Below are 72,089 nucleotides of genomic sequence, written 5' to 3'. Positions count from 1 at the left end.
GCTTTCAATATTAAAATAGTTAATCATATGCAAAAATAACTTTAAAGTCAAAGCATTCCTCCTGCTTAACAAATGTGAATTTTATTCACATACAGCTTTTCAAGATCAGTTTTTTCTCACCTAAAATAGCTGTTATACATTACAGAGGGTAAATCACCAAGTAGCTATTTAACAGGAGAAAACAGAAAGAAAATATAGTTCAGAAGTGGCGTGCTACAGAAGATAACCCAGAAAGCCTTCGTAACTAGTAGACTATAAGCAGAAGTGAAAACTTTGTCTTTACAGAGCATTAATTGAGTAAATAACATGGCACTTACCTCTGTGAAACCAGTGAACAGCAGTAAACTTTGGCGGAACAAATTGCAACAGCTGATGTGTTTGTCTGGGGAATTTGCTCTTCCTAATGAGTGGGTTTTTAACTAATGAGAAACTGAGAGGATCTGAAGATATGCGTAGATTTGTACTTAAACACTCATCATGTCATTGTAAAATGAGTAAATAAATGCACAAAAAAAAGTTGGTCATAATACTTGTAAACAGCCTGGTTCTTGTTACAAATAATTTTGTGTGACCAACTTTTATGGCCTGATAAGGGAATGACCCGATTAATCTTTGCAAAGAATGAATTATTTTGAGAGCTGCGCAGTCACCAGTCACAAGCACGGACAGTAGTGACTGTGGGGCAGGGAAAAGCAGGACTGCTTGCAAAACAGAGCCAACAAAACAGTTCACGAAGAGCTTTTTTATAGGGATCGTTTGGGTATAAACCTCCATAGAGTGTTCAGTCTTCATCATTCCACGGCCATGACATCTACAACCAAGGAGCACTGATGTGAGCACCAGCCAGCACAAGGTGGGAAATAGCAGCACCCCACAGCACCCATGTGTGCTCCTCAGAGACGTTTTGCAGTGGATCGGCCCCACAATGGCTCACTGATGGACTAGCTGAAAAGCTACCAGATGTACAGAGTTGTACAGAGGGAGTCCCTACATACAGTGTGATGCTCAAAGTTATTAGAGTATTCTAACAGAGTGGAGAGGGAGCTCAGAAAGGTCCACATCCCCATGTGGGAACTGTGAAGTGTAAAAGAAGGAAGCTCCACATTTCCTGATCTTATCAAGCATGACTGCATAGCCATTTAAGTATTAAATGTGAAATAAATACAGGAAACAAGTACAAAGAACTACTGGAACAACTACAGATGTTGTTGCCATACTTGATCCTGACTTTGCGCAACTAGTTGTATTAAATAGGAAAAAAGTAGCTACCTGAGCCCTGGAAATAATAAAGGCAAGCTTCCCATGTTTCATCACTGACTGAGAACCAGTTTAAATTTTTCCAAGGTCAAGACATTTATAGAGCCTCGCTGCAGTGGCTCATAAGGTGACCACAGTGCACCTCAGGCTTTGTGTTGCTCCCTTGTGTTTACGCAGCAGGCTGTTTTTATCAATGGGTAAAGATGAGAGCCCCACTTGTGTGTATGGCTGATACTTTCTTTGAGGAGGGACAGTCAGTTATACTGACAGAAAGACAGGCCGAAAGATGATGCAAACGATTCACTCCGTTTGATCAGTTCAAATATATCACGTGAAGAATAACTTTCCAATTGAATATTACTACATACACTATTATGTCAAATAAATACATGCTGTGCATTTGTTCTTGGACTATGTAGATGAAATTGTAGAATTATAGAATCATTTGATTTGGAAGGGACTCTTAAAGGTCATACAATCATAGAGTGGCCTGGGTTGAAAGGGACCTCAAAGATCATCTAGTTTCAACCCCCCCTTCCATGTGCAGGGTCAGTAACCACTAGAGCAGGCTGCCTGGAGCCATATCCAGCCTGGCCTTGAATGCCTCCAGGGATGGGGCATCTAGAGCTTCTCTGGAGAGCATGTTCCAGTGCGTCAGCACCCTCTGGGTGAAAAACTTCCTCCTAACATCTAACCTAAACCTCTCCTATCTTAGTTTAAAAGTATTTCCCCTTGTCCTATCACTATTCACCTGTGTAAACAGTCGTTTCCCCTCCTGCTTATATGTTCCCTTCAAGTATTGGAAGGCCACAATGAGGTATCCCTGGAGCCTTCTCTTCTCCAAGCTAAACAAGCCCAGTTCCTTCAACCTTTCCTCATAGGTGTCATAGTTTTATGATTTTTGTTATCAGATCAGTATTCTACATAACAACATCATGTGAGGCACTAGGAGTTAAAGAGTTAATGCTCCCTCCAGGCTGCAGGTGCACAGTGCTGACTCATGTCCAGCTTCTCATCCACCTGGACCCCCAAGTTTTTCTCCACAGGACTGCTCTCCAGCAGCTCTTCCACAAGTCTGTATAAATACCTGGGATTGCCGTGGCCCAAGAGCAATGCCTTGCACTTGGCCTTATTGAATCTCATTAAGTTGACATGGGCCCACTTCTCCAGCCTGTCCAGGTCCCTGTGGATGGCTTCCCTTCCCTCCAATGTGCTCCAATTGACTGCATGGCTCAGCTTGGGGTCATCTGTAAACTAGCTGAGGGTGCACTCAGCTCCATCATCTATGTCACTGATGAAGATATTGAAGATCACCAGTCCCAAGACCAACCCCTGGGGGACAGAATTCGTGACTGGTCTCCACCCAGACATAGAGCCGTTGATCACAACCCTTTGGCTGTGACCAGCCAACCAGTTGTAAATCCATCTAACAGTCCATCCTTCAAATCCATACCTCTATATTTCAAGAGAAGGATGTGGTGTCAAAGGCTTTGTAGAAGTCAAGGTAGATGATCACCTAGACCAAATCCCCTACAATGGACAGGGGACACCAACAGCTAGGTCAGGTTGCCCAGAGCTTGGTCCAGCCTTGCCTTGAATGTCTCTAGGGATGGGACTTTAACCACCACCTCTCCGGACAACCAGTTCCAGTGCCTCACAGCTCTTACTGTAAAAAATTTCTTCCTTATATCCAATCTAAATCTTCACTCTTTTAGTTCAAATCCATTTTCTCTCGTCATATCAAATGATAAATGCATAAAATCTTTGGTATAGATGAAGAATAGACCTGAACATGTTTAAAACAGAGTGGCAGTGTGGAAAAAATAGATCAATCACTAAATACTCTCTCATTTCTTTGATTATTATAGTGGGAAAGAAAACAAATTTCACACAAATGGTTGTCAGCATACCAAAGTACCACCCACTCTAGGGGTTTCCTCGGAAGTGCACATTAAAGCGAAACCTGAAGGATAAACAGGAGACATAGAGAACTCAAAAACTTATTTGAGTCATCACAATTCACACAGGCAGTACTCTGAACTGCCAGAATAAGAGATGTCCCTCTAACCCTTGAGGAAAAAGGCTAGCAAAGAGCTAGAAGCGTGTATGCAGATTGATGAAGCAACCACAAATATCCTAGAATAAAATAAGTACATTTGATAATAAGTAGTTTCTGTTTTACAGTACTACTTGGTAGCAATACTGATACTTAATAATAATCAATAATACATCCCACAAAGGTTTTGGGTCTTTTTCTTCTCTACCTCCACTTGTGTGGGCACTAACAACACTAACATATTTTCTTTGCTGTTTTTATTTTTACTTGATATTACAGCTACCTTTGATATTTGAGGAATGGAGATCATGAGAGCTTCAAAAATCTCTATGAGTCAGTAGTAGTATACTGATTCCTGTAGTTTGACAATGGGAGATTTGAATGTATAGACGTATATAGATATAATTCTGGCAGAGAATGATACTAGGATTGGCAGCCTAGCTCCTGCCAGCCTCCTGTTGCACTAAACAAAGCCTTTACTAAGCCTGAGGGCCTGGAGTAGCTTAAGATAATTCTTAGGCAATGCCTTACTCTTGCAGGGTCTTCCCAAATACAAGTGCTGGGCACCTCAGTGGGATCCACCACAAGCTTTGCTTCTCACTGGTGACAGATGGACCTCAGCTCCTGCTGTGATGTAGGAGAGACAGAATGTGTTCTCTGGGACAGAAGGAAGGATGGTCTGCATCAGGAGGCAGGAAACTGTAGGGACAGACTGCTGGGGGAGTAATTCAGAGAGACTGGTTCTTTTCTTTTATTTGAATTACAAATGAAACCAAGACCTTTAACAGATGAAATATGAGGAAGGATTCTGTGCTTTATGGGGAGGTATTTGTTTAGAGCTCAGCTATTCCCAGGCTATTATTATATGCCTAAAAAGAATGACATTCTTATTTTAAGCATCTTATGTATATCCTATGTATCCTATAAATACAATCCAGCTTCATATGAATCAAGAAAGAAATGCCTTGGGAAATCACAATATGAACATGCATTGTCACTTGAATAAAATGTTGTCTACTTTTAAATACAGGACTTGGATTGTCAGCTTTCATTTTTTTCAGATAACTGGCAGAATAATTAGAATGTATGCTTCCTAATTCATTATGTAGTACTTGAATTTAGTGTTTAAAGACTTCAAGAAAAATATGAAGTCATGCTGTACATTGAAAAAACAGGTTCTACTCCATGTCATAAATGCACTTTAAACAATAAATGCTTCTAAAATACTCACAGCTTATTAAACAACTTGAATAACATAGTGATTCTATGAATAACATGCATTTAATATCAAAATTTGTTTGAAGAGTTTCTGACAAAATAAATTCAACATGGTATGCAGAACTTATTTCTATATGTAGGGGGGAATAAAATGTTGAGAAAAGAGGTTGGAATAATCAGTTTTAGTCTGAGTTTAAATAATAATTTTTCAAATAAATTCTGCCATGATCGTTAGATCTGTATGTATAAACTTCATCCTGAGCTGAGTTTCACCCCTAAGTCCGTTTTATTTAAGTTAATATTGCATAAGGGTGTGGTTGTATTTCCACATCACATCATTGCCCAAAGATGCAAACAGGCATCTATTGGCTTTACTAAAAGCTGTTACACTGATTGGCCACACAGGACTAAGGGCTCAAATCTGCAAACTTATTTAATTGCTTAATTTCTGTTCATTACTGATTTCAGCGCAATTGGGCATCTAAGTATCTTTGGGCATTTCGGCACTGAACCAGCTTTGTTCCTTTTGAAATTACGATTATTAGATGTTTATCTGCCCTTTAATTCATTATATAAATTTATAATCCATACCTTCAAGAGTTAGAGGTTAAAGGATTATGTCTCTCTTGGACTTCTGTACACATTTTTTCATTTGATTTTATTACTAGATGAACTAAAGATAAAGCATTAGATAACCATATACACTCTAAAAAAACAACCTGGTTCAGGTGGGATTGCCTGTGATAGCGTATGTACAACCTGTGTGTGAGCAGCAATTCAAGCAAGGATAGCAAATGCACACAGCCTTAGGGCAGAATGAAGCCCAGGCCTGTGAATATCAAGGCAACTACACATCAATCAACACCAACACAAAAGTTAGGCTAGTTAGCTGGTTTCATCTGAAGAAAGATCATCTATCCAAGGATCACCAAATGTTCCCTCTTAGCCCAACACAATATAAGAAAATAAAGTCAAAAAGATTTTACATTTCATTGTTTTCTGAAGAACCTTAAAATCCATTTAAGACAGAGCAATTTGTAACAAAGCCTCTGTATTTCTGTAAATATTTAATTCTGTGGATAAATGCAAAAATTATGCACTTCACTAACATTCTCTGAGTGTATCCAGTGCCTTGGTTGATCATAAGTGTTAGGTAGTCTTGCAAGAGGCTCCTGAGAATTCACTACATGTACCAAGCCAATACCATACCAATGAGATAGCAGAGATCTTGCTCTGCTGATAATTATGTTTCCAATACAGAGATGGAAAATATGTTTAAAGCTAAAAACCTGCAAGTTTGTGAGCTCGTCATACTCAGAACATAATTTTAGAGTGAGAAGTTCTTTAGTAGCCACTTGTACAAAGTCAGGTCTGCAGCTCCCCAGCTCTCAGTACATCTGTCAAATGGAGACAAGTTGGGCTGGCTCGCTGAGTACATATCTCTGAAGAATCTCCAGGTCTGAGAAGCTTTACTCGAAGACCTTTCTGTACTTTTCCTGTCATAATGTCATTATTGCAGCACTCCTTTGGAAAAAAAAAATGTCATGCCTTCACTTTTTTTCTGAATTTAGCTGAGTTTTTGCTGGCATACCAGAAGAGGTTGGTAATCTCATCACATGAGAAGAGAATAACTAGCAGACCTCGTTCCTGGCTGAACAGGGTAATGAATTTATATCTAAAGTGTAAGGAAGAAGAAATGGAATTTATTGTTCAGCTTCATGCAGGGAGGGTGCTGACTCACAGGACTGGATGGCTGACGGTACTTTCAAACAACAGCAGGAGATAAATGAATAAAGCGAGAATAATGTCAGTGTATGCTCACTGAAGAGGAAGCTTAAGAACTGCCATGACTTCCCACATAGATCTGTAGTGCAGCTCTCCTCTGTTTCTAGTGTACAGCCAGAAAGATGCTGCGTCCTGTAGATAAATTATATCTCCATGATTTTTGTAGGTACTCTGTCAACATATGACAACAAGGAGGACTGCAGAAAACTCATGAGGTGAAATTGTTACTGCCTAATGAAAAAGCAGACTTTTCACTTCCATAAAGATATTCATTTTCTGGATGCTAAGTGAAAATTAGACAACACTTGAGAAAATACTTTTTGTGAGAAATAAATCTTTGCTCATCTAAAAGCTATCTTGCCATACGTAGAAATCACAGTCAGAAACCTACTGCTCACAAAACCTCTGTCATATGTTACACTCATTATCTAAAGCTAGTGCTGTAAAACAGACCTTGGGTAAGGGAGAAGGGTATCAGTAAGCTACTGATAAAACCAAGAGATTTCTTTTTGCTTTGTTCCATTTTGTTTTGTTTTCCTGAAATTTTTCATCCCTCTTCCTCATCAGCACTCAGGTTCACAAAGTTTTGTCCAGAAGTAGCTGATATAACCGGCAGAACAGAGCCACTTTCAAAACCAGAAGTCATCACCACTGCACAACTTCATGACGTCGCACTGAAGCACACAGCAAACTCTAGAACACGGAGTAAACAATGAAACAGAGCAAGCCAGCATCATTTGGAGCTCACAATCACCTAATGTGCTGTGCTGCAGGGCATGAGATAGTCTGCAGCCCTGGGAGCTGCCATCAGTGGTGGTGGGGCAGCCACCTCCCACCTCTGACACAAGCCCTTCCTGATCACCATCCTTCTAATGCACAAACTTCCCCTAGACCTTCTTGCACTACTTTTTCTCAGTCATTTCTGTTTTCTGTACAAGTAAGAACCTATCTTAGCAAGGCAGATTTCTTAACCCTGCTACAGTTAGTTCAACTCAGTAAGTTAAAAACCGGTCCCAAACAGTCAGATCTAGTTCTAAAAAAAACGTTTTCCATGAATTGTAGAGAGGAAAATAAGAGCAAAAAGGCAAATGTTTTTCCTGGCCTGAAGAGAGCAGACAGGATCATGTGCTCCAAAAGCTACCCAGATACAGAAGCTATATTTTCCTGCTTTTGCTATTCCTTCCTCCTTCCCCTTCCTACCAGAGTGCTTTGTTTTTCTTTACAAGGAAATATGATTCAGTTTTAACTTTGAAACATGAAAACCACTGAAAGCAGCACCTTTTTTTCATGGAATAGTTATTATGACTTTCAATACCACCAAATTAGAGCATTTTTATTTCTAAAATGTATATGATCTAATGAAGGGGGGACAGTTTAGAAATTTGATGCATTGAGGTGATAAGAAATATAACCCAAATTATATATCTTCTTTGAAAATATTACCCTTCATTTCAAAGATTTTTTATCCCTTTCTCCCTTCTCTCTATTCTTCTTCCTTTCTTTTGGCATTTAATAAGAATGAAATACAACTTTCCTTCTTATACAGCCAGTAAAAACCAAGGGCCTTGCTAGACATCTTCAAATCCAGATTTTTGTGCAAATCAAGGAATCATTTTCCACGAGAGTTTGTGTCTGATGTCTAAACTAATTTTTCTTTTTCAAGCACAGGCAGCACATGAGCAAGGGGTGCTCTCCTAAGAAACTATATTACTCAGGCATCTGAGAAACAGTATGTGACTTGGGCTAGGGGTGACATGTTTAGCCTGCAGCTAACCTGAAAAAACAGGTATAGAGCTGTCATAGCTCCATGAGTCACACAAATTCTCATACATTTGCAATGTGAAGTAAGCTATGACACCGAGGATGGTAATGTGTTTCAGTTGTTTTCTCTGGAATTAGAGGTTGCCGTGTGGATGACAGTGTCACTGGGGCCAGAAGACGCCAGGAGGTTGAGAGGGGGAATTACCTTGAGACAATGACTGGCTTCGTGGCTTGAAGGTGTGTTCGTGTCTTGTCATCAGCTGCTTGTATTGAGGTTTCTACAGTTAAGAAGAATTAATTGGGCAATAAAAAGACAGAAACCGGGTTAGTCATTCATGCTGCTGTCCTAGCCATGTGAATGGAAGCAGCTTTGGACTGTACTCTCAAATAAAACTCTTGAGACTGTATGAAAGATGTAGGAGCTCCTATAGATGTGTTTTCCCTTTCAGCGAGTCATCTGAATAAATGGTGCTGATTTTTCTTCCTCTTGGTATAAATACAGATGAGGATTGCTGTCATAAAACATAAAAACTGTTCTCTATGCTTACTGGAAAACATTCCCATCGTGCGTTGTCATAGGAGTGATGCAATGTAGTCCAGTCTGCCCAATGTTTTCCCATCGTTAGACACAATTTTAGGGGTATTTAAAACTTAAATAAATGCAGGGAGCTCCTCCACACTGTTTTGCTCCCCTGCACTTTCTGAGTACCCCATAGAAAAAGCAGTTCCTAAATGAGCAGAGCTGGACAAGACCTACTGCAGTCTTGGTAGAAGGGAAGCCAGAGCAACTAGGGGGAAACCCAAAATGAAGCTGAGCAAGGAGAAACAGCACTGCCGTGATACTTCCTCCTTTGCCATCCCCTATTGTTTTGGTATTTGATTTGAACATATTTTTACTGATCAATTTTTGTATAAAACCATACATTGGTTTCTTTTAGGTTTTCAACTTTCATCAGGTGACAATAATATTAAGCAGCAGTTGTCATCCCAACAGGTCTTCTAACTGATGGAGAGTGTTCTACTTCTTACCTCTTTTTATGCATTTAGCTTAAAATAAAAAGTGTGTTGTTGTTGTTGTTGTTTTTCTCCTAATTGCCAACTAGACAAATGAGACAGCAATCTAGAGGAAAGCTGGTAGCTTTCCACCCAATTAATCATCCCCCGCAATGAACACTCTCGGATGTGTGCTCAGTCACACACTGGCATCGCCATTCTCTTCACATTGCACTCTCAGTTAGATATGTGCAGATTGCCCATCTTTAGTATACTTCCTTAGACACAACGCTTTAAAATTTGGTAAACTTTTATTTTAACAGTGCACAGAAAGAAACAAAAATCCACTCAAGAGTGAGCTGCATGGCTCTGAAGAACTAGCAGGGCCAATATGCTCTAAAAGGTTATTTCTATCACTCAGATTGGCAAACATGTCCCTGAACAGGATATAACTTGTGCAGAAGGCCGGTATAAAGACCACATGTCACTGAAATCCCAATGAAATTCCATGTTTAAAGCACTGGTAGGACTATCACACTTTCAAGGGGGATTAATTTCATAAATGTAATTTATTAGCGTCGTTTTAAAGGGAAAATTGTGCTTTACATTGAGTAGGTGGCACCATCTTGTGGGTGGAAATGAAAATGTTTTTCTCTGGTAAACAGCAGATTTTTTTCACTTTTCTCTCATTTGTTTTTCATTTCGGTTCTCATAACTCTGCAGAGAAGCCTCTTGAGTCTAGAAAATAATCATTTTGGATACTCGACTGTCGAGCAGAGCCTTGCTCAACTGCGCAACATGTGCACAATGTTTTGATCACTTACCATGCTGAACAGATTTCTGAGACATCAGGTAGTACCTATGAATGACTTTTGAAAATCCATGTTAAGGTTGGCTCCAAACATTCCAGAGATAAAATTTAAGAAATCTTTTATAAAAAAATAATAATAATAATAATGAAGGACATCTGTCAAGGAAGTAATGGCTACATTTGCTTTGGCAATGTCATAGTCCCGAAAGCAACTCATAATTGTTCAAGTTCATATACATAGAGCATTTCAGTCAGCTTAACAATGGAGTGGAGTGTCTTATGAGATATCAAGGAATGCTATGTGACCTTCTGTGGATTGGAATGGTGGCAAGGACCAAAACACAGAGAGAAGAAAATGATCCTTGTGTTGTGTCCACATGGAAAGCTGCAAGTAGAGCTCACAGGTAGAGATTCTGAGTCAGTCACGAGTCCCTTCCCTGGTCCCAGGCAGGACAAGCCCAGTGTGGAAGCAGCTCCAGTCATTTGGGGTTCTCAATTCCCTTCCCTTCCCTTCTTTTTTCTTCTCCCCTCTCCTTTTCTTTTCCTTTAATACCTTGATTGCTCCCACTTTTAAAGGACTGATCAGACTTTCAGAAATTTAATGAGGAGGCAAAAAAAGAGAAGACTAAGAAGGTTATTGATGATAGAGCATTATAGGCTGCCTGTGTGGACTTAGTATGTAGATAGCTGTAGAGCTAAGAGTAACCGCGTATTGCTTGGGCTCACTTACTTAAAGGCATGCCCATTACTACAGTCAGTTATCTCACTGGAGTTATCTCTCTACAGCACCACCAGTAGAGACGTCTAAACCATTCACCAAGGCTCTTTCTGCAGTGACTGAGGAGACATAGTTGCTTTTAGGGTACGGGCCATAAAATATCAGATATCTGACATAGATCAGCTGACTCATTCCCTCAAAGAGCTTATTTCTCTTCTCCAGTTATAAAGAGAACACGATGTGATTAGAGCAGACGCAGAGAGCTCCTGGAGTGATTTGCACACAGTCAAATGAGTCCTACCCCTTGTGTCTAATTATCAGGATTTTTTGAGACCTGTGGATAACATTTAATTTAGTACTCCAAATGGCTTAATAAAGATATCTTAAATATGGATTTCAAGAACAAGTTCTAAAGATTAAAACTGAATTAAGACTGATTGAAATAGCTTAATATAGGGCTGTGTATGCTGCGTCAAGAGGCTGGCACGATCCTTTGTGGTGAACCTGTGAGAAGAACTGTGTATTACAGCACTTTCCATTCAGAGGCATTTTCATTTCTTGCCTTTGGTTAAGGGTATGTACAAAATGACGTTAACTGTGCACAAAGTAACAATAACAGCTCTATTTAATCACTGAAATACTAGTTAGCCCTCAGATATTTGTTGTTAATTGCAACTATTTTCCAAAATTAAAGTGCCAGAATAGAAGCTAGGTTGTAAAGCAAAACAGCTCAAGAGCTTTCTCCTTCCAAAATCAGATAGTCATATGAAAAATTGACTTTTTCCCTTGTGAAGAAAGTTCAGAGTTTCCTCACCACTGAGCAGAAGGGTGAATTTCTCAGTGCCTGTGGGACTCGGCTCTTCTCTCTGACTCTGACAGAGGACTCGGGGCTAAGAGTGCTCTCTGCCCCTCATCCTGTTGTCACAAGTCCTGCCTCTCTTCCCTGATGGAGACAGGAGCCTGGCTGGACACAGCTGGCACCCACATGTTTCTGGACACAGCTCTTGGATCACCCCATTCTCGAAGGTTAAACTGCTAGGGATATTATTCATACAGGTTAAACTGTGAGGGGTGTTGTACACCTGAGCTTTATGCTGTGCTTCACCCTCTGGAGAGAAGGTCTTTATTTTAGAACTGCTGACTCAAGAAATATCTGCAGGGATTTTAGATGGGGTATGTCTTCTTGAAGATCTCCTTCCCATTATCTTCTTTTCAGAGAGGTTATTACAAGGCACAGAATGGATGATTCTTCAGTTTGTCTCATTCAGGTGCTAGCCACCCCATCCAGCTTTTCATCTCCTGCTGTGTTTCTGAGTTGAGAACAACGTAGAGAGCAGAAGCTGCTCCTGCAGCTCCCCAGGCCCCGCAGTGGTGCAATTGGAACTTCTCCCTGAACCTCTCCTTGTGGCAGCTGCAGACTGTGGTTGCATGGAAAATCATTTCAACTTTAAACTTAGAAGAAAACTCAGAGTGAGACTGAAATGAGAGGTGTTGTTGAGCGCTGAACCATAACATAGCTGCTTGAGCATACAAAACTGCTCCCATACTACTCATTAATAAAAATATCATTTGAAGATAACACCGCAGATAAGATTACATACTGGAGAACCAGTCAGGTACTCAATGCATTTGAATTTTCATAGGTCTACTGAATTCACCTTGCACCCACTACAGATCTATTTGATGTATTGTAAATGTTTACCATGTGAGGAGATTGCACGCCAGCTGCTTTTAAAACCAGTAAGCACATCAGCACTTTAAGAGCAGGTGGTTTTTCTGCGTGGTTTTAGATTCAACTTATCTTGTATGACTAGCAGCAACTTCAAAAACCAATGTGAGAAAGCAAAGCTTTCTAAGGTTTCTAAGAAAATGCCATACCTCTTGGAATCCCTCTGTCCTTAGGCAATAATAGCACGTCCAGAGAGTATGGCCCCATTAAAAGTCCAGTCAGAGTCTTAGCTGGTGTTCTGTAGAGTTTATCATGGCTGATTAACTTTATAGTCTGCATTGGTTAAGGGCTGACTCTGTTTCCAAATATTTTAAATCTCTCATGGCTTGTTCAGAAGCATGTGTTGAAATGCATTCACTTGTGTAGAACGTTTATTGCTTTTTGTTCGTTTGCTTCTCATAACTTTTGGCATAATTTTAGCTAGGCAGTTTCACCCAGAGCATAGGAAGTTCAGCAAAGCACAAACTTTGAGCTTTCCTTAGTGATTGTGCCTTTGAGGAAGAAGGGAAAGTCAGAGCAGCCAATGACACACAGAAAGCAGCCAGTGCTCTGAACTAACAGAGAGGGAATGACATGTAGAAATGGAGACTGTGAGCAAAATTATTGCTGATTGTCGATATTAAGTGTGCACTTAGAATACAAAATTCCAGTAGCAGTGTTTGCTAATGATGGTAGAGCCTCCGTTCGTTTTTCTTCCTGCTCTTCTCTTTTCTGACAGGTGCCACCCTGAACTATACAGGTTTTGTGCCCACAAGTACAGCTCACAGTCACCTTGAGATGCCCTCCCCCAGGCAGCTAACAATAGTGCCACAGCTGAAGCAATCTAGAGGCCGTGATAGCAGAAGGGTGAAAACAAAATGACTTGAACAGTGTCTTGTGTGCGGGCACCCGTGGGCACAAGGAGTACACCAGGAGTGCTGCTTCATAACCACATAGCTGTGTGCTGTGAGAGCTGCACTGAGAGTTGCCCACCAGCGAGGTGGCCTTGGGTCCAGAGAGCTCACCAAGAGCCCAGCCCCACAGTGCCCAGGGCACATGCACGGGAGTGTAGCAGAGCACCAGGACTTGAGTGCTCCCAGACAGCTGGTGCTCTGCTCTCTGCTGTTCCAGAAACTTGTCCAGCACCTCCACGTCTCCATTCTTCCTTTGAATCATCACAACATCATCTGTGATCTCCCTAATTCTCCCCTCTGTGTGTATGCTGAGTGGGATGGCTGGCCCTTACATTTGCCAAACTATTATTTCTAATATTGGAAAAAACAATTTCCAATACGTGTACCTTATTTTTCTGTGACAAGATGGGTGTCTGCATTTTTAAATCATTTTTAGTTCATTTGCATTTTTCACTCATAAGTTAGACAGAGGTTATTAGGGCATATATGGCCAAATTCTGCAGTTACATGAGAGTAAACTCAGCGTAAATCCAAATTTATAGGTACAGGAGATATAGCAAATGTTGATGAATCCACAAAGTTAATTTAGAGAAAATGGATTTCTTTAACTTTTATATGTTTAAAATAAACACCAGGAGGTATTGTGATAGTTATTTGCATTTTACTGATAGGCTTATTTCAAATGAAGCTTGAAAGAGAAATACCTTGCTTAAATGGGATATTGAAACAACAACAACAACAAAAACAAAACAAACCAAAACAAACCACACAAGTTTTTCACTGATGCAACAGTTGCTTTACTCCTGTGGGCAAACACCATGCAGATAATTTGTGCTGGCTGGTGGGTTCTGTACCATTAGATATCCTGTCTTTCTGATGAGATGCTGGAAGTCCAAGCCTGGCAACCCCCAGCATTATTCCATTTGTGCAGCTACACGGATCCTCTACAAGCTGTCCTCTGAGATACTGCAGCTTACTGCCTCCACATCCAGTGGAAGAAATCTGCCCTTCAGCATTTAAAGAAGTGTATTGTTTAATAGGATTACATTTAAATTTCTATAAAGGTTGTCAATCCAACACTTATGACTCAGAATGGAAAATTCCTCTGAGAAAGACTTAATTTAACCATTGACCTGCAGATACAGAGTGTGAGCAGAACACTAAAGAGAGGTTATAGACCTTTTTAAGCTAACCAGCTTTCCATTCTGGCTGCAGAGGTCTTCTTAGTCTTTACAGAATGCAGAAGAGTGTCTATTATTGGAAAGTGCTAAATAGAATGAAAAAACCTTTTGCCAATTCCCGCTAGATGTATTTTGTCATCTATACTCTACACAGAGCAATTTTATCATTGCAGACTAAACAAAGACTTTAACATTGGGCAGACTTGTTTAGCAGCTACTGTACACTGTTCTCCAACAGACCCCAAATCATTTATTACTTTAACACAACTTAAGATGGGGGACTGTGAATTCATCCAATGACTGCTTTTATTATTACTTCTTAGGTGCCTGCAAAACTAAGGAACAGAAAATGTAACGAGATTTTCTGAATTAGAGTCCCATCCTATGGTGTTAAAAGAAACACTACAGAATCCCTTTAATAAATGTCTCAAGCTCATTATATTTCTCATAAAGTCTCTCATCTAATAGACAAGAATGCAGTCCATGTGGATTGTTCAATAATTACACGTATTCATGGAATGGATACATGCGTGGATCACTCCAAAAGTAACGCCTCCTATTTATACCCATAGAAAATACAACAGCCACGAAGAGTACAATAAGACTGTTTGATAGAGCACATTCTCAGCTACAAAATTCATCTTGAAAATGAGCAGACAGAATCATATGCATTATTTCCAGTCAGGTACATCAGGACATCTACAACTGTACTGACACCTCCCTGGCTTTATCAGCAATCTCTCCCCTTGAAGTCTACATGCCTTGCATTTGCCTACCCAAGTCTCCATGCTGGCAGCTCTGCACCATGCTCACTTTCCTCTGCTGAGACACTTAACCACAGCACTTCTTCCTACCAAATTTCATCTCGCTCCTATGACTCATCCTCAAAGCCACTGTGTTCTTTCTGCCTGATGTTCTGATTCTCCTCATATGCGAAGATAATAAATAATAGATAAAGACAGCTCACGTTGCAAAATTAAACAGGCTGCAGGTTATGGATTGCAGCACTTCTGAAACATGTCATTATAGAGACTGACAGACATTCTGTATATTCAAGAACAGTATTAAAAACTGAGTGTGTCATTATTTTGTCAAAAACAATTTTCCATGTAAGTATGAATTGATTTTGTCTTCTCTTTTGAAGGTTTACAGTTCATGCACTTCTTCCAGTCAGTTTACTTCACACCGTACCTTAGGCAACCAGCTAACAGGGGATTAGTGTGGAACAAGTTTCCATACAACAGAAATTTGAGCAATGCTCTCTTTCACCCTTGACCTTGCATGCAAATGTAGCCAGAGAAGGAAGCACAGACACGGTGCAGTAGCTGAACACACTTACACGTGTTTTTACTTCTTATGATTATACCCTGGAATCCAGATGGCATTCACAAGCAGGAAAATGTAGTGACTAAAGGCTGCCTTCTCCTCTCAACTGGGGGTAACATTTCTCACATTTTCTAGTTTTGAGACATTTTAGAAATGATCACTGTAGCTAACAGAGATGAAAACAAAAGCCTACTGCAATGTGGTATTATTAAAAATGATACTGACCCTTACTCCTTCTAATTTGAACAAATGAGTTTCTACCACAGTCAAAAAGAACTTAGTTGCCAGTGAGTTGAGAGCAAAATTAAACCCCTCTAAAGCAAACACCATGCAGGCTATGCTCATGGAAAATTATTCTCACAGTAATCAGCTGTACATGCTGACACACTTGTTCTTTTCTGGTTGCCTAGTTGTCTACCAACCTCCCCTGGCTCCATGCCATGACCTCTGTGAAAGAGCTGCTACAGCAGCAGCAAGTATTTTCCCAGAAAGCCTCATTAACTGCTTCTAGCTCTCAAACAGTTCCTGGTCTTATTATTGTGAAGTGCGTTAAATGAAGATAGCTGGTTTCATTTCTAAATTGATATAAGAAAATTCAAGTCCAAGAAACCTAACTGGCCAGAGCAGGTCAGCACTGCACGTTACGCAGTTTGAGCAAATGCTGACAAGTAAGTCCAAAGTTGTGATTTCTAACACAAGCAGTTCCAGCCCTCTTAAAATCTACAAAAATTCCTCATCAGCTGAAAAATTATAGGTGTGAAACAGACATATATTTAGAAAAAAAAATAAAATGATGGCTGGCTTGAAATACTGTGGCACCTCCAAAGAGAAAAGGTACATACACACCTTCCAGAATGCATTAGTTGCAAACAAGTATAGAAAAAAACTGAGTAAAAGAACTTAAATAAATGTCTCAATTTCAGTTTGTAGCTACAGAGTCAACATTTATCTATGCTGGTTAGTTTTGAGGCAAGATGCAGGCGTTCCTCTCTAAGTTTAATCCCTCCTCCCTTGACACAGCCTCTGGGTTCTCATAGGTGTTCACAAGGCACTGGGGCACCCAACCAGGGCGGGTCCTCAGACACTGCAATGTTTTAGTTAGTACTCACTAAAAGAAAAAAAAACCGAGTAGTTCTCATAAAACAAATTAACAACTTCCGCTTCTTTGCAAGGAGCATGACTTTGTTGGCCAGCGTGGAGAAAGTGGCAGATATCCATGCGCAGAGCTGACACCATGTCTGTGTATCATCTTAATATAGCATGGGAAGAGACCTTGATTGAATTATTAATGGGGCAGACAGAAAAATACCACTCAGAGTAACTGTACTGGTATTGGTCTGTCTATGCTAAATTCTCAATATTTCTTAATTCTTACAGAAATGTGATTAGCTTTACTTAGCAGGATGCTTCTTACTTCTCTGGTGAAAAACCAGACAGGCTGCAGGTAGTCTTGCTGATGTATCATATACTCAAGCAGCAGCCAACTGCACAGCTTTGAAAAACAATTCGATGGTTTTCATCCATCTTCTTATGACAGTGTGCTATACTTTCCATTTCATTTTGCTTATATATTGTTAAGCTTCTCTATTTGTTAAGTGTGTTCTCTTCTCACTCTGAAAGCAATTTGGGTCACCACACCAGAGGCTGTAGTTGGCCTGAAGCTGACATAAATAATCTTGAACAAAAAAATCAGGCTGATCAAGATATGCATGTTCTCGGTTTTGCTTTATGAGGTGGTGCAACAAGCCTTCAAGAACTCTAATACATAAAGACTGCTGCTTTTTTTTTTCTTTTTATCCTTTCAATATTTGCATTAACTAGCAAAACCACACAGACAAGATGATTAAAGCAGCTCTAACACATCAGAGACAGCTTGAAGCAGCGGTGAAACCCTATGTCTGGATCCTTCTGCTAGATGAAGGCAGATCCTTGATGGGATCTGGCTCTTTGACCTCACTGGAGGGCAGCAGCAGAACAACACAGCATACCCAGAGCTGCAGTGAGGACCTGGTCCTGTAAGGCCCAACACAATTCCATCATGAAGCAAAGTACAGTTCATGCCTATTCCTTAGAGCTGTTCAGTGCAGGATACAGAAATAAATAAAAGAAAAAAAATTAAAAAGCTACAAAAAAAGCTAATAAAACACCTACTAGGATCCAAATTGCAACTGCTGTTGAGTTGCATTACATATTTGATAGCTGTTCAATGACGCACCGGGTGTAGAGCACTGATTTCAAGCTAGGTATTAGAGAGCAAATATGAACATATTTAGCACTGCCAGTGCCAGTAAAAAAAGGATGGATTTCAAACATACGTGTCTTGCTCTACCCTCAGCTCAGTGAGGATGAAGCTTCCTGATCACAACCATGCCGGTCAGGGTGGAGGTCAGTCACGCTGCAAACAAGCTGACATTTCAAAGCCAGAGCAAGATTTCTGTTGTTAAGGAAATGTACAGCATGACTGTACAACTGTAAGGAAAGAAAGCATTTTCCTTTTTCTTTTTTTAACTGTTGAGGTTCTTGAGCTGTACAGAGGCTGGTTAATGACTGAAAGGAGATTTCATTACACTGAATTTAAAAGCTATCAGAAACCTTAGAGGAAAGAGTGAAAGTTCTTTCTAATACCTGCAGATAAATCAAAATAAACCGAGGTACTCCATTCCTGTTTATTGTTGGGTATAAAACTCAGGATGTACCTCTTCTAAGGTATAAGCTAAGCAAGAAGACTAAAGAGTGTTTCAACAAACCCTGTGGCGTATTGTTTTGAAGATGAGCTATGATGATATCTAGGCTGGGGAAGGAAAAGTATTTTCTTCTAATTTTTAGAGCAGCCACAGAACTGTTCATTGTTACTGCAGACAATGATCAATATACTTGCATAATAAAGAGATATTAAAAGGAAAGAGAGGATGCCTCACTTTCCAGGTCCCCCTACACAGCCCTGAGAAAGACAGTAATACTGTTCTATCTTTCAGGCCATTCAGGAACTGCAGATAAGCTCAAGAAAAGAGCTGGAGACCTGTAAATGATTTCAAAGTTGTATTTAAAGCAAACAAACAAAAAACACATCAGTATCTGCCACCAATATATTCAAAATAAAATTCTACATCCAAAGCAAAATTAATAATTTGCTGACCAAAACAGAAGAGCACAAATTACTTTCCATCATCATCATGTAAACAATTTACGGTTGAAAAAGAGGTCTAGAGAAGATACAAAGACTCAAGTAACAGGCACTACAAGTGAAGAAAAAGTTCTAGCTGGCACCCGAGTCAGCATTTGTGCAAGAAATGAAAGAACATATTGTCCTACTGCATGGGTTCTCAGGCTCCAGTCTGCTCACTCTAGCGGCAAGGATGCTCTTCTGCTGGCCAGACCTCAAATGGAGGATTCTTCTGCTGACACTACAGTTCCATAGTTATAAGGAGTTAGCAGAGAATTTATTAATTAAACTCAAACTTAACTGTCAACTTTCAAACGTAACTGTCAACTTTGCAATATCTGTGGCTACTTCATGTCCTGTGACTGAAAATTATAGGATATAAATTCAAGACACAGAAAAAAAAGAGACATGATAGACTTCAGATCTTCTTTATTCCAGGCTGCTAACCATCTGAAACAAATGATACAGAATCTCAGTGAAAAATGAAATACAGTGACTGGACCTGAAATAAGCTGTAACTTGACAATTCAGTTCCCTTCAGAGCAGGCTGAACATTTCATGGTTCAGTACAAAGACAGTAGAAGTGAAGGAACTTCTGAGTAAAATAGCTAATACGTTATTTGCATTGATTCAGTAATAATTTAAACCCAATTCTCTTAAATGAAATCTATGCAGAAAAAAATAACGTGGCTTACTAACAAAGAGAACTTGTACCTTCACAGCTAAACAAACATTTTCAACCACAATGAGAGTTCACTTTTTTTTTGTTTACCACAGTAAATGGACTGGTCTTTTCTACAGGCCCAGCTAGAAAGAGTGCTGAGGGAAAGGAGCCTTTCTTTTTTTTTTTTAGTCTGTTCTTCTGCTGCCCTGTTGACATACTCCCTGTGAATGGTGACAATAATCATACATTCACAATTTTGACCTCCCCCAGCCATGTTTATGCGGTTGCTGCAGTGATGGTTGTGCCTGGACCATACTGTTTCACTTGCCATTGAGTATGAGATTGAAGACAGAAGCTAGGATTATACTTTTTTCATTTTTTTCATTTCATTTCCCTTTAATCTTGCTTGCTTGTTCTTCAGTGTAATCAACTATCTCTTCACCTTATGGAAAATAAGAGAACCACACTGTATGACCTGAGGAAAAAAAGATCAGGATTTGAGAAACACAGTGCTGCTAAAACAAACTAACAAACAAACCATACATAAATCCTTGGAGAACAAACTTATTGCACTCAGTTCAGAAATTCAGAAAAACTTCAAAATGTACTACAATTCATGGCTCTAGAAAAAAAAATAGTCTTCCTTACCTTTTTACTTCACTTTCAATTGCAGAACACTATTTCTGAAACTGGGTTAATATTTAAGCTCTGAAACCCAGAAGTGTGTAACTTTAGACTAGTTATGAAATTCAATTTTCAGCTTGCAAAAAATGACTGAGAATGTTAGAAGTCCACATTTAAAGACAAACCTCAGAGGTACATAATTTCTGCAAAAGATAACTCTGCCAAGGATCATAAAATCTGTTCTTTAAATACAAATCTATATTACAAACATGTGCAATCATGACACTTGATTTCATTGCTATGAGCATGTTACTTTTGATGTACTTGTTATGAACTGGCACAACTGAGGAAGAGAAAGATACTAATTAATAGCTGCTTCCTACAAGCTGACAGGCTTCTGGAGTGGGCAACACAGTTTGAAGCTTCTTACTGCAGTAGGAAATTCAGAGGAAAGCTTAGGATAAACAATGACAGCAATTTCCCAAAGCGAGGTCAGAAAGGGCACTGCAATTTCATCAAAATACAGTCAGATAATTCTGGTTGGTGGTTTTGCCTAACAGAATTTTGCTTGAAATTTGATATTTTATGCAGGAATAGCAGCTTTTGGCTGATATTACTGCAAATGTAAACACTAAAGGTGTAAATCTATTTTTCTTTGGGTCCCTTGTGCTCATCACCAGATACTGATATTCGCATTTCACCTCAGGACTCACTGCTTTGCTGTGATACAAAAACAGAAACAGCTTTTGCATAATTAATGAAACACAAGATCTGAAAATAGTCCTTTTTTCTTCCCTTTCCTGTCTACCCCATGAAAAAAAGCAAACAAAACCTGAACAATAATGCCTGAATGCTGAAGGTTCTTAAGAATAAGCTTCAAGCTAGCTGGTGTCAGAAGAACAGCATGAAGCAAAAAGAATCACGGCTGAAATCAGGACTCTGTTTGAACGGAATGATCTACACAGTGAGGAACAAAAAGTAAGTTACCAGAAATGAGGAAAAGAGCAACAAATGCAGTGGGGCAGAGATGTGAGGAGAGCATCAGCATTTACTGGTGAAAAGTGTATTAAATTTTTTGCTATTTACACTGTAACCACATGGACAAGTACTTAAATTTCCTTGAAACAGGCTCTGGCTATAAAATAATTGTTTTGCAAGGGAAAGAAAAAGTGCCTTGTAAAGTGCTTCCATGTGTTTTATCTCTTTACATACATTCTCAACAAAGCAGAATGCTGCCAATATTCCTTAGCTAAAATATTTCCCCTTCTACTAAAATATGCACATTCTTACACAGTAAAGAAATGAAGACTGAGGAACCTATGACTGATAAAAATACTTTGAAAGCATTGGTTCCTACTGTTTGCTTCTCCTTTACAGCAAAGGCCCGTGCCTCTTCTGTGAAACCTGCATGCTGAGGAGTAATGTATTTGCATATATATAATTTTTTTTGTGTGTGTGTGAAAGATGGGGATTTTCCACTAATCACTCCTCCTCCTGTTTTCGGACATAGTCACAGGCAGTTTTGAGTAAAGGGCCTGTAAGCAGAAGGGGCTGCCATCTGTTTCTGCCTGACCTTTTGGAAGATAGGAAGAGAAGTCAGCACGCTTCATACAAAGATTTGTGTTTGCAGGTTTTCCCCTGGTGCTTCTCTAATTCCCTTCCTCCTGCACTTCAGTTCTTTTAATACAAAGCATATCATCGTGGGGGTGTTGCTTTGTCTTCCAGATGGACAACTGATTTATTGGAGGAGGTAAAGCCAACATATCACAGAATCATAGCAGTAGGAAGTGACGTCTGGGGATCATCAACCTTCTGCTAAAGCAAGTTCCCTCACACTTGTATGGATCTTCCCGTGTTCCACTTTGTGCCCAACGCCCCTTGTCCTGTTTCTGCTCACCATCCATTTGACTCCCACACTTTAGATATTTACAAATGGTGATTAGATCCCCTCTTAGTCTTCTCTTCTCCAGGCTGAATAGTTCTGGGTCTTTCCTCATATGGAAGATGCTCCAGGCCCCTCATCATCTTCTCTCTAGAATTTCCCTGGTTTTTTTTGAACTGGTGAGGCCAGAACTGGACACAATACTCCAGATGTGGCCTCACCAGGGCAGGAATAGAGGTCACCTCCCTTGACCTACTGGCCATGCTCTTTCTAATGCACCCCAGGATACTATTAGTGTTCTGAGCCACAAAGGCACAGTGCTAGCTCACGGTCAACACGCTGTTTACCAGGACACTCAGGTCCTTCTCTGGAGAGAAGGAGCACTTCAGAACACTGAGAGAATGCTCACTCAGCCACCAGGTTTTCACCTTTGCCCTCAAGAAGTGTGAGCATTTCTTCCAGGCAGCCAAAGCCAGCCTGGACACACGGTGGCTGAACTCAGTGTCTCAGAGCTGTGAATGCCTTCAGCCTCCATCCTCACTGGATACAAACACGTGGGGCAAAGCAGGGCAAGAGCTCCGCTGCCAACGGGCACTGCCTGTACACAAGCATTGCTTCCCCTGGGAGCTGGCTGTTAACACAAGGTGCAGCATACGCAACGGATAATTGTGGCGAACCACGAGGAGACGTTCTCCTTCCAAGGTCACCAAGACTTCTGAGTTACAAATTAAACCACGCACGGCTCGAAACTCCACAGGAGCTCAGCTCCCGAGGTACCGCGCAGCTGACCCAACTTCTCTCAACGCTGACGGCTCTCGCTGACGGCGCTCATCAGAGAGACCCCTTCACTCTCTAAGCCAACTCTCCGAGCCGGGAGCGGCCGGGCAGGTCGGGAGGGCAGGGCCGAGCGGGCGGGGCGGCAGCGGAAGGCGGCGCGGTGCCGCACGGCGCATGGCCGCGGCGGCGCTCTCTTTCTCGTCCTCCCCTCTGGCTGCCGCGCGCTGTGGTCTCGCCCGCCCCCGCTGCCATGTTGGATTGTGCGGCCGCCGGAGCCGGGCCGAAGTTGGAAGTTTAGTGCCGCTCGGAGGGGCGGGCGCCATTGCCTCCTGCCTCTCGGCCTCCCTCCTTCCCCGGAGCCGAGAGGGAGGCTCCGCGATGCGGCTGCTGTGAGTGAGGTCGCCGCGGAGGAGGAGGAGGAGGAGAAGGGGGCGGCCGCGGGCTCCAACGGTCGCAGGGCAACGCCGTGCCGGCCATGAGCGGCGCCCCGCAGCAGCCCCCGCAGCCGCGGCGGGTCACCAACGTGGGCTCGCTGCTGCTCACCCCGCAGGAGAACGAGAGCCTTTTCAGCTTCCTCGGCAAGAAATGTGTGGTGAGTACCGTACCGTGCCGAGTCGAGGGGCGGCGGCGCTGCCCGGCCCCAGCCCTTCCCACCCCGAGCGCGGAGTGCCGGGGCCGCGTTAGGACGGCGGAGTGCTGCGGTCGGGCGCTGCTCTGCTTCCCCCCCCCCGCCTCGCTTCCTCCTGCCCGTACGCGGCTCTCGCCCAGAAGTTTGTCCGGCCCGGCCCGGCCCGGCCGCAGCCCGGAGCGATGAATGGCGGCGGGGAACCCTCGGCCCGGCCTCGCCTCTCTGCGGGCGCTGCGAGGGCCTGACACCCCGCTCACCCCTCGCACCGCGTGGGGGGCGAGCTGCCCTAGCCGCGAGCTGTCCCGGTGAGGATCGCGCTGTGGGAGCTCCACGCCGCGCAGAGTGCACCTGCGGCACAACAAAGCGGCGTTGCGGGGAAGGCCCGTGTCCGCGCCGGGCCTGCCCTGATCCGGGCTTGGTCCGTGTGCTCAGGTGCTGCACCTCCAGCGCTTTGCACAGAGAAACAAGAATGCAAAACAACGCAGTGGTTAAAAGAGAATTCCGGTGAACGTGTTCCCGAGTACGTAACAGAGCTTTTCATTTTTAGAATACCTCCTTGCATATTCACTCAGGTACTCATCTGTGTTTAAAAAACAGCGATGGAAGTTGCTTGAAGCTTTTAAAAGTTAGCTCTTTGTTTTGGGAAAAGTACCGCTTATCTTAAACATTCTTTTCTGTATTTTTGAATAAATGTACCTTTTATTGTTTTTATTTTTTCCACTTGGCCACTTGAAGCCATTCAGAACTGCTACCTGAGTGTCTTCTGATGCTCTGTGTCCGGTGCTGGGTTACCGGCGTCAGGCACCCGATGTCCTGCAGTGCAGTGAGGAGCATGCTGTGAGCTTGAACTTGTCTTGAAGCAGGATATCAGTGCGGTCGTTACTCTTCTTCATAACTCTGGACTTTGATATGGTGTTGTTGATAGAGCTGACTCCTGCAGGAGATGCAGTAACTGAGCAGGAAGTAGACGATGTTGACGATGCTGGGTGAGTTAAATAGGATGCTGTTGTAGTGATTACATTGGAATGGGTCAGAAGATGTGATTGTAAGACACATGGAGAGGAGCCTTTTTGTAAAATAATAAATTCATAAGAAATCTTTAATCGAGCTATTTTTCAGGTACACATTTTGTGTGTTAGATTCATTTGCAGGAAAACAAATAGTAAAACTCCAAATTAAAAAAGACCATAAGTCTTTGTGAGTTTGGGTTTCTACAACTCAGATTTTCTTGTCAAGGGAACACGTTATGTTCCGCTCTAACACTCACCTAATCACGTTCTCAACTATTCTGCGTTAAATACCACTGAAAACACTTTAGAGACAAATACCTCTGTAGTATCTGGGCAATACAATTTGTGGTGGGTTGATAGCTTCATAGGCATGGCTTGCTTCATGTTTCTCTTGGGTTTATGCGTTCTTAAGGCTTTCACTGAATTTCGGATGGCATTCCAGATAAAGCTTTCCTTAATTGTCCCAGTCACTTCCCTTTTGACTCCTGCCCCATGTAGTCTCCAAGTTAAGGATAGGCTCATGTTGTTGTAGTTGAGGATCTCTGCCATATCCCTGAGGAGTCCATAAGCTCCGGAGGTAAACCAGACTTGCTGGGCTGGGCCAAAGAGGTGGCAGTTTGGAAACTGATTCATGAGGAAATGTAACATCTCTGTCGTAAGGGTGGCAGCCTCTATCAGAAGGGTGGAGCAGGCACCCGGGGATGGTCACTGCCTCTGCTATCTGATTTGAATCCAGAATGTCAGATCAGAGCCTAATGGCACTCCTGGCACTGCTAACCTTCCAGTTTGACCGTAACTCTGTGTTAGTGATGAGTGCCCTCTTGCTATAATATGCATGATATTTTATCTCTTAATATCAGTTTTTGAATTATTCATTAGCAAAACTTAATACAATAAATGATAGGGGAGGAAAAATCTTGCAAATTTCTTAGGATGCTACAAGTTTGCTTTCACACAGGCTGGTCCAGCTGTGTTCCCAGGTTGGTTCAGGGCATAGGGATGGATGCTGTGTGTGATGTTTCTGCCATGCCAGTGTCACTTCAGGTTATGTTTTATATAACCTTATGTTTATGTGACTGGGATGATGAGTGCCAGAGGAGCAGTTGAGACGTGAGACAATGTTTCTAGATACTCTTTTTATAGCAATAACTTGTGGTGGTGCTCTTGTGGAGGGCATAGTGCTGAGTCAGGCCTGAGGGTCTTGGTTAAGAAAGCGTGTTGCCCTCTGGACATGACTTACTTCAGCAGGCTTGCCTTTGACTGTGTTTGACTGGTTGCAAGGCATCTACATTGAGGATTCTAATACTCAAATTTTATTCTGTGAAAAATTGTGGAATTAATCATACTGATTGAGTACTCACATCCTGTGAATTTCAATATTGACATAATTTCAATGACATCTTAAGTCATTATGACTGGCAGATGAGATGGAAGTGGGTTAAGAGCCATAATTGTGTTTGTGTTGGTGGAACTGATACCATTTTATGGAAGACTACTGATGCTTTGGGAATCTTGCTGTCTAGTAAGCAAATCTGTGTAAAGATTACTGATTTTGGCTTTTTTTTTTCATTTGCTGAGCTATAAAACGCTTGTCTGAATTGATAAGCAGTTAGGGTGTCTTTGAAAGGCTGATTTGTCAGGGGCTAAAGCAAGCAAGCCATTGACTTGTAGTTAAAGCTGTAGCTAATTTAGTTTAAATATGGAGCCAAATGCAGAACTACTTAGAATAAGTGTCAGGCAGGTAGGCTCCCAGGACTTTCATTGCTGCATGGGCATGCGAAGAGCACTTAACTAATTTTCATTCAGGCTTGTGACATTTGTTGTCTGTCAGGTGTGAAATTTACTACCTACAGTAGTTCTTTATCTTATTTCTATCATAATGTAAAAATAAGTCTAAGTAAACTTATCCTAATCTGAGCTATGAGATTCTTGTATATATGACCAAAATATTTTAACAGTTATTCTAAGCTTGTAATGTTTTGCTGAATTTGCTTTTGTTTTGACCTAAGGAACCGTGGGATAAAATAGTAGGTGTCCAATTAATTCTTTCTAATAAAGCATACATTTCATTAATTTGCATGATTAATAGTGATTAGTAACGTCACTGATGAAGAATTAGTTTTTCTGCAGAAACAGTTTTATGCTTGTTAGAGACCTCAGGAGAAAAAACAGCATGTGACAGTTGTGTAGTGGATAACATTGGAAGCAATTGATGAGGTATGGATATTTTACACTGCTTAGGAGTGGACACTCAGATGAGAGCAATGCTAGGGGTGGCTAATTTCTAAGACCTTTCTGTAGTTAATATGGTAAACAGAAACTGGTAAAAAATGCAAAAAGTGAAGTGACAGAGCAGCAAACCAAGAAAACTATTTTGGCTGCTTTTAAAATGCACATGACTGGAGTGAGAGTGTATGTCAGAGCCAAAGGACAAGTTTAAGTAATGCTTCAGATAAAGCAGAATTTAAACTTAAATGAAAGTTTTAGTTCTTGATTGATAAGAATTAGATTTCTCCAAGAAGGGTCTTGTAAGATTACTTGTGCTTATGGCAGCATGAACTGAGACTTGACAGTGGACTACAGATCTGAGTAATGGTAGGCCTCGTGTGGCAGGGAAGTATTGGGGCTCTGTCACTTTGAGTTTATGCGGCAGGCAGCACATCTGCTGTGAGGGTACCAGAAAAGCTGAGGCTGTAGTTTGAAAAGGAGTTATCTCTTGAAGAGATAGGAAGAACTTAGTCATCTGTTCAGATGTGCTGGTTACTTCACGTTTGCATCTGGTCTTAAGCAAGATGTGGAAGGAGAATAGAAAGGGTAAAGGATAGAGTCCTGTGAAACACAAGGATGTTGAGTTGAGCCTAAATTTCTTTTATGTCTGTCTTGTTCTATCAAAAAACATGTGACTTCTTCAGATACTTCATTAGTATCCACTGTAGTTATATTTCAACAACATGTCAGGGATAACCTTCTCTTCCAGAGAGAATCACACTGGTTTTTTGACAGTTTCCTCTGAACCAAATTTGTGCTACAAAACTGATTTTCACAGCATTGGGTCAGGTGGGACTTCCCAGAGCAAGTCAGCATCCTCAAACTTCCTCCTTGTATCTACAGGAGAGATGTTTGTCATAAAGTGTTTCTCAGTCTTATTTTTCTTACAGCCTGCTATTAAACAAGGACAGAGAACTATATAGTAAACAATTTCCTCATGGCTGAGAAATGTTTTGAGATTGCACATGAATGCTCTTACTAGGTGTTGTGTCTTACAACACTTGAATGTATTGAGAGAAAGAATCAGTTCATAGAAAGTGTGATTTAGTTCAGGATAAGAGAAATTCCAATGTTTGAATTCCACAGCTGTCAGTGGCTCACTAGCTCTTACCTAAACTCAAAATAACATGCAGTTATGATCTGAATTTGTCTGTTTGGCTGTAGGCATTAAGTGTTTGTCAGTTCATGCTAGGCACCAAATATTAGGTATCTTGATGTGCAGGACGAGTCATACTTCTTTAGGAAGCATTGTATTTTTAAGCCTAGAGGAGGTAATCTAGTAATATTTGACTGGAATAAGTACCTCAATCCATTAATGCTTCATAACTATTACATTCTATTTTGAGCTACTTCGTAAACCTTTTCTGTTTTACCTTTTGCAGGTAGCTGAGTACCAGAAGTCTCCGTGATTAGGCAGCTGGTCACAGATACTACTCATGCTCCTGATAATGTGCTCTGGAATCCTGTAGGACCCAGGCACGACAGGATGAGAGCAATTTGTAGTCACAAGTGGTTGTGGTGTAACTTAGCAGCACTTCACAGCTAAGAATCAGGTGGAGGAATTTGGGTGAACATTCATAAGATGTTTGACGACAAGATTTCCACCGAGGTGTCCAGATACTGCTTATTTAGGAGGACAGCTGAGGATTAGAGAGGTCTTAGATGATAAGACTGAGTTTATTATTTCATGCAAATATGTAAATACATAAACTCTAGTTCGTTGCTTCTTTAATGAAGAATTTGTGATTTCTGTGTGTTATCTGATCATAAACATTGATTTGAATCTTCTCATTGAAGTGTTTCTTCTGGAATTTTCAGGGGTCTAACACAAGCTGGATTCTTCATAGGCAGAGTGTATAAGGTCCTTCTAAAAAAATCTGTTGTTAGGATTGGAAAGGTACTCCTGGTGATTATTTAAGACTTGACATCACAAACCTTCAGTGGAGTTATGCTCATTTCCTGTCTTCGTTGTAGGGCTTCTCGTGACCTTCATTGCTCTGCTGTTGGTGTCTCCACTAAGTGCAGGAATTAAGAACTTGTTTGCCACTGTTATTGCTGGTTAGCAGCAGCTGCACGTGGCAGCAGCCGCTGGTAGCTCAGCACTGAGTTGTCGAAGTGGTTTGCATCTGATTAGTGATTGCCACTGAGAAACCTGGTAGTAGTTTGGTAACCAGAAGGACAAAGGGCTTGATTTTTATGTTGACCTTCTCGAGATAGAGCTGCCTACAGTGGTGATAATTTTGGTGAGCTTTTCAGTGTTCTATTTGCGAATGTTTGCAATTCACTTCAAGGAGTGTGGTAAGATTTACAGTGTCCTCACTTCTAGTGAGCAGGTTTCATAGTCTTGTCTCCTGAGGAATCTTTGCAGTACCGAAATAAAACTTGGTATGGTGCAGAACACTCAGGATTTCATGACCTAATACCTAGATAATATAAAGGAAGTAGCAGAAATGTGCCATGAGCCCTAGTCAGAGTGCTTATTAGATGGTTAGGGTAGGAGTTCCTCAAGAACAGTTGGCATTGTGTTGTTCAGGCACAGAGGAATTTTATTGGCTGGCCAGTTTTTCCTTGTAACAGTAAATCATACAAAGTGGATTTAGGGGAATTTGAAGTGTATCTTCATGGGTGGTTTTAAACAGGAATTCTGTCAGATGCTATGGAGATGGTTTTGTTTCTGGATGTATTTGCTTGGGTATGCTGCCACACTAACTTCTGTGGCTTCCAGACTGTTGTTAATGCTGTGTAACCAATCAAATGCACTAAGTAGCTATGTAGTTACCTTCCTAAACTTTTCCAGCTACATTCTAAAACTCTCAAGTGGCCTGTGATCTTTGTGTGGCAGGAGCAGAAGGGCCAAGTGGAAAAAGATGTAATGCAAACAGTTGTGGTGCTTTTACAGAAATCTGCTCCCTTTCTTAATTCTTCAGATTCAGTTGGTACTTTCAGCTGCCTTTGAGTTAAAGGTGGGTAATTTCTGATACTGTTCACATTTGTGCATGACACTTTAGCGATCTCATATTAGAATTGCAATGTTGAACTTCTTCCATAACCATATATTCTTAGCAGAGCATCTTACAAATTAGTTCCTGTAGACTTAATGTTCAGAGAAGATCACTGCTGGCAGAGAAACAGCTGCTGCAGAACTCTACAACATGCTGACAGATCTGCAGATTTGAACCCACCTTAGGCACTTATTTCATACGTGCATCCACACGTTGGTGAAGCAGTTTTCTCTCTGATGTTTAATCAGCTGACTTTAAAATCCTTACTCCTGGAAGCTTTTCTCTTTTTTTACTTTTCTGAGAAAGTGTTAATGTTTTTTCCAGTTCTCCAGTGTGTCTAGTTTAAAACTGAAAGATCACACTGAGGCTTGCTAATCAAGGTCATAAGCGTTTCCATTTCTGTAAGATTTCACACATTATTTTCCCCTTCAGAACTTTGTGTAATTCAGAATTCCCCTGCGTTCATCTCATTTCCCTTCAAAGTGAATGTGTTATTTTGCCTTTTTCTCCCCTTTTTTTAATTAGCCACTATGCAGCATAAGAGCAGTAGTCATACAGGAACCTATTTGAGCTCATTAAGCATGTTGTATATGCTGAGGGTACTGTGCCTGCAGTGTGAGTAACACCAACCTACTGAAAGAAAAGATACTTTTCTCCTCTTCAAACAGCTAAGAAAACTGTATTTCATGATCTGAACTCTTAGCTATGGAAAGATAAGTGTTGCTTCTGAGTTTGCAAACACTTGAAAAATACATTTGCTTCTAATATCAATGATGATGGCTTTCCCAAAGTTACCCAAGACAGCTGGGGGTATTCACAAGAAAGATTAAGTTAAAATGTGGAGTCCTAAATTATGTACTCTGAATATTAAGTAACAAAACCTAATACTTATATTTCTGTCTAGCAAGAATAGATGAGTATGGGAATTTGTCCCTAAATAGTAAATGCTTGAAGTGATTGCCAAGAGATTTATTTACCCATGTGTGATACATGGATAAAAGAAGAACTGAGTACAAATTTTTTGCATTAGTAACTTTCTAAGGGATGAATGTAAAATGTTTTATAATTTAAGGCTGCTTAGTTGTAAGATGTTCTACCAGTGGCCTTCTTTTAAGGTTTTTTTTTTTCTGTGTAGGAAAAAGAACATTATAGAATTCTATATAGCAGATTATTGTGAAATTGTTAATGATAACTGAGGCATCAATTTGGTGACTGCTGCTTTTGTAAGCTCTACTCTGCTGGTTTGCTTCAAGGTCCTGTGCTGTGATCTGTGTCCCCTGAATGCAATATGTTTGCATCAGGGGCTCCTTCCATTCCCTCATTACAACATTCTTTTCTTTAACAAGATTTCTGCCCCTTCTGTACCAGCAGTAAGATCTCCTCCCTGTTTCCTCTTTCCCTTAGTACCTCAGCTGCTCTGTGAAAGTACTCCTTCCTCCTTCCAGCCCCTGCATCCATAATCTGCGCAAAGGCATCCCGATAAAAAGGAGAGTGTCTCTGCCTCACTGTTCTTTCCTCCACTCCCTTATCATTCTGTTCTTTGTTGCACAACTGCTTTGTTCTTGCTGATGAACTGGGTGTCTCATCTGGCATGTAGCCCAAGCCATACCCGGTGCTGGGCTGGACACAGTTTGTATTCTCCTAGCTCAGCAGAGCGTTGCATGAGGAGAGGAGGCAGTCGATGCTAGCCAGCTGTTCTCTGCTGCTTGTGTACAGTGTACTTCAGCCTGAGATATGCCCATTAGACATTTTTCCTCCTATTTCTCAGTGCTGGCCCAAAGTCATTGTTAGCAGTACTGTAGAAAAGAGAACTTTCGGGTGAGAGAAGGAAAAGCAAAAAGTGTGATATTCCTCAGGCTTGCACTGCTCCACCCTCCACTGCTGTTTCTCTAGGGAGGACCAAGCTCTCCAGTTTGGACGCTGCTGTATTAAGAAACCGAATGCTGGAAGATACAGCTTCAGCAACTCTACAGGCTCAGATTTGAAACCACAGAATAGCTTAGTGCTGCTTTGAGTGGACTCTCAGTTATTTAGTTATTTCCTGCTCCTCTAGCATGTGACAGCTCTCTCTCAGCGCAGCTAAGATGTGGTCATTCTTTGTAAGTAGACATTTTTCTCTCTTACTCCCCCTCAGTCAGCCAAAGCAAACAGAAACATCACTTGGCTTGTGACACCAAATATACACAAAGGCATCCAAATAGACTCGTCTCTGTAAAACTGTACTTGATTTTTGTGGTTCTCTGACAAGAGAGTGGAAAACTATGAACATCCTGTGGTGGTGTGTTCTGTGCAATACTGCAGGCAAGGGCTTCTGTGTGTGTCTGCAAAGGAGGAAGCTGTAGTTTCTAATAAATGTAAGGTTGTTTTTTCTTTGTCTTTAGTTAGTAGCATCTCAGGTATGAAACTTGTTGTATAACTTTGCACACAGGATGATAAGTAGCTCTTAGATGTTTCTGAAACTGTTAACTACCAGATTACTGAAATCTTACTGGTTTGGTGCTTAGTTCTATGCAGCTTTTTATTAACCAGTATTTTTTTGCCCATACAATGCCATTGTATCTTTCCTCAGAAATGTTGACCTCTGTGTTGCTCTGTTACTATTAGTTTGGGTAGCTAGAACATTTAGTTTAGAACTATATAATGTTTTAAAGTGTCATTGCAACTGAAAGTGCTTGTAGCTTTTAGTCTCTAGAACTCAGGAGTGATTCAACAAACCATGTCTGTTCTTAAGGAAAAAAAAAGTTGAGAGATTTGTTATTGTCAGGTCCCAATATTTACATACTTGAGACATTATTGGAATATCTGTGCCCTCTGCTGCCCGTAGACAACACGTCTGGTCTTGTCCTCTGCCCTCTGTTTATAGCATTCATCTGAGGTTTGGTTATTGAACAGATGTTCCTGCTGCAGCCCTGCACCTTCACCCAGTGTAACCACGGGGTGCATCCCTCCTACTGGCCGTACGTGTGGTATGTGGGCCTTACTTTTCTGTCCCTGGCAAGCTCAGATGTGAGATACCCATCCAGGATACATAGGAGCTTTGTGCAAGGAAAATGCATCCTGTCCTTTCCCTCACCTCTGGTCTGTCAGTCAGCCGTGCTGCTTTTATTGATGCTAACAAAACCTAAGTAGGGCAGTAACATAAACTCAGGCACTGTCCTGTGATTGTCTGTTCTGTTTAATTTGTTGGCATGCTTCCTGGCATAGATTTAGGTAATGCTAGCTGGTACTCACTCAAATTAATGAGCATGATTTTAGGAAAGGAATGGTGATGTAAACAAATCTTCTAATAGGTGGTATGCGTAGGGCAGTCTTCACCCAGTTTGCTATGTGTTGGGAGGCCTGGGAGTTCATCTGTACAGAGGTGAATTCTGCTGTACCATTTGCCATTGGGTCCACAGAGCATCTCTGATCCCAGTTGGTGCAACCTCCCAAAGCTACCAGGAGACAAAAGCAGTGGTGATCAGGAGAATTTAATGTCATGTCTTCTAATACTTGCATTACCATGTGTATTGTAATGGGCAGCTCTGCTGATCTCATAACTGTCCTCCTTGACGTCAAGTCAGTGTACTGTGAGCAACAAAATTCAATCTTCTCTTTGCTCTCTGAAACTGCTTTTGGAAACCTGAGAAAATGCAGGTGACTGGAAGTTTCCAGCAGATGAAAGGTTGCCTTTGCACGTAGCAACCAAGTGCAGTGGCTAGACTATCAAGTGCATCTGATGTACTGTGAACACAAGCTCATAAGGCTCCTGATCCTGTTCTCTTATTTCAGAGGGAAAAAAAATAAATATTTTGCTTCTTGTAACAAGATCTGTCTAACTTAAAGCTGTTCTGCAGACTACATTAGGTACAGCAGGGATGACCTTAAGGGCTGCTGCATTTCACTTGCTGTACTGCTTGATTACAGGGCACAGGCCTATCAAGAGAACAAGTTCCCACCCAGAGCTTTCTTTTCAGGGTTTTAAATAGATTTCATGGGGAAAGGGGATATACTGCTGAGAAACAGAAGAAACAGGGAGCACTTCCACTTTAGGAAGCAGTGGAGAGAAACCTTAGAGGTTTTAGGGAGGACTTATCCAAGAAAGTAATGTGTCTGAAAAACCAGTTGAAGTGCCTCCGAACCAGTGCATGCAATGTGGGAAATAAGCAGGAGGAATGGGAAACCATGGTGCAATTGTCACACTCGCAAGTTCTCATCCTGATGGAGGATTTCAACCACCCCGATATCTGCTAGGAAAAGAACATGGTGAGCTGCAGGCAGTCCAGGGGACGTTTTGAGTCAATTGATGACAACTTCCGGGTTTGGGTGTTGGACAGACCCATCAGAGCTGAAGCATTCCTAAGCCAGATGCTCACCAATGCCAGAGAGATTATAAAAGAGGCAGCCTGGGCTGTGGCGACCGTGTCCTGCTTGATTTTGTGATCTTAAGGTACAGAGGCCTGACAGAGTGGAGTCAGGACCCTGAACTTCAGGAAAGCTGTTTGAGGAATTGTTGGATGAGATCACCCTGCCAAGGTGCAGATGGAATTGAATTTGGGAAGGGATGTGAAAAACAACAAGAAGGGATTCTTTAGATACATGGGGCAGAGGAGATAAGCAAAGGAGAGTATACCCTCTTTGATGAACGAGAAGGAAGAACTGGTCTTGCCAGACACGGAGATGCTTAAAGAGTTCTTTGCCTTGATCTTCAGTCAGGGAACTACAGGATGGTGAGCCTCACGTCCATGCTTGGGAAGATCATGGGGCACATCCTACTGGAAAAGATGCTAAGGCACATGCAAGGTGAGGAGGTTATGAGAGACAGCCAGCACAGCTTCACCAAGGGCAGCTTGTGTCTGATCAGTCTGGTGGCCTGTGGTGGAGTGAGTGACGGCATCGGTGAACAAAGGAATGACAAGTTATGTTGTTTGCCTGGATTTGTGCAATGCTTTTGACATGGTCCTGTGCCACATCCTTTTCTCTAAATTTGAGAGATATGGATTTGAAGGCTGGCCTATGATGTGGAGAAAGAATTGGTTGGATGGTTGTAACAAAAGGCTGTTGCCAGTGGCTCTATGTCCAGGTGGAGGATGGTTGTGAGTGGTGTCCCCCAGGGTCCCCCAGGGGTCTGCCTTGAGACCAGTGCTCTTCTACATTGTTATCAATGATATAGACAGTGGGATTGAGTGTACCCTCAGAAAGTTTGCTGTTGACACAACAGAAGGATCAGGTCAATGCCAGGTTTGAGTACAGGCTGGGAGAAAAACTTAAGAGCAGCCCTGCAGAGAGGAACTTGTTGGTCCTGGTGGATTAAAAGCTGGATGTGAGCCATCGGTGTGTTCTTAAGCCTGCAAGGTCAGGAGCGTGCTGGGCTGAATCAAAGGAGGGGTGGTCAACATGGCAAGGAAGATGATTATTCCCCATTATTCCCCTCTGCTCTGCTCTTGTGAGCCTCATCTGGAGTACTGTGTCCAAACCTGGGGCCCCCAGTACAGGAGGAATGCAGAGAAGTTGTAGTAGGTCCAGGGGAAGGTCACAGAAATGATCAGAGGGCTGGAGCACTGCTCCTGTGAGGATAGGTTGAGGGAGTCAAGCTTATTCAGCTTGGAGAAGAGAAGGCTCTGGGGGACATCATTGAGGCCTTCCAGTACTTGAAGGAAGCTTATAAGCAGAAGACAGATAGCAGTAGGGCAATGGGGAAGGGCTTTGAACAAAAGGAGGGGAAACTTAGGAAGAATTTTTTTACTTGGAGGGTGGTGAGGTGGTAGAACAGGCTGCCCAGAGAGATTGTGTGTGCCATCTCTGAAGGCATTTGAGACCAGGTTGGATGGGATCCTGGGCAGCCTGATGTAGTGGTTGGCAGCTCTGCTCATGGCAGGGAAGTTGGAACTAGGTGATCTTTAAGGTTCCCTCCAATCTAATCCATCCCACAGTTTTCTGATGTGTAAGGTTGTAAGCAATTCAAGAACAAAGTTCCACGTGTCTTCAAAGACTCTAGAGATCTGTGCTGAGGTCTCCTGAATTCTCCATTGTGGCTTCATTTTAGAGAGCTCCTGCAGTTTTCTGGAACTCAACTGATTTCCTACTTGAGATCCAGAGACCATTCCAGGGAAGGAAATAGTGTAATTAGTGACAGCTGTCTCTTTTGGTGTTCCACCTTAATCTTTTGTTTCTGACAGGGTTGTAAATATGTGTATAGCTTCTACATCCACTAAGTCTGATCTGAAGCACCTAAACACTTGAAGCTTGCAATTTGTTCTGTACTGTCCTGTGATTCCTGCAATCTGCTATTTCCTTCTTGCCCCTCACTTCCCTCCCCCAGCCCTGTGCCTGCTATTAAAAGTGAGTGCTGGCGGGAGCCAGCCCCCTGGTGATGCTTGGTGCTGTACAGGCAGTTCTGCAGCAGCAGACCATCTTTGCTTCAGAGTAGAGGTAATAACCCATCATGGATTTACAGGCGGAATGCTTTTATTCTTAATGTTACGATGGTAACTTGCACGTCAATTCTGGTGGCGGTAATTGCTGTAGAAATGAAATGTGCAGATATTGGTACAATGCCATTGTTGCATCTTGTTAGAAATAACTTCTCCAAGGTTACCACATGCAGGCAATCACTGATGCAGATTTGAAGTAGCAAAAGGTGTTCTGTAGTTGACTTGAACCTCATAAACAGACCAGCCATAAATGAGATTGCCTGCTGTGTGTCATCGTGACTGTTTCCCATGTCAGATGCACTGAATACTTCGTTGAAGCTTTGCACGGTGTGCACTGTTGGGAGTACTCTGGTCCAAAAGTGAAGTAGCTGACATGTCATCTACCATGTCTGTTGTGGAGGCTTGTGTGTGGGGATCAGCAGAGGTAGCAGTCTGAGTTCCATGCCAGCCCTGTAGGGCTCTAAGTTCTGTGGTAACATGGTGTGTTTCATGGCGGGAGGCAGAGGCCTTCTGAAGGATGTAGCTTTGGTTAACAAAGCTGTTCTGCAGGATGTGTTCATGAGTAAAGATGGCTTCAGTTCATTCCATGAGTCTGGTTCATGTTCTATCAGTAGTCAGCTGCCCAGGAGTGGAATTTGGTCTAGCAAGAAAGGAAGGCTTTTCCCCCTCAAATTTTGTCACTCCAGCCCTCTTACCGGCATAGCCCCATTGCCAGCTTTTTATAGGAAGATCAGTGTTTTCACTACAGTGTTTCTGGCAAACTTAATCTGATGTTTGTAATACTGAACCTTCAGCAACTTCTTAATGCACTGATATTATGTAGGAACCACTCTTGAATTTTTTTTCTAATAGCAAATTGAAAGAGAGATCCTATATCTATGCCTACACAAAGCATTTTGGGTAGCATACCATTTTTGAGCTCTATCTTAAAAGAAGTTGATTATCTGATTTTCTCAAAACTGTATATTCCTGGGGCTGATATTATTTTTCATAAATATCAAGAGCATTCTGTTTCTGTACTAACAGATTGAAGCTGTTCAAGTACTGAGAGCCATTGATGTAGTTAGGTGAACACAAGGGAAAGGAATATTCATGCAGAGACTGGCAATCCGGTGTCAGCTCTGGCACGGGGAGCTGCTTTCAGTCCCTGGATCTGAAGTTGTATCAGTACCATGATGAAGGATTATTGCATTTCAAAATGTGTTACGCTTCTTGAAAAATGTCACTGTCATTAGTAACCTTTCTTTGCTGTTAATTGGTTACTAGCAGTATTAATGAGCATTTTTATTCTGTTAGCAGGCGTTTCCTTGCACTCTGCTGTCTTTACACTGTCATAAAAGCACTGTGAGTTATTGCATAAATGGAAGCCTTCAGAAAAGTGGCAAATGTTTGACCTGACAGAAGAGCTGCTGCCTGTTCTTTCAGGCAGCAACAGCCAGTGATGTTGGGCAGACTCACCTTATTGTCAGTGATTCCAGAACAGGTGGAAAGACTTGAGGAAAAATAGTTCAGAATGGTGCTTGAATACCTTAGTGATACTGGCAGCTTGGCCTGCCAGTGCAATACAGACTGTCTCAGTATTTCATTTTGATTAGAATCAAAAGCAAAGCTGTGTTAAGATCTTTTCTGTTAAAATATTATTTTGCTTCAACTGGTTTTATTTAATTAATTCAGACAGTGCTCACTGAGAAGACTAATGGTCAGTTTCAATCCTACTAATGTTTTTTTTTCTAAATGTTCTTCAGAACAGATTTTCTATTAGAAGAACTTAAACTTGTGTATTAATGTAAATTGTATTGATGTGTTAAACGCTTGTATTGATCTAATATAATATTATTTGTCATTATTGTAAGCCTTGCTTCTCATGCAGCATTTAGCACAATTACCTAATGTTTTAGGTAGAGTAAAATCATTTGTATTATCTGTTAATTCAGACAGGTACGTAGTTCTAACATGTGACTTAGTACGTTATTGCTACTGAGCAGCGTTTACAAGTTAATTCCCTTATGGGGGCACAGCAGTACTGGGGGGAGAATTATCCTCAGTTTTTGTGGAGCTGCTCTTCTGGCCCAATCAAACATGAATATTTAAGAATGAAAATCACAATATCACTGCCTCTATTCCTCAATTCTACCTATGGTTAATAATTCCAGCTGCTGTGTGTAAAGTGCTCCCAGCCCTGTCCTATGGGTTTAGACTGAGAATTAGTAGATTTCCTTCAAGGAGAAGAGTTGGGTGCAGAGGAGAAATCCATCTTGCTGCCCTTTTTACAAAGCTTTTGTTGTATAAATAAACACTTTTCATTAACAGTAAATGAGTAGGTTCTTCACAGTTCTGCTGTTCTGGTTTTGCCTAGAAGAGCAGGCGGCCTCATGAGAAGCACATCTGGCACCCAGAGGAATTACAGAGGAAGAGCTGAAGCTTCTGGGAAGGAGCTTTCCTGTTCAACAGTCTGTGCATTTATTTTTGGGTGATAGGTAGTAAGTTTAGAAAGGAAATTGTCAACTTCATTGTCAGCAGGTTTCTACGTGCAACTGTTTTTTTAAGTCCTGACGTGGCAGAGGTCACTTTCACCCATTTCTCCCATGCCTTGAAAATTGAATATTGCAGACTCAGCAGTTCATCTTTCCCTAAGATTTTTTTTTCCATTGATAAACTACACTCAGCTGTTTTCTTTATACTGTTCATTTGGGTGGTCCAAGGGGAACACTTAGCAGATGTACAAGTTGTGCAGGGGAGCCTTTCTTACATGGTAGAAATTTAGGGTTTATAATACTCAGCATGAGAATTGCAAAGAAAATCTTCAGCTGCGATGCCCATACTATAGCAGATGGCTGAGGGTAAGCTCTTAATGCAGTTTCTAAGAGGTATTAATAGTAATGCCCAAATCCAAACTAAAATATCCCTAGTATGTTTCGTGTAGACTTCTCTCTTAAGAGGAAGAACCTATGCGTATGGGAAAATGATTACTTGTATTGAAAGGCTGTGTTGGAGTTAGTCTGCTTAGTCTTCAAAACTGCTGCTGTCAGGTGACTGACTAGAAATAGACAGAAATAGATAACTTGCATTCAGGATGAGGTTTGTGTAGAATTGGCCATATGGGACTACTGATCTGTGATACCAATTCCAAACTACTAGAATTTGTTTACATACAGGTGAATTCAAGTTAATTTTGCACTTCACAGTGCAAAATTTGCATTGGCAAATGCAGTGCTTTGAACCTGCAAAGAGGAAACCCTTGTAAATAATGGCAGTTGTAACTGTTAGCTGTAATAAATGTCATTTTGATCAAGAGATGTTCCATATGGTGAAAGGATATTTCCATATCCTTATCTTCGTGGTTATAGCACATCTGAGGCTTTCTGAAACAGAACAGGCTATCAAATTGTAATTGATGTTCAAATAGTAATTGATATTCACTCACTGTAGAGAGAAGTTCCACACTACTAGTGTTAAACTGTTTTAACACTTGTTATTAGCAAATGAGATACTGTAGTCTTCTTCCCCTGTCTCCTCATCCCAAGTAATGGATTTTTACCTGGCAGCATAATACTGTTTTCTTCATCATTGGTTATAAATGCACCCTAAAGAGGTGGAGGTCACCGTCTCTTCCATAGTACAACTGAGGAAAGTGAAGCACAGGGAAGAAATGAAGACAAACATCACCCTACTGGCTATTGGCAAAACTAAATTTAAAACAACTGTCTCCCAAATACTTATTGGTTGGTTTCATAATTAGGCATGTTCTGTACTGTGAAAGAGACTTTAGCCTTGTATCCCTGGATTGAGCTTCAAATTTGGCTAGGTATCCTGCAAGCACTCAATCTTCGTGCTTTTTTTCTTCCTATTAGCATACCTACTTTTGAAGACTTTGAAGTGGGAATAATCTCTTTATAATTGCACTGTTGGGTCCGTGCCAACCTCATGAAGTTCAGCAAGGCCAAGTGCAAGGTCCTGCATCTGGGTCAGGGCAATCTCATGCACAGATACATGTTGAGTGGAGAATGGCTTGGAAGCAGCCCTGAGAGGGATTTGGGACAATCAGCTGATGAAAGATAAAAAAGGGAGCCAGCTATGTATGTTTGTAGCCCCAGTAGGCCAACTGTGTTCTGGGTTGCATCAAATGTGGCCAGTAGGTACAGGGAGGTGATTTTGTCCCTCTACTGTGCTCTCCTGAGACCTGCAGTAATGTGTCCAGTTCTGGAGCCCCCAGCACATGAAAGACAAGGAGGAGGATCATGAAGATGATCAGAGAGCTGGAGCACTTCCCTTGTGAGATCAGGCTGAGAGAGCTGGAGCTCTTCAGCCTGGAGAAGAGATGGCTATAGGGGGACCTCGTTGTGGACTTCCAGTACTTGAAGGGGTCCTACAGAAAAGCTGGGGAGGGACTTTTTAGAAGGGCATGTAGCATCAGAACAAGGGGAAATGGTTTTAAACTGGAAGAGGGTAGATTCAGACTAGATACTGGGAAGAAATTCTTTACTGTGAGAGTGGTGAGATACTGGAACAGGTTGCCCAGTGAGGCTGTGGATGCTCCCTCCCTGGAAGCATTCAAGGCCAGGCTGGACGGGGCTGTGAGCAATGTGGTCTGGAGGGAGGTGTCCCTGCCTACAGCAGTATGGTTGGAGCTATGTGATCTTAAAGGCCCCTTCCAGTACAAACCATTTTGTGATTACTGATGGGGGGGAAAAAAAAAGACTTATGCACAATTACACAATTGAGCTTCCTTGCCTGACTTGTGTTATTCTGTCTGTTCTGATGAAACCATGGATTGCTGAAGGGGCAACTGAAACGTTTTTGTGGCGTGGGAAAATGGAAGGGGAGTTGCATCTCTGCATACCCTTATATGAGTGGATTGTGTCTGTGTTAGGGGGCAGGACTCCAGTTGTGTATACCCAATAGCAAGACCAGTTGCTGGCTATTATTCAAAGAGGTTTTACTTTTAATAGCCTTTTCTCAAATTTGTTTATATTTTGAAGGGAGTTCTTTGTTTCACATGGCATTAAGTGGTGTTCTTACGTAAGAGACTTTCTTTTAGGATTTAAGCTGTTTTGTTTGTGTTCTCAAAGTATCTCAAACAGATACTTGTTCTGCCTTCAGTTGTAAAGGCCATAAGGAGAGTTCACCTGAATCTTACTCTGCAAAGCAAGCATTTTTTTTTTAAATCTGTACATGAGATTATAACAAGTAGATGCTAGGGAAAATTTTCAAGGGCTCATCAGTGAGCATTCTTGTGCTAGAATAATTCAGGAGTTCCTGAGGCTTGTCTTCTGCATCCATTATTCAGTCACTGTAGATGTTGCTTTGAAGACCCTTACTCATGGGAGGGATAATGCGTATACCATTGAATGTGTCTGTAAAGAGCTTCAGTAGATCTAACATTTATTTAAAACTGCCTATTTTCCTTTTTATGAATAAAGGTTGGAATTCTAACTCTCCCTTGAAGGCACTGATGTATTTTCTATGTAGATATGGGAGCTCCTTCTAAGAGTCTGCTTTTGTATGAAACCAAGTGTGTATCATTTGGAAAAAAAAAAGTTATTATTTAGAAAATGAAATTGTTGGTGAATGCTGAAGAAAGAGGACTTGAATGCATGAGAGCAATAGCTGGTAGCAGAGAAGAACATGTTGGCTCAGAGAAGCTGATTTACTTCATAGTTGGATAGGCTGTAGTAGAGGGCAAAATTAATTTGAGCTCCAGTTGTCTCCCATAGACGGCTTGAAACTCTCGATTCTTGCTTTGAGCCTATATAGGTTATGCCAACTTGCAGTTTCTGTGGAGGGGTATGAAATGTTCTTTTGGGAACCTGCTGATGTATATGGCTGTGTTTTATTTGTGTGAAGGTTGCTGTAGTCTTGGTTAATTTTGAGTGTCTCAGAAGGCAGACTTAAAACATTTAATCTTAAAATTCCCCTGAGCTTTGGAAAAAAAGAAGAAAAAAGAAAACAGTCCTATGTGTAGACTTGCTGTTTGGTTGACTGATGAACCAAAACTGCAAGGTAAAGATTCTGCCTTCTGCACTGAGTCTCCTTGCTCCAGAGCAGTAGTACAGGGACCAGTTGCTGAAAGGTCTGTGTACAGTGTGCGTTCATTTGTTCTGAAAATAACCGAGTGCACAATTATGGCAACAGGACACAAGTAACTGTTCTGTTGTGTGCCTGCTGCTTGCTGACAGGACAAGGTTTCAGTGGAGCTGAGGTGCAGGCTGCAGCTGGGTAAGCCACTCATAATGCTGTGCAGGCAAGCAGGAAGTGTCTGTGTTTTGGTGGCTCATCAGTGGAAACTCCAGCTTGTAAGTCATCTAGTACATCAGCTGCTCATCTGAGATGGGCCCGTGTGGTTGTGGTTATAGCATGCCCCTGGAAGGCTGAAATCTTGGATGTGTTGCTTGAACATAGGTTGTAAGGTATAAAAAGCATCTTTATGGTGTCTGGTGAAAGAATCTTTTTGGTTTTGGGGGTTTTGTTTTTTTTTTTTTGCTGTTTTCTTTGTTTCTGTATGCTATGTTGCTTACCCACTGCTTGAGTGTTGGTCTCCTGCTACCTCCAGCTGAGCATATGGGAAGTCACCAACTGGCTCTGGCTGAACTCAGGGTGTCTAGGAAGTACCTGAAATGCAGGGGGTTTGAAGATTCTCAGAGAGCTGAGTTGTCTGTAACTGGCTGATCAAGTATTACAAGTGAAGGATCTGCCAGCAACTCCAGAAGTTCTGTATAAGTTTCTATGGGAAAAGGGTATAAAATCATGTCTGTAGCATCTGAAGTTGACTTTTTGCCATAAAAAAAATGCCTTCAGAAATAAGTTTGTAAGTATTTCTTTAAATCCATTTTTACTATCTCTAATAGCTTCAAAAGTTGAAATAATAGCCTTTTACCCAGATTGCACAGAATGTATTTACCCAAATCCCTAGGGAGTGAATGTTGTCAAGTGTAGGATGTGTTTGTGAAGGCTCAGAAAGCGACCTGGTGCTGAGATGTAAATTCTTAGTCAGTCTTGGAGTTGCATAAATCCAGTTATCTGAATGTAATTTCATAGTCAAAATGTTGTAGAGGTCTTGAAAGGTATTTTTGTCTACAGAGAAGTCTGTATGTGGCCTATCAAGGCAATATCACATGCAGCTATTTTATGAGGTATAGGAACCTTCATTAGCCTGACCCATGTCTGTTAAGGAATAGACTAATAAGGTAGTCAGACTGCTATTTTTTTTCTTGTTCCATCGTCCTGTTCTTATAAAACTGCAGAAATAAGTTGCAGCTGACAGTTGGGAATATTAAAAGCATTCCAGATTTTAGAGGTCTCAGCATCTCGTTGTGCTGCCTGAGGAGGACCTAAACCATTGTATTAGTCCCATATGCTTGAGAAGTGGCTCGCGTGCTGTCCAGGGCTGATGAGCACAGGAGGCTTCTTTCTGAGCTTAGCTGAGGTCAAGTTGTCAGTGTTTGTGTGGAAGTGCCAGGAGGTATTTTTGTCTAGTGTAGCAAATGCCTCTTCTACTGACAGTGTAGAAATTACATACTTGCATGTCATCTAAGTGGCCTAATTAGAGATCATCTTAATAGAGAGCCTCATTCAGCTCATGTAAAAGAGTAGTTGGAGGAGTTTGCAGAGCATGCCGTGAGTAGGATTGCTCAGTGATGAGCACGTTCACCCTGGCAGCGGGATATCCCTTCCTAGCATGAAGGGAACACACTGATCTCACATGGCAGGAGACATGCACAGTGACAAGAAAACAGCAACATTTTCTCTTGAAACAAGAAATGGACCTGCTAGGGAGTGCGAGCAGAGCTGCGTGCTGTGCAGCACCAAGGGCCTTCCATTGACCAGGGGAGCAGGGTCCAGCAGCAGCTCCATGCAGCAGGCATTGTTTATACTTTGTGTTATGAGTGACGAAGTAATGTGTGAGCCATGTGGAGCACTGCAGGAACATTTCTGGAAGCTCCATCTATTTCCATCACTAAAGATGAGCTAATTACAGATTGACATGAAGGTGTTAGCACTGTTTAACTGCTGTTTTGTTCAGTTTGAAGAGCATGAGCTTATTAAGATGTTGGCATTTAAATGTGTAATTGCTTAACCATTACTTTTTTGAGAAGCAATGTTTCTGATTTTTCTTTTTTTCCTGTGGAATACGTATATACGTATATTCTGGGGAAGGAAATGTCAGCCACTGTGTTGTGCCTGACTGACAAATTTTATGTGGATTAGTCTGATCTCTTATAGTTAGCTACCCTGCATTCTGGCTTCTACTTCTTTCTCTTTCATGACTCTTAGTGAGTTTTCTTCTCCTTTTTCATGACTTGAGTCATGCTACTTGGCTAGTAGCAATTTCCTCAGTAGTGAAGCTTCCTGTCCTTGTGGTGGTCAGGATTGAAGTTGTACCTCACCAAGCATTTTCCACTTTGAAGTGGTACTTGACTTAGCACATCTGTTCTGGAATGCTGCCATCTGGGGAAGCCTGTCACTTCCCACTGTGTTAAGGGCACTGAATAGTAGCAGCCCTTTCTTCTTAAAGAGGTGCTCTAGAAGCAAATTGAATACTGCCTCGCTGATTTGGCTTCAAAGAAGAAACAAGTGACATGGAAGCATCTAGTATTACCTGGTCAGACTTCAATGCATTGGCTTAGGTATAGTAGGGATTGCCACCACAGTAGGTGTTGAAATGCTGGCTTCAGGTACCTGCTTACTGGTCACCAGTAGTGTTACTGATCATGATGACTTCTTCAGATACCTATTTTATGAGGGGATGGAGCGCAAACATTTCTATTCATGCAGGATTTGGATTGCATGCAACTAGCTTTGTCTGAATTGCCAAATTCACCATAGTGCTTGTCGTGGAAATCCAAAAGTAGCTAGCTGCGTGCACTATGGCTGGAGCTGGAAGTCTTTTGACCAGCCTCCTGAGAAAGCTAAGGGCGTCATACCAGAATTCTCTTCCAAGAAGTTACTGTGCTTGGAAACAAACCATGGCAGTTGTATTCTTGCATTATAGAGTAAGGTTGTCTTTCAGTTTTATTTGCAAAGTACTTCCAGGAGCTGGGAATGGGAGCTGAGAAAAGCAAATCTGTCACATGGGATTTAATTGCCTCTTCATGTGTGGGTCTTCACTTTTTATTAGAAAAAGTCATCAGTCTGAAAATCAGTGTTTTCAGTAGTGTTGTCAACATGTAGCACAATACTGAATTGTTAGAAGAATGTGTTATACTTAGTTGCATTTTTACTAAATGGGAGTGATTGAGCACTGGAACAGGCTCCCTCAGAGGCTATTAACTTCATACTTACCTGGACAAGACCTTGAGCCACTCGAGGCATTGTAATTACCCTTGCTGTGAGCTGGAGGCTGGACTGGAAGACTTGCAGAGGTCACAGGCAGCTGAAGTTTCTCTGTGGCTCTTTGAGCACCACAGCAGTTAGCTGTATGTGAAGACTCGGAGATTGGTACCTCAACAGGGGATTCTGGAGGGCTACCTAGTGTGATGGTTCTGTCTTATCTGATGTGCCGCTGGCTGCTGGCTTGCTTTACAGTTTTTCGAGACACACTGAGTTACTCTGAGTCATTAATTTGACAGGCTGCTGCAGCAAGCGTTCCTACCAGAAGCTGATCAAAGTGCACAGAGAGCTGCTGCCCAGCTGGAAGCTCTCAGTGGCTGGTGTGATCACATTCAGCAGGTGTGCAATGACTAGTTGTGGCCACCTTTTTCAGGCAGGAGGTGCTTTTACGAGCCTTGTGCAGGTACCCCATATCCTGCAGTGCGTCCAGGGATGAGACCAGCTCTGCCTGTAAGACAACCAGTGTACAGCTCACACCACCAGGCTTACTGCTTCAGAGCTAATTAGTTGGAGGGGTGTGACAGCTCTCTGGAATCAGTGGCATGTCTTCCTGCAGTGTTGGCTGTGGAGTGAATAAAGGGAATGGAGGAAGGTTGACACTCTTCTCATATGCATTCAGTTGGTTGGCTAACTCCTTGTTTCCTGTGCACCTTTAACAAATATATAGGTGTATAAAAATGACAGAGTCCTCACCAAAAGCATTAAGCACAGGAGTAATAACAGCTTCAGAGTCTTCCTAATGAAAATATAGTAGTAACTTGGGGTATTGAGTAACACAGATACTTACTGAAACTCAGAAACAAAACCAAAGTAATTAATTTGAGGATTTAATAGCACTCCCATTCGGTTCTATCTGTGAAGTCAGTGGCATGACTTAAAGTGAAGGGATATTTATGTACAGCATTGAAGAACTCATACTTTAAAATGCAACATTATCTTCAAGAGTGGTGTGCAAAACTGAGCTATGTATATTAATTGGCTTCAACAGACATTGAATGTGAATTCAGAAAATGCTGTTGAATGTTTAAATTGCAGTATTTGCATAAATATTCTCAAAAGCTGCAGTTTTGCAGTTAAAATTGACAAAGTACTGATTTGTGAGGCTTGGATTTATAGCAAGTATCAGTGGATGGAGAGTAGAGAGTGAAGTAAAATGAACTGGATTTTGTTGTCTTTTTTCTATCTAAAATACAACTTTTTTTTTTGCTGTATTATTTATTTCATTACATTAGGAGTTTGCACAATCCTCATTTTACAGAAGTTTAAATGCAGTTGAACTCTAGACTTGGTAGGCCCCAAAAGAACACCTGCTTTAGATTGAGTGAAATTATTCTCTAACTTGCAAATGAAGCCCTGCTCTTAGAGTATGGACTTGTAAATTAAACTGATTGTGATTGTGCAGAATGAGAAGACGCTGTTTTTGTGTAATACTCTGTTAACAGGGGCTTGCTGATTCAAGGTTTTATATGCAGGTCTTGTGGAGTCACTACAATTACAGGTTTGCCAAGATAATCCAGTTGGTGCTTTTGCTGACAGATAGAATAGAAAGCAATGTCGTGAGCCCTTTTCTGATACAGATAGTTCTTCTGTGCTTTGAATTCAGGGTGTGTAAATTGCTGCTGAAGCCACCTGATTCCCTGGGTAGTCTTGTTGGGAGGAGGCTAGTGGAGTCAGACTTGTTTGGGAGGTTTGAGATAATTGTGGGATAATTCCTTTGGTGGAATGTGGTGCCTTCTTGATCACAGCTGGAGAGTGGCCCACTTGTACTCCTTTTTGTCATTTTGAGCCTACAACGTTATCGGTTAAAAAAATTAGATGAAATCAAAGAAATGGGAGAAAGGGCTGGTGGATCTGAACAGAATCTGGCCAGCTGTGCCCCAAATGAAGCCTTTGTCAGTTGCTGTATAGTGTAGAAGTAACATCTGTTACACATGTGACATCTGCCATTATACTGGTTTGGTGCAGTGTCACGGCTTATTTGGGGTTCCCTTTTCCTCACCTGTCAAGTCATGATTAATTTATATTACTCTATGGGTTCTAGGGGAAAGAAGCCTTGCTTTATACCCAAGGAAGTGACTGGAAAGTGAATTATTTTCCAGGTGGAAATGGTGAGAAGTCAGTCTTATTATGTACTTCTGAAGAAGTGGTTGTGAAGAGGAACAGAATTGTTTTGACTTGTGAAAATTGTCACCGTTCTTTGCCAAAGGTTATAAAGCTTCCCTAGCAAGTGGCTGTCAGTTTGGCTAATTGTTTTGACTAGATGAATGAAATGGAAAGCTTTCTGGAAATTCCATGAAGATGAATGATGAAGAGGAATGGATTCTGTCAGTTGTTGCATACCAGTTGGAAAGTGTGACATGGATGATGCCAATACTTAGTAGGTGTCAACAGATACTGGTATAGCACAAGATGTGCATTCTGGATAAGCCAGCTGTTTTGGCAGGTAGTTAGTGTTGATGAAGGTGAAGTAATGCTCGTTAGAGCAGTTAGGGGAAACTTAATATGGAGCCCGTGGGAAGTAGGAAGCAGTATTACTGTGGCATTTTGTTGAAAAGGCTAAGAAACCAAGTGCGTATGTTCTAAGTCTCATCCCTACTCTTAAGAAGGATGTATATAATAGGAGTAGGAAAGATGCAAGAGTCAAAAGTAATGAAAGCATGGACTGATTTTTGTTATTAATTTTTTGTTGCTATTACAGGAACTTTAATTCTATAAAACAGTAAACAGAATGACAGAATAGTTAGAAGTGCATCTGCAGCATGAAGACTCAACTAAGGAATCACTGGCACTGTGGTATTAGAACTTGGAGGGACAGTCAACTAAAACTAGCAGGTGGCAATCCTTTTAAATCAGAGGAGCTGGTTCTTCACAAAGTACATAAGTGAATCGGTGAAATAGAGTCCTATCCACCGTTACGATGCCCAGAAATTCACACTAATTCAAAGAGGACTTTGAGCTTCAGTCTGCCTTGCTGTGAGAGTACGTTCCCCTGTGTAGTGGTGTTCTTTCCTAGGCCTCTGCTTCTGTTGGACTGTAGATCCTGAGCTAGATAGCCTCTGGTCTGTAGCATTACAGAGATGGTAGCTTCTCATCCTTTTGAACTGCCTTCAAATTAAATACTCCTCTTCTGAGGCTGCAGTTTTCGTTCCCCCCTAACACACATACTCTAGAACACAAGTTACATAAATACTAGAAAATAAGTTCAGGAATGTTCCCAGGCACTGAAGGAATCTGGTGTAGAATAATCTTCATCTCGTAATAAAATCTCTCAATTTAAAAACAGGATTATTTCTCATTGCCAGCTGGGAAAGATTCTTGTCCTTATACATTCTCAAATAGCATCCAAGAATTTTAGGATGCTTGTTGGCATAGGCCAGAATCATGCCAGAGACCATTTTAACAATTAAGCAATATAAACAGTTGCATTCCAGTACCTGGGAGCATTTCCAGGTACTGCAATTTACAGTTCCAGCTTGAAAATTGCATTTCTGTTCGGTCTGAAGTACCAAACAGAAAAATTTAGTAGCACAGTAGGACTTTTGTGTGACAGCCATGGTTTCTGGTCTGCTTCTTACAGGCAAATTCTTTTTGCTGATTTTATGACCAAGAACAAGATGTTCCATTAGGTTCCTAAACCATCTGTATCTGGGGAAATGAGGGGGGGAGGGAAGTGCAGAAGTAATTTGGGGTCATTTGAACTTGCCTGTCTTACTACCTGGAAAATCATCGTAATTGCTGCCTAGATTGAAGAACAAAGTTAAGAATTGCTTTGCTAAAAGATGAAATGTAAAATATGTGGTTTTTACCTTAGAAGTAATCACTGCTTTTCTTTTCTAGACGATGTCTTCAGCTGTTGTTCAGATATATGCAGCAGATCGCAATGCCGTGTGGTCAAAGAAGTGCTGTGGTGTAGCTTGCCTTGTAAAGGACAATCCGCAGAGGTCGTATTTTATCAGAATATATGACATTAAGGTAAGTTTTCCCTTTTCAGACTTCAGTGTATTCATTCTCCATTTTGAATTGAAGGATTTTAGGTGATTGTTGATGCACACTTGTACAGAAATCCTCAAATAAATAGCTGTGCTGTGAGCAGTGCACTAACTGCTTATTAATAGGCCTGCACGGCTTTCTAATATTCTAAATTTGAATTATTTCATAGATATTAGCTCTTAGAGACCAAGTAAAGATTAGATACGGTTTTCTTAGAGCTTGCAGAAGTAGTTCTCTACTAACCTGATTTATGAGACTAGTAAAAATTAGTATAGTGTTGCTGATACAGATAGCTGTGATAATTCCTTCTTTAGCTAAGAGCTCACTGCCAGTCATCATCCACTCTGTGAGGCCTCAGATACATTCAGGAGTGCCAGTTGGCAGTTGCATTTATGATGTGCTTGCTTTGTTATTAGACTTGGTGAGAAACCTGTCACTTGGGTGCTGAACCATAATGCCATTTAAATATCTAGAAGATTTTTAAGTCAGATTTTTGCTCCCTTGAAATTAACTGTTTTTCAGGTCAGTCTTGAGAAGATAACACTGGTAGAGGTCTCCTTATCTTTACTACTAGAACACTATTTCATGGCTCTCACTGATCAGTACTAACATTACCAGCAAAACTATTGCAGGATTATGGAATTTTAAAGTGTGTTTTTGTAAAATATACAGGATTTAGAACAGAAGGTAGAATGATGAAATAGTCTGATTTCTCCACATGTTCCAATATATTTGGACTGAACTCACTCTTGGGTAAATGGCAAATGCTTAACAATATGCAGCTTCAAACTCTTGATAGGTTCTATTATGAAAGAATCTGAACTATGATTCTATGATTCTAAACTACAGTTTGTCTCCAGATGTTTCAAACGTGCATTGTTTTGTCTGTTTTTTTTTTCCAGGATGGGAAATTATTGTGGGAGCAGGAGCTGTACAATAACTTTGTATATAATAGTCCTAGAGGATATTTTCATACCTTCGCTGGAGATGTGAGTCTCAGCATCTTTGAATACCTACCTTAGAATGCCTTTTATTTGAATGGTTGCATCTTCTAATATGATCAAGATTTCCATTTCATTATGTAAATTATTTAAGTACAATATCGCTTTTCCTTTTATACTTATTTATCAAAAGAACCTTGGGTTTCAGCTAGAAAAATCAATCCATCAAAAAAGTACATTTTACATTTCTTTTATTTCAACCCCCATTAACAGTGAAATTATTTTGACTTAGGTGATACTTCAGAATCATCATTTATTTCTTAAAACAAATTTTCCTTCCCTCACATTTGATTTTGAGCTACAGGATTTTACTCTAATTTGTTAATATGAGCTCTAGAAATGTGATTAAGAGACCTTTTCAAGTTAGCATTGTTTCTAAGATGTGTTTTTCCTGATTTACAATGGTGATCTTTTTTTTCTGGTTATGTCTTCAGAATTATAAGAAAATATGTAAGAAGAAAGCCTTTGTAATGCTTTCTTAGTCATGGATGGGGGAATATTATTATTTTTAATTTTTTTTCAGACATGTCAGGTTGGTCTTAACTTTGCTAACGAAGAAGAAGCTAAACTATTCCGTAAAACAGTAACAGATTTACTTGGACGACGGCAAAGAAAATCTGGTAAATATTCAAATTAACCTTAAATCTGGGACTGCTTCTATTCTGAGGAGAGACAAGAAAGTGTTTTTGTGTATGAAAATGACTGGAGGGTTTTGCTGCTATATTTCTATTTAGAAGTAATCATGCTACAAAAGTGTACTTCATCTCTGTTGTGTAGAAATATTTTTTTCTGAAATAGCTTGATGCTCCTTCTTGCTGTAAGTTTCCTAGGAAGCTGAGACTCCAAGAATGTGGGGTTTGAAAATACAGGACAGAAAGAAGCAAAAAGGGTAACCTATCAGTGGGAAAACAAGCTGTTTTCACATTTGACTGAACCCTATCTTAGCTCTGGGCTCTTTACAATGAATTTGTTCAAATTCAGCCCCCGTAGGTTGTAATAAAGATTTTTACCATCTGGTATGTTCAGTAGTTCATGTGCATGCATTATTGGCATTGGTCCAGGTTTCAGTAGACAGTGTTCAGTAGTTTTATTTAAAATTAATGATCTTGACAGAGGCCAAGTGCATAAAACATGATGTACCTATACTGTCCTTAGCAGCACCAGACAGTCAGAAGTACAGTGTGCGTTTTGCCAGCTTCAGGATGCCTTAGGAGAACATAATCAGTGTTTTGAAGGGAGCTCAAGCTTCCTCCAGATCTTCTCTTGGTCCTTTTCCCATGAACACATAAACAACTTGCTTGTCTGACATCCATATGACCGTGAAGAGTAAGGTAATATAAAACACAGGTTGGATGCACATGGATGTGATCAGGCTTGCTGTAAGCTGTACCATGGACTTGATCTTGCTACAGGGTGCTTTTCTGTAGTCCATTTTGGGATTGAATTGTACTAATGGTGCAGCATAGTCTTTTTGTAAAGGGAGAAAGCCCTTAGAGTACCATCCTTGCAAGTATTTCATTCAGTTTAAGTGGCTTTGGCACAGAGCATTTGTTCCAGAGCTTGGTTGGCTGTTTAAGAATGTCTGCTTAGAAAATGCTTATAGGGTTTCTCAAGAGGTGGCATTAGTGTGTGACATGGCTTGAGTAAAAGTAATCTTGTATTAGCTTGCATCTCCCGATCTTGAAGTTTCATGCTATTACACTTCTAAAACACTGCTGAAGTGCACGTATGACCAGGGCAAAGGCAAATACATATTTCTATTGTTAGCCATAGCAAACTTTGTTTGAGAACAGCAGTTCAGTCAAACCTCCTATTCACGAGAGGTTCTACATAGAGTTTTTCTTGTTTCATCTTTGAGCAAATAGCGTTGGCTTGTGTGCTCAAGTTCATATTGAAGGATGAGTTTAGTCCCTGCACTCTATATAATTTTTTAAAAGGCAGATAGCTTTGTCTCCAAATTCTTACAACTTGAAGACAACTTTAATTAAAAAAAAAAAATTATATATATAAAACGATTGTTTTTTTTTTTAGTTAAGCCACCAGATGGAGTTCTGTATTTGTCATAGACAGAATTTCTTATTGTGCTTCTATAATAACAGGCCCTGCATTTGCCCAGATCAAAACTGATTTGCTGTTGGAGTGTGTGTATATAAAAATAGATAGTATATCTAGTATAACATATATATAATTTAGGGTATACACATTTTTACATAATATGAACTTTATAAAAGTTTAATGTATTATTTTTATTAGATATAAATTGTGTGTATGTATCTAACACCTCTGAACTTCTAAAACTGAGGTAATAATTTGGATTTTTTAACTTTTTTTTCTGCTTAATGGGATTTTTATTCCCATTCCTTCCAAAATGTTTCATTTCATAGCAGTGACACCTGACATGCTTCCTACTGAAATAAGTATCGTGTCATCACTTCACAAGCCCTGAGTGGCTTAACAGGCTGCTAGGATGCTTTTCCAGGAGTCTTATGGAAAACTCATGTTATTGGAAGGTAACAAGAACAGCAGTTCTGGCCCAGAAGGCTGTGTCTTTGTGCTGACACAAGTGTACCAAAGATCATCAAACAGCTTTAAGAAGAGGCAGCAGTATTCTGCTCTTCCTCACTTGGAATGAAATGTGTTCCAGTGTACAGGAACTCCTGAGTCAGTGCTTCTGGAGCTCTCGAGGTGAAAATTTGGCTTCAAGTAGAATGAGTAAGAGTTTACAAATACTAAATATTCCATAGAGGATACAATGAGGGAGAAAGGGCAGAGGAAGAATTCTGTATGCAACATCTTCATCTTCTTAGTAACTGGCAGATTTTTATCTACTTAAATTCTGATTTAAAAAAAAAAAACAAAACAATGAAGTTCTTAACCTTGGATTAGGAAGAAATTACAATAATTAGTTAATTTCTCTAGTAAACTTACTTAAATGAGTCTCTCCATTTACTACTTTAACAAACCCCAAATAGCAGGGTGAGCAATGTTTCCTCTCTCTGTCAGTGTAGTGCACTCTTACTTTGGGTATACCTTAATACCATTAGTTTTGTATTTATCATCTTGCCTCATGAATGCTAATGTATGTATACTGAGAGAACTTAGCCCTACTGCTAAATGCCTTTCAAAAACAGGTTTCAATTTTTGTCTGATTTTTTACAAGCTTGTAACTCATGGCTGGGAACCCTTTTCCAGCCCTCTGAAAGCAACAGCTTCTCCAACAAGCATTTAGCTCCTGATGCCCCTCCTAGTTCACTCCAAGCTGGATACTGAATGCAGACAAGTTTTTGTTTGCTTATTTTTACATGTGGATGAGAGTGTTTTCTTAGACGTGGGCAGCTGGTGAAGTTGATCAGCAGGTATCTCCATCTTCAGGCGGACCTCTGGTCAGGTCATCAGCACTTTGGAAGAGGAGTTCTTATTTTCTAATCTGCAGTAGAAAAATCTAGTATCTTTTGGCCACAGATTATTCTTATCTATACTCAGCAAAAATTGCAGGAAGTGTTTAAAATGTCTTGTTTTGTTCTCCACTATTTTATCTCTTGAACTCTTTCTCCTCATGGAAACTATAATAATTCCCATGATTTGGCACAAGGCCACTCAACATTTCCTATGAATGCCTACTGCTTTTCCCAGTTTCCCATCCTTTGCTAAATGACTTGCCATCAATCCTGTACTTTCCTTATCTGTTTCAGAGTTGATAATTCTTGGATAGGAATGTAATTGTATTCCAGAAGTTGAGCAGCCTGTGTCAACTTCCAACACAGTGGTTTCTGAGCTTGAATATTATAGGAAGGGAAAACACAGTAATTGTCCAAAAAGCCTTTTTATCCTGTGTCGCTTTGAGAAGGTCAAGCACACCTGTGTTGGCACAGTCTCCTTTTCCTTTATGCTTGTGTCTGAAAAACACTACAAGTTGGCAGTTTTTCTGAAACTTGTGAAGAGTGACCTATTACAAATTCATGATAAGCTCTTAAGGGAGGCCCTGCTAGATTCCAGACCTGAAAGGAATGTACAGTCTTCTGTACAGAGCCATGTTTTTTGGTGACACGAGGTGATAAACTGTCAAAAGTCTTCTGAATGTCTGTGTAGGTGCACAAATAGTCTAAGTGCAACTGTGTACTGGTTTTTGTTCAGCTGTGTACTAGCTTCTGTTCTAGACTGTGCTTTGAAGAAAGATTGCAGGATTGGTAAATCCTGTTAGAAGTGGATAGGAATGAATACTAAGTGAGGGAAGGCTCCTTCAAAGGATAATTTAACTGTTATAGGCTGAGAGTGCTGAGGTATGAAATGCCTACAGATACATTTAAAAACAACAAGCCAAATTCTTCATGGTCTGTGAAACAGTGTTGCTTTGTGGAAAAAAAATGTATAAGTATTTTTGAGTTCTGTTCCATGTTATTACTTTTTGGTAAAAGAAGTGTTTTGCTCTTCTGTTTTCCGATGTCTTCACACTACAAAAATAATGATGCTTTTTTTGTGCATATGCTTTTGTGGAAGAACTTCACTGCATCAAAATGTTCATTGTATTTCCACTTAAAATAAATAAAGTGGAAATCATAAAGCATAACACTTAAAATAATAATCATCATCATCTTCATCTTACTTTGAGTTGTACTAGAACAGCTTCTTTTTGAATATTTCACCTTAGTTTGGGGTCAGAGTATCTGAAACAAACTCAGTAGTGACTTTCTGCTTCACATCATGTTCTAAAATGAGCTCTTGCAGTTCTCTTAATGCTTAACTTGTTTTTTCAACTGTTCAACAAGTAGGCTTCAAAGATGTTTATAGGTCGTCTGAGCTCAGTACCACCTTAAGTGTCACTAGAAAGCGAAGTCTAGAATGTATTTGTGCTGTGATATGTACGAATAACAACTCTTTTTCTTTTTTAACAGAAAAAAGACGAGACCCGCCCAATGGTAAGCTTTTTGCATGAACCACTGCACTTTAATTTTTCCTGGTACTGTCATTTATGGTTTGTATGTAGCTTTGTTTTGCACTTGTTCAGGATGGTCATGTGGTAGCAGAAGCAGTAAACTCATATTCTGGAGGTTACTATATTTGTTTTGTTTCTGTTCTTTGGTGTTTGTTTTAGTTGTAGTTGTGGTTTTTGAGCTGGCATTTGCAAAGAATGTTTTTGGAGAGGGTTATGTTTTCCTGTGAATAGGACAGAGGCCCTTCAGCTGAAGCTGTGAAGAAGGCTTTGTACCTTTCATTTGCTGCTTGGTCTTCAGAAAGGGTATAAAGAAACATATAAAGGGTCTTCAGAAACGTATAAAGGGTCACTATACAAAACTTAGCTGGAATTAAAAGGTAGGCTGTTTGTCTAAACACAGGCGTAGTCATGACAGCTTTCATGAAATATCCATAAAATGTTAACTTCTGATTCTGACTGACCTTAGAACATAGCCTCCTGGTAATACATCATATGTCTGTAAATGTTGTTTGGTTTTTTTTCCAGGAGAGAATATTTGAATGCATTTGCCTTGCATTTCTCTGACATGAAGAAACAGATTTCTCAGGGGGTCCTTATGAAATCCACAGAAGTAAAAAGAATGTATTGGTCTGATCCCAAAATTCTACCGTCTATTCCTAATAACAAGTGAGAGATGCTTATCAGTGAATATCAAGTTTGGAGTCTTTGGTCTAATTGTGCCTCCAGACTGAAACTAAAAAGCATTTTGTCCCATGGTATTTCAGCTGGTGCCTGATAGGTTACTGTTTCAGCAGGGATATTACCCACTAATCATCTAGGGACCCAGAGCCCTGTACTGCGTGAGGAGATCAGTTTTTTGGGTGGTCCAGTTTGGAGCCAGGAGGTGAACTCAGTCATCCTTATGTGTCTGTTCCAAGTTGGGATTTTCTGTGATATATTTTGAGAGCTTTGGGGACATTTTAATTGTTCACTGTCTTGAGCAGCATCTGTTTTCTTTCACCTAAAAAAATTCTTTCCTGATAGCAGTGTCTGCAGAGCAAAAAGGAAGAAAAACTGTGGTGATGATACAGTGCCACTTACCACATCCAGTTTAGCCTTGGAGTCTCTACTGTAAAAGCTGACCATTAATAGTACAAGCAGTTTATTTGCTTAGTTTGCTCTCGGTGATTGGAATAAAGAGAACTAAATTTGTAAAAACTTCCATGCTTAAAACATTCTCTATAATTCATGCACTCAGACCTTCGGCAACAAATTGTTTTTTGAGTGAAAAATTCAGTACTGAACTCGTTAAATGGATGAGACCAATGCATACCTGAATATTCTTTGAAAGACAGAACATCCACAAGTTTGCTTGGTCTTTCAGGTTTGTAAACACTTGTCAAAGCTCTGAGCATCTCTGTGTTTTAGCAGAGCGTTCTGCTGGGACACGCTCTGCTCTTTCATGATCTGCCTACCTTACTTTTCTGATGCTGTGAAGTGCTCTAATGCCAGGCTTATCTGCTGACACTTCACTTGCTCATGGCCTCTGTAGTCTCAGGTGAGTTATACTGTGGGCACAGGACATAGCTTCAGTTGGTTCTGTAGGCAGTGGTTCTGCTACAGGCAGCTCAGTTCAGTATTTGAACCAGGTGACAGCAGGTATGTCCACGTGTAACTGGAGAGGGAAAAAAAAGCCTAACTGTTATAGGGTCAGATGGTTATTCTTTTATTCTACTGGGGGAAAAAAATTGAAGAGCTGCTTTTGGTCCATGTATTAGTGTGTACTTACCTTTAAAATTGAAAAACAGGGCCAGTCACATTTCTGTACTCCTATAATCCATGCTTCGAAGTGCTGCAGGAAATTTTGTTCTAGTGGTGCTTCTTTGCTTGGATTTTCTGCGTATGTTGAAACAAATGAGGAGTTGCCCAGAAAGAGCACTCTTATTTTTTGTATGACGTTTTCAGTGGTACGGATCGACGATTTTTTTTTTTTAGAATTGCAGGATTAAAATCAATTGGCATTAAGGGTTATGTAAAATGTATTAGGCTGTAATTTCCTGGGATTTCTGTTCCACTCGTTTGTTATAGCTAGGTCTCTTCATGCAAATAAAGAGGACTTAGTGTGGTTAACTGACCTCACAGTGAAGTTCTGGATGAGATAAGCATTTGTCAGAGATCAGGTTTTGAGAGCATCCTTAAGAACCTTGTGGAAAAATTTTATTTCAGCTGTTAAGTAGTTTGCGTTTATTGTAGAGCTGTCTGTAGTCTGAGACAGATGTCTAGAGAGGTTCTGAAATAAAAAAGAATTTCTTAGAAATTATATTTCAAAATGTTCTGTACTACATTTTCTGGAGCCCCCTCTGAGGATGTAACAGATGCTGATATCATTGGATGCCTGAGGCCACTGTACTGTCAGGTGCTTCCAAATGATGAGCTCTATGTGCCTCTGTCATCTTCACTTATTGAGCTATCTATACCTGATGGGGAAAGTGCATGTGTTTTGATGGGAAAAATTTTACTGGATATAAATATGGCTGTTTTAGAAGAAGACAGTTCTTTCCAAGGTTCTTTTGTCCCTCGTGGGAGGCTAAGATCTAAGTCTGATGGTAAGAAAAACTTTCATCTTGAGGAATTTACTGTGATCTCTGGAATGAATATTAATATCAAAGATTTAGGTATCAGTCCTTAATTTGAGCTCAGCTGAGTAAAATTTCATTTTGCCAAGGGATGCTGCTTTGCACTTGGTAGAACCAGTTCCATTTAGATTCCATTTTTACATGGAAAAAGGTATATTTTTCAAGGGCTGACAGGGTCTAAGTTGAGAAGTATATAAAAAATTGCAAGCAGTGTTGAGTGCAGGAGTATGTGCTTGTTCTTGAATGTCAGTAAGCTTTTGAAAAACTATAAATATCGTTGTCTTAGTGAGAAGGTTTGATGTTGGTAAATAAAGGGAATGTGAAGTCCTATGGGTTTTTTTTTTTTTCTTTTTGAATCATAAGCTCTAAGTTTTCATTTTATCCTCCAGGTTTACTTAACTTCTCGTGAAGTTTTGGGTTGATAATATTTAGCAGTTGTTGAAGTTAGTGCAAGCTTTTAATTGTGTAACTTACCACAGATTCATATGTAGCTGTCTGTGGACAGCTGGCAGTTCTGCGTTCTGTCAGAGGACACTGGTTAGATCATAGGCTCTCAAGGTATTTCTGCAGAGCAGAAAAGAAATTTTGTTCTGCATTTCACATGCAGTTTTAAAAACCTGTCCTCTGAGACTGCCAGAGGAACGTGGGAGTTGTCATATGCTTTTAAGTGAGTTTTGTCTATCCCAGTGTCTTGTTTCTGTTCGTGTTTCGTAGTCTGGGCAGTACTAAATGCTTCCCCTTGAAGTGTTATACTGCAAACATCAGATAGTTTATCTGTCATATTGTCTGCTTCTCCTTTCAGACTGTGAAAACAGCTTGTTGGTCTTTTCAGAATACTAGGATAACTTTGAGTCATCCGTATGAAATACTCTTGTGGAAAGATAACATCAAAATAATAGTCTGATTCTCTTAACCCTACGAGGTGTTTTTTTTATCACGTGCCCAGGAAAGCTGGATGTGTGAATCTTACTCTAATTGACTGGGTAACCAACAGTAACTCACAGAGTATGCTTTTCAAATTAGTCCTGGCCAAACTACTCTTAAATAGACTTGCTTGGTTTCATCTTTGGAAGAACGAGATTACTTTTAGGAGGTTTCTTTGAGAATGCACGTATATTCACATATACATATACATTGAAGAAGGAATAACTTGCCTGCTAGTGTTTAAATGCCATCATCGCTTATGTAAGAAAAGTTACCTTCTGTCAAAACTAAAAAACCTGCGTGGAAAATATCCTAGGTATGTTTATTTGCTATTATTCCAAAAGTAACACAATACTGGAATGTTAGAATTGGTGATCTGAGTGTTTGCTTACTTTGTTTCTGGTGTTGCTTTTGGTCTCATGAGCTTTGTTTCTCATATGGGACTTCAATTATTTTACAAACCCATCAAATAATAAGAAATCCTGAATAGCTGTGTCAATACTGTTATATCTTTGAAGGCAGTATCCCCACCCAATGCTTAATAAGCAAAGGTTCCTTCTCCATTAGAAAACATATACTGTGTTTCCAAGGTAATTGCTCGCAGAGTATTGCTGTTTATTGCTTTCACTTTTCAAATCTTGTCTGGGGTGGTAGTTACATTGGCATCGTGCATGGCTGTAGCTTAATCTCTTATTTCAATGTTCTATGGATGTTAAAACCCTTTAATTTAGAATTAATTTATTTGCAAATTTTGCAGAAATAAAATTCTAGCTTATGAAATTTTCCTGCCATTGTTCTGCTCTGAGAACAGCCTTTTCTTCTTCAGCAAATGGCATTGTTCATCGTGATCCTGACATCCAGGACCCAGTCACATGCATGTAACACACACAGCTGTGGCTACAGTACCAGCATTTAGCCACATGTACACCCAAATAAGTTATCTTAAATAGAAGTTAAATGTGGTTTTATTGAAACAGTAGTGAAAGTCCTGTTCTTTATCTTCACAGGTCCAAATCTACCGATGGCTACTGTCGATATCAAAAACCCAGAAATTACAACTAACAGATTTTACACTCCACAAGTCAACAATATTTCATATACCAAAGAAAAGAAGAAAGGAAAAACTAAAAAGAGAAGATTGACAAAGGCAGATATTGGAACACCATCTAATTTCCAGTAAGGACTGACTTTGGGGGTTTGTGTCAATTACGCTTGCAAATACTCAGGAATTAGATGTGTGACTGTTGTGTGTAACCTGAACTTGAGTGAGTGCTGACTGCATGTTTTGAGATTTAAAAGCAAGAGAATTTTGACACATGGGAGTTTATCTGCAATAAAAAGTAACTTACTGTCCTAAAGTAACTTGATTAAGCTGTATTAAGATGGCTTGCTTAAGTGGTCAGCTCAGAGTAGATTCCTCTTTCATTCCACTCTTGACTCTTAAACTCATTATTCCTACAGATGTGCACTCTCAGCTGTTGTGTGTCAAACAGAATACACACATAGGTCCTGCCTTTCCATAACTGCAGAGATGACATAGCTGTATATATCTGTCTTCGTAAGCTCGGGTGTGTGGGCTCATGCCCACGTCTTGTGGTGAAAGTATGCTGTGTATATATGCTTTTTTAGGAGCAAGTTGTTTTCTGTAGTATTTCATAGGTAAATTTGTTCTTTCAGAATAGTATCCGTTGTTTTAAGCTTTATTTTGGAAGTTGGTTTGGGTCAGTTTATTGAGTTAACTATTGTTCTTCCTGAAAAATAATTTAAGCTTCTGCCTTTTAAAATGAGTGCACTTACTTTGTTTGTTGGTTTGCTGTGCTAAAGCAACAGCAATTTGAAGAGCTTGAGTTAGTTGCAGGAGTGATAGCCTCTGTGAAGTGTCAGAAAACCAGTGTGAGGTTTATATGCCAAGGGAAGATCTTGTTGATGCCTACCTGTGCAACCTGGGCCAGGGAGCTGCTTTGGCAGGGGGTTGGACTCGGTGATCTCTGGAGGTCCCTTCCAACCCCTATGATTCTGTGATATGCAGTCAGAATTGCAGTCAATGAGTTGTGTCAGTTTAACTTAGCTCTGATCAGAATTTGTGGAAGAGCATGCAGCATTGAAGACCAGCAGGATTTGATGCTTTGGTTTATGATGTTTGTTGGGTTCCGACAGTGGGGGAGCACTTCATGTGCATTCATGAAATGGTAAAGTGGTCGTGGAAAAGCTGAGAATATGGTAAAGTATTTAATGAAGTTTCAAACAAAAGATAAATTCTAGTTTCTGTTGATATTTGTATGCAGGATAACATTAAAGGTAATTTCAAATTTCAAGTGGTAAACCTTTGCAAAAGATGCTCAGAAGTCTCTTTTGTTCCATGTACAATCTAGCTCAGAATCTGCTAGTGTGCACCAAAGTGCCATCATGCTATGCTAAATACTTGCAATTGCTGCTTTTTGCAGCTGTGTACAAATTAACTGTTCATGGCGGTTAGGGAACATACTATCAGAATGCAACTTGAGCTGTGATACTGGTGAAGGACAACATTCACTACTGCTTTTGGCAGTGTGAAATTGCAATCAGTAGGTAAAATTATTGAATTGCTTCTGCTGGTCAGATGTGGACATCTAGTGTTTCCAGAAACAAAGAAAATAGTGAAATTATGCTTAATGTTAGTACAACGTGATACCCGCTCTGTAGATATTTATCAACAGTGATGACATCCCTTCTTCCCTCCTCTGGACTGACCAGGCCCAGGTCCCTCAGCCTTCCCTCATAAGCAAAATGCTTAATTTTTTGAATGTCCCTAATATTTTGAAACAAACTTTAAACTAAGAAGAGAAACTAGTTCTCCACTTGATCTTCTTAAGGTAAGATAAAATGTGGAAATAAAGGAAGCTTTATCATCTTCTCAGATGGGACACCAAGCAGTAAAGAGTACTTAGCATCTTAAGTGGCTGGAGATAGAATCTAGTAGTAATCCAGATACTTGGATGCCCTGTTTAGTTTAGATAATAAGGTCCTTTTTACTCTGATTAAGTGGATTTTTCTGCCTTTTTTTTTTTTTGTAGACACATCGGACATGTTGGTTGGGATCCAAACACAGGTTTTGATGTAAGTAATCTTAGTATGTAGTTCAAGCTACTGGATGATGGAAACCGTAGAGGCTTTGTAATGCAGATTGTGAAGATTGGCATCAAATGAGCTAACTGTTTCAAATGAGCACAATAATTACACACGGTGCAATTCTATAATAAGTCACTCCAGAAGTAATGCTTCTTATTTTTTACATGGAAACTACAAGAGATACAGAGTACACCATAACACTGTAGTTTTTTTTCCTCAGTACAAACAGTATTTTAGAAACTTCTCTGTCAGGCCACTAAATGTATCTGACTTGCAGGTGAACAACTTGGACCCAGAACTGAAAAACTTGTTTGATCTATGTGGAATTTCAGAGGCTCAATTGAAAGACAAAGAAACTTCCAAGGCCATATATGATTTCATTGAAAAAACAGGAGGTGTGGAAGCAGTTAAAAATGAACTGCGCAGACAAGGTAGGCTTTCTCTTATTTCCACACGAAACTTTATGCAGGTTTTTTTGCCATAGGAATTGGAATAAAAGCTGTTGATGATAAACTTGTTTTTCTTTTCTTTGAACTTAGTATTGCCTCACGTGTACTCGGTTTCATATTTCTTTATGCCATAGTCACATAAAAATGTCCATGTGTGACACATGACAGTACATTATCATTAAAGAGTCACACCTATGTCAGTTAAATAATTTCTAGTAACAGTGACTGTACATATTCCACACAGGTTTTTCAGACTCCAGAAGTTGCATGCTTATTTCTAAGATGAAAGTTATAAACAAATTTAAACTTCAGAAGCAATATTCCTATTGTCAGTTACAATAGTAATACATGACATTGTGTGTGGTGCCAGGCATGTCTACCCTGCCAGCACTGTAATCTGCCTAGCAAAAGCTAGAGACCTGTAATTTATAGTAAAACTCTAAGTTTTTTGATCAGGAAGATCTGATTTAAGTTTCTGACGCAAAGAAATTCTCAAATAAGCTTTTTCTTGCCTAATCTTTGAATATGATCTCAGCTGATTCATTATTTACTACAGCATGGCAAGTCAATCTGAAAATTAGGCTGTCAATGTAGAAGTTTTCAATATTTGCCTAGAACACTTCTCAGGAAAAACAGAAAACAGAATAATAATGCCATTGAAATGATGGCAGTCTGGATAAACAGTTTGAGTGGCGGAAGAGTAAAAGTTCAGAGAACAATGACTTGTTACATTTATTTCTAGGGCCCCCACGTTGGAGTGGTATGTATTTGAGCTGGCATCTGAGCATATGCTTTGAAGCATTAATGCTGCTGTGTGATTTATTTCCTGGACAAGAAATCTTCATCCACATCTGTTTGACTGCAGTACTATAAATTATGATCAAATTTCTTACATAAATTGCAAGCAAAATTTCAATTACAATTTTTTTCAGCAACAAATCTTCAATTTCTTCATACAATCATAACTATAAAATTAACTCTACTAAAATGTGTACAAAGTTGTTGATCCCAAACCACTGATCTTAAAGTTCAATTGAGAAGACTTGGCTTAGAGTCTTGTATCTAGCTTGAGATACTTCTAAATTGCCATTTTTGTTGTATGTACTCAAGTTATGTCCACTTGCATGTATATGATTGGAAGAAAAGCTGTCTCATCTTTAACATGCATGATAATAATCTACCTCTGTGCGTTTTAGTAGAGGTAGATAAAAGTATTCCAGTGGTTTTATCCACAGTTACATAATATGTAGGCTTGACTGCTGTTTGAAGTGTTTTTTTTTCCTCAACTGAGAGACGTTTTCCTGCTTTATTGCAAGAATTTCTGTGCTTAACTACTCACACCACTAGGATGCTGTGTAGAGACCTGCAGACCCTTTGTTCTGCTGAGGCAGAACTTACTTTCTTGATTTACTGCCCTTTCTCTAGCCCTGGTATTGGTTATTTGGTTTGGTGGGTTTTTTTGTTGTTTGTTTTTTTGTTTTGGTTTGGGTTTTTTTGAGGCAATACTATCAGCAGAAGGTTTTACAGACTTAAGATTTCTTTTTGTTTGCTTCTCTCATCTGGTTGGGGGGAAGGGAGAGAGGATGAGGTAATGGTGCTCCCTCCTTGCTACTCCTCCCTCTTTTCAGTTCACTTGAGTCCAGGCAAGCCTTCAGAAAACAAAACTTCCTGGACTGTGTTTCCACGACTGGGAGGTGGCATATTGCTGTAGATGTGATGCAAATGAGGTCTTTTGCCTTAGGAAAACTTGAGCTGTGCATTCAAAACCTGCAGGCACCACAGTCTCTGAAGCATGACTGTGTTGTGCATCATTTCTGTGATGCAGGGGAAAACTCTGTAGTGCTTGCTGAGTAAGTTGCATTTGAAAGTACTGCCCTCCAATGGCCTGAAAGGAAGCTACAGGCAGGATAACAAAAAAGGGGAGGGCACTCTTTTTTGTTTATATTGAATCAAGAACGTTGGCAGTATTTCTCTTGTAGAATGCATGAAGTTTGAGAGGAGATTCTCTCCTTGCTGTTTCTTTTTTTAGGGAATGGGAAGTGTGGAGAAATTTGTGGAATTTGGGACATGCTGTGATTTTTAGAACATGTATACCTGTGAAATGAGCAGGAAAGGATGAGCACTGAGGCACCAGCACCTCGTGCTTCTTCAAAATCCCCTTTTTTGGCCTTTTCCCTCTGTTGTGCAGTGCAGGCAGCCTGTTCTCTGAGCATGTAACAGGACAGAAGAAGTAAAGAAGCATCATCTTAAGGATAATACCCTTTTTGCTATAGAGCATAGTAAATCAAATGTGAACTCTCTTAATAATCCAGATACTGTCGTATGACTAAGTAGTAATGGGCAGCAACCACAACTTACATTACCACAAGCCATTAGATGCTTGATGGGAGGGGAAATAAAGCTGTTATTTAAAATGCCATTAGCAAAGCAAGTACATTTCAAGGCCACACGATATAGAAGTAATGCTGTATGTTGAAGTAGTCCTGAAGTTGTTACTTTCTCAAGTCCTTTCCACAAAGATGTTGTTGAAACTAAATAAATAAAAGACAATTTTTGAACTTTCTGGGTGCAGTGGGAGGATTTAATGCATACTATTCACTCACGTTTTTGAAGCCTGTCTGAAGGAAGGGCTCAGATCAGCTGCTGTTGGCAAATAAAGATTCAGCAAAAGTATATTTGCCAATGGTTGCCAGTTTGTTCAAGGTCAGTTTGTCCATATACCTAAAATTCCCATACAGTGACAGAACTATGAGAAAGATCATTCTCAGGTGATAGTTTTATAGTTCAAAATGTAAAGTAGATTTCTAGAAACATCACGATGACTTCATTGCTACAAAGTAAGAGAAACAATGTTAGGACAGTATTCATAGATGAGTATTAGATGGTTTACTTGCTTTTGGTCTTAAAAAGAGGGTTATTTGCTAACCTGTAGATGGAGTGGAAGAAAAAAAGATAACTCAGTAAGGGTACCTTTATTATAGTGAAGGAATAGTCAATGGACAGAGGTGAGGTTTTGCAATAGCTTCTTTGTCCTGCTGCCTGCAAGAGGAAACTGCTTCATTGGATGGAAGCTTGTCCATGACCTGTCACCTTGAACTTGAAATGCTGTATCAACAGTACTACTTCATTGTTTGTCTTTGTAGTGGCAGCCATGTGGTGTTTAAGGATACGAAGGCATTATGCTGAACGCAGTAATGCAGTACATTCACCCTGTATGCCACCCATTCCTGATTGTAGTGCATTCATGTTTTTTGAAGCTTCATCTTCCAGTAGCAAAAACTTTGTGTCTTATTCCCTAATTAGATAATGAGTTGTTTGTAAAGTGGAAATCATGTATTCATTTTTAAGTGTCTTGTCAGAAATCCATTTTCCTTGCCTTCTATCCTCGTTTTAGAGTATTGTTCTGATATTTTTTTTCTGCATTCTTTAGTGGGAAATGGAAACCTCGAGTTTCAAATATACTTGTACCATGAGGATTATTGACACCATAGTACCAAACTAAAATTGGTTACGTGGGTAGGATGGTGACTTTAGTCGTCTTCTGTACTGCGTTTGCTCCCTGCAGTGTTACTGCTTTTACAGGAGTTTATAAAATAAATGTCAGAGACGTATTCAACTTAATTAAGATTTGTATAAACACAGCTTAAGTTCATAATCTTCAACTTAATCCAGGGTTGGTAAAACTTTTATATGCACAGAGATCCTTGCAAAAGCGAAGGAAGACCCTTTTTTTTCTTACTTCTGCCGGTCTGAAAGACTTGTGTTATGTAGCATGTAACTGTACATTTTCTTCCGTTTCAGCACCACCACCGCCGCCACCGTGCAGAGGAGGACCCCCTCCGCCTCCACCGCCTCCCCACAGCTCGGGCCCTCCTCCTCCCCCTGCCAGGGGCCGAGGGGCACCACCTCCACCTCCCTCGAGAGCCCCCACGGCGGCACCTCCACCCCCGCCTCCATCCAGACCGGGTGCCGCGGTGCCCCCGCCCCCCCCCAACAGGATGTATCCTCCTCCTCCGCCGGTGCATTCATCCTCTGCTCCATCGGGGCCTCCTCCTCCTCCACCACCACCAGCCTCGGGCTCACCCGCTCCCCCGCCGCCACCACCTCCTCCGCCGCCTCCTGGTCCTCCGCCACCACCAGGCCTTCCTTCAGAGGTCGATCACCAGCTTCCAGTCCCTGCAGGAAACAAAGCAGCACTCCTAGATCAAATCAGAGAAGGAGCCCAGTTGAAGAAAGTAGAACAGAACAGTCGACCGGTGTCTTGCTCAGGAAGAGATGCGTTGCTAGACCAGATACGGCAGGGGATACAGCTCAAATCTGTAAGTAAATGTTCCTCATCAAGTCACACTTGCAAGTGCCTGCAGGATTGCAGTATGAACTTCTGGCAGCTTTTGAAATGATGCTTTAAACAACACTACTGGATAAACGATTAGAAAGCGAGAATACTATGAATGAGTACCGATGCACAAAATTATTCTTGTTTAAAAGCTTCTCACTTTTCAGTAACACTTTAAGCACATGGTAATGTTTGTTGCCACAATGTCACGGCTGTGAAGAACTTCTGCAAGAGCCATCAGAGATTGCTGTTGTCGTGAATATGACAAATAACATCAAATCTTCTAAACAGCTGCAGGGGATGAGTTAGGCAGTAATGGTACTGGAAAGCAGACACTAGAATATTGCTTTTGAAATCCTTAAGCCTGAATATGGGCTGACTGAAATTACGTTATGGTAAAAGAATATAGTTAAACTTCCTGTTTCAAGGTAAGTTTTTAACTTATAAAAGAAACTGTAGTTTCATTGTTCCCTGTGAATGCATCAATGTTATAAGGAGGTGTTTTGAGAAGTACACGGACTGTTTTGCTCATAGTATCGTAACGAATCTCTTTTTCCAAGGTATCTGATGGCCAGGAGAGTGCACCACCTACACCTGCACCCACCTCAGGAATTGTGGGTGCATTAATGGAAGTTATGCAGAAAAGGAGCAAAGCCATTCATTCTTCAGGTAAGCCAGGTGGAGCTCTTCTGACTAATGGTTTTCAGATGTTAACATTTCTACTGGACATAAACTGCAGGGAGAAAGCATGGATTTCAGGATGCAGTTAAATGCAGAATGCTTGAGACAGAGCACTGGTGATGGTTTGAGTGGGTGCTTTGTGCTGCTTTGAATTATTGGTGTATAGTTTGGTGCTTATTGGATTTAAACTTCCTAATCAAGGTTAGTATTCTTTATTAAAAAATTTCTTACAGATGATTTTTTTTTTTATTATCTGAAATACTTTCCTAAAATGCTTTGAAAAGGCTTTCAGTGATGTGTCTCTATAAGCCAGGGCTGCTGCGGGTCACACACTTAGAAGTGTGACTTCCTGTGTGCGTTGGATGCCACCTGCTGGGTAACAAGCAGATAACTTGTGTCACCTGACCAGTCCCATCCTGGTACTGAGTCACTTCTTATCTACAGTGCTTGGGAAAAGTAAGGCTGGAAGATGATTTGCACTTCTCCTTGCAATACCAGTTTGTAATAAATGCAGTAGCTGCAGTACAGCTGTTGAGGTGCACCTCTTCCGTTTAGACTTAAATTCATGTTTTTCTTTCAGAGCTGGCACGAGTACCAGATCTGCCCTTGCACTCTGTGTACCATTTTACCATTAAATGTAGTTTTAGTGCTTTGGTGCCCAGTGTAGTCATCTCCAATGCTGATTCTTCACACAAATGAAATACTAGAAGGGTGCTAAATGCAGCATTTCCTGGGAGGGAAAATGCTCTTGCCAAACAAATCACTCATTTATATCAGTAGAAATTTGTAGCATGCAAAAACTAAGAGTGGAAGGCTGGATAAAAGTAACAAATTTGACATGGAAGCTGATATGCATTACACAATTTAGAATATTCTAGGAACCACAACAGTCCTAAGCTCACAAAAATATTTTTGTCTGTTTGTACAGTAAAAGATGCCATCCTCTTAGAGAATAACTCTGAGATGGCAGTTCCTAGGTTCTAAAAATTAATCTGTCTTAAGCTTAAGATTCAATCTGGAGCAAGCTGGCTGCTCTCATGTTCTCTAAAAAGGAGGAATAGAGTATGCCATGAGAATTTGACTATTTCCTCTTTTATCCAAAAACAAGGTGTGTTTTTTTCCTACGGAAAGGATGAAGATTTGACTTTTCATCCATGGTCAAGCTAAACTGAATGCCAGCGATGTTCAGATATAGTGTTACATCATCTTGTCCTGATGACCTCCTTGAACTGTTTGTTCTTTCTTCGGAAGACTCTGGGAAAAAATCAATAGCGCTCCTGTAACGAGAGTTTGATGCATGCAAATGTCCTGTTTTTCCTGTTTTTCAGATGAAGATGAGGATGAAGATGATGAAGAAGACTTTGAAGATGATGACGAATGGGATGATTGATCATATATTATATTATATATATATTTTTTAAGGTGAATGATATACTAAACACTACTTTCTGTCTATGGATTCTGTAAAATTATTATGTAAATGTTCTACCAATTTGCTGTATATTTTTGTTGCCTTTTGCTTTTTTATTAATCTGTGCAATACCTCATTTAATCTGTAAAGGTTTGTCATAATCCTCTACAAAGCTACTCCCTGTTAATGTGTGCAAGTTTACACCTGAACGATCATGTACATGTGAATACTTTCCATTCCATCAGTAAGGGAGTTTAAATGTAACATGTGAGACTGACAAAAACCTTAATGTAATTTAGTTATAATGCAAGAAGGAAAACACTATTTTCATACCCTACTTTTTCTGTATCTAAATTTTCTTATTAAAACCTAGTATAGCACTATGTTCTTTAAGTGATGCAGCTCTTAGTTTATTTAGCCCCTTCATTTCAAGTGCAATGCTACTTGAATGTTGAGGCTGTTTTAATACTATTGCATGGTTTCACAACGTCACAACGTTGCCGTTCAGATCTTAGCAGTGTACTTTGAGAAACAAAATCACTACGGAAGAGCACAGCTGGTTGTGAAGGTTGCCTTGCCCGAACTGTAGCAATACTGACTGCTACTGAGCAGCAGTGGTAATTGAATGCTTCAATTAGGGAACTCTATCAGAAGTTAAACAGGATGGCTCTACATTGTGATAAAAGCATCTTTGATGCAGACCAGGTCAGTCTTTTTTTTTTTTTTTCCCTAGCTCTTGACTTTAAGAATGAAGATACGTCAGTTACTGGGGGCTGTACTGAAGGCTCACAATTGCTACAGTTTGATTTATTTTTTAAATCATTTTTATGCGGTTTTCAAGCGGAAGGGCTGCGTTTAATGCTTGCTTCAATAATGCTTAGTTACTTTTAAAAATTTGTAGGGCATTGGTGTACTAATAAAGTAAACATAAGTGGGATTACTTTGCAGTCTTTGTGTTACGGTAGACAACAAATTGTGAAACACCAATCCTACATCCAGAAAGTTGGAAAGCCATTAACCCACAGTGTATGGTTTGATGACATACTGAACTTCATGGCAATATTCATTTTCGTATGCTGGCTTTAAGACCAAGGGTTGTGATGAAGATTGAGACCCCTGTTCACAGAAATGTTATTTGAATAAGCGGACGAAAATGGGATTTTCATTTCACAGCTTCAACATCTATACATTGTACTTTGTAGTGCAGTAAACATCAGCATATCTGTCTATTACAGAATACTAATCTTTGCTACGTGGGTATTTAATATCTGCAGCGTTAATTACTGTACTTACTGTAATTTTCAGGTAGAAATTAAAAAAATCAACATGACACAGAATGTTTAGTTAAGTCAGTCATATTTGGAACACAGTTAATGCATAGTGTCTTGGGTCCTTGACTGCAGTCAAGGTATCAAACTGAATTTAAGTTATCAGAATTGTATCGACTGAAACCCAATGATGACCTGATGTTGGCAGGCTGGACCTGCACGATATGGCTTGGATTTCTAACCCAGTTATAACCTAGTCTCTAGTGAATTAATTTAGTCATATGAGAAGAAAGGAAAGTTGCTTAAAAATAGTGGGAGAAGTAAGTTTGTAGTTAAGTTATTCAGAAGATGTTAACTTCCTTCTGAGAGTAATTTAAGCACATAACGTGAGGGGGAAAAAAAACAAACTTCCAAGTGGTCTGATTTTCTTGCAGTAACTTTCTTATTGCCCTCTGCTGCTGGAAACACTTTCTACTAGCTTTGCTGCTCGATGGCTTGAGTGTTGGATCAGGTGCAGCCACAGGTAGCTAATGGCAGTGGAGTGAAGAACCTGTGTAGGAGGAAAGTACTTGTATGGCTTTCATATAACTTCTGGCACTGCTCCTTCATTGTTTTAACTGCATATAGGGCATTTTAAATTAAGCAGATGAGGCCTAGAGGTTTTCCTAACATGCTACTAGATACGTTTAGCTGTTACGTTCCCAGAGCTGGAATTTCTGTAATATAGTTAGTAATTAAGCGTCACAGTTCATTAATCAATTTTCTCTTCCAGGTTTTTGGAGCTCTGAAGTTACATTATTGAGTAAAACTTTAATTTGTAGATACTGGCCAAAGAAAGCTTTTGGTTCTTCGTTTCCTTTTCTTCATGCAAAAAGTGCACTCACAGTCTGTGGTGTCCAGGTTAATATTTACTTTAAAATAGCGTACATACATGATAAATTTCAGGCATAAAGACTGCAGTGGCAGTTAAGTTAGTCATAACTGCATGCTTCAGCACTCTGAGCAGAAGATAACATTTCATGATGCTGGTGCATTGCTGCTAAACATTGTAATGAAGGCCTCTCTTACATATTCTGGTTAGCCTTAGCCATTAACAAACTAGCATGAGGCTTTGTATCTCAACACTCTGTGTGCATAGACAATTTCAGCTAGCCACTTGTATGTATGGAATCCGTAAGAACTTCTCAATCATTCAGTTCTCCATTTATCAAACTGAAATTTTTAGTATGTGAATTTTTGAAATGTACAGTGAATAGGATGTTGCACTGGTGGCAATTCATCATGGAGCGTAATAAAATTAATTTGACCCAACTAGTGTAAAACGGTGTGGTTTGTATGTGCCAGCTGTGGCATGGCTTTTAAAATAGATGTACATCTTGCTTGTGTGCTTTGAAAAGTAATTTGGGTTGCCCGGCCAAGTTCACAAAGCAGTAAACAGTGACTGTCAAATCGCAGCGGTTTTCATGTCTGGAAAGTTGGATTGTGTTAGTGAGTAAACACAATGAATAAGAATGTGACACCCTCTCCTCCTGGCACATCTCACAGCTGCTTACAGCTCCTCTGGAAACAGCTACTGCTGGGGGCAAGTGCAATAATACAGCAACGTTTCAAGGTCAAACAGACATGGCTTTGTTAATCGGGTGTGAGTACTAACCGGTTAACTCTTCTCAGTGCGTGCTGTGACTTGGAAGGGTTGTACAGATGTAAATCCTCCTTGCAGTGCTTGGGCTCGGTGTGCTTTGGCCTGCTTCCTCTTCCGAGGCACCTGAAGAGCACCTGGCATTTCACATTTTTATCTGGTGTGCACTGCATTCTGAAGTTTATTGCTGCTCTGATGCTCAGGCTGTGAGTGGAAGACAGAGTTGAAATTGTTAACTTAGAAAGTGT

At 40.5% G+C, this 72,089-nt stretch overlaps 1 protein-coding gene across 1 annotated transcript; it reads left to right on the top strand.

Moving 5' to 3' along the window:
- Positions 1 to 23,077: 23,077 nt before the first annotated feature.
- WASL (WASP like actin nucleation promoting factor) lies at positions 23,078 to 71,513 on the top strand. The gene is made up of 11 exons (XM_065743511.1): positions 23,078 to 23,430; positions 49,324 to 49,458; positions 50,379 to 50,465; positions 51,001 to 51,097; positions 55,370 to 55,393; positions 59,957 to 60,125; positions 62,003 to 62,045; positions 62,335 to 62,488; positions 66,308 to 66,825; positions 67,403 to 67,511; positions 68,852 to 71,513. Exons 1-11 carry the CDS (start codon positions 23,314 to 23,316, stop codon positions 68,911 to 68,913), a joined length of 1,515 nt encoding a protein of 504 aa, XP_065599583.1. The 5' UTR covers positions 23,078 to 23,313; the 3' UTR covers positions 68,914 to 71,513.
- The last annotated feature ends 576 nt before the right edge of the window (positions 71,514 to 72,089 follow it).

Source organism: Cyrtonyx montezumae, unplaced genomic scaffold, assembly GCF_038088225.1.
Source record: "Cyrtonyx montezumae isolate F1298 unplaced genomic scaffold, pur_monq_1.0 scaffold_3, whole genome shotgun sequence".
NCBI lineage: Eukaryota > Metazoa > Chordata > Aves > Galliformes > Odontophoridae > Cyrtonyx > Cyrtonyx montezumae.
The sequence above is the reverse complement of the archived record's forward strand: the minus strand, read 5'-3'. Positions and strand labels throughout refer to the sequence as shown.

Coding starts and splice junctions, on each gene's coding strand:
- WASL (XM_065743511.1), top strand. CDS start 23,314: ATGAGCGGCGCCCCGCAGCAGCCCCCGCAGCCGCGGCGGGTCACCAAC. Junction 50,466..51,000: donor TTCATACCTTCGCTGGAGAT/GTGAGTCTCAGC, acceptor ATTTTTTTTCAG/ACATGTCAGGTTGGTCTTAA. Junction 62,046..62,334: donor ATCCAAACACAGGTTTTGAT/GTAAGTAATCTT, acceptor TCTGACTTGCAG/GTGAACAACTTGGACCCAGA.